The following is a 72,089-nucleotide window of genomic DNA, read 5'->3' as shown; positions in this document are numbered from 1 at the left end:
TTTAACTCGGACTGCCTTGCACAATGTATAAAGTTCAATTAATAATGGTTTTGTCTTATATAAGCTCAGAGGGACTACTGCTCTTCCTAAACAAGTATGTCAATAGCAGTGAGTTTAAAGGCTTAAAGACAGCAGCACTTCAATAATTCATGAAGTGGCCAATAATAGTGGCTTAGTTATTGAAATGATTAACACAGATGAGAGTAGAGGCAGAATATTATCTTCATGAAAAATGCCTTAGTGCAGCCCATTTCTCACCTTACATTCACAAAATATCCTATTTTAGAAAACCAGCATGACTTCCAGCATTCAACACAGCTCTTGGCTATTCTGTAAGCTGCACAACCACATGAAGCCTCTGAAGTCTCTGCATCCTCGAGTGTTATGTCTCAAAGGAATCCAGGCACTACCAGTTCTTCCTGTCTGTTAACCATAAGACTTGACTTAAAAAGAAATCAGTTGGTGTGGAGACAGCTATAGAAAAGGAAAATCCATCCCAAATTAGTCTCTTTCTTTCATATTGCCATTATAAAGATAACAGACAGTGGTACATTCTGTACTATTTATCTCTCTCCCCTTCTATGAACTTCTCACAAGAGAGCTCCCTACCTATAACGAAGAAAAAAAAAAAGACGTGTTCGTAGAAATTCCAAGATTAAAGAGTTTGTTATGAAACTATCTTCAGTTTCCAATGTTAACCCATTGCAATGTACTATTTGAGGTCAATTCACTTTCCTAGAAGATCTGTGAAGCACGTTCCACAGTTAGAAACCTTTTACAGACAAGTTTCCACAGGCTCACCACGTTTAAGGATGAGCCGTAAGTTTAAGAGCTTATGTTATCCACAGCTGCGATAAGGATAAAAGCAAACTTTCTAACAGCCAGGTACCAGTCCTTGGTAGTGGCCAAATGGCAGATTTTCTCCTAGGGCCTCATGTGAAAAGAGATCTGAGCCTGTCTCATACAAGGTTGTTACCTGGAAGCCAAAGAAGAAAACCTACAAGGAGGGAACTGAAAACATTTTCAGAAGGGTGAATGAGGCCCATTTGACAGCAACATGTGCCTTCTTCACCCTCCAAGACAGAAAGAAGTGTTTGCCATGGATGTGGCAATGATTTTAAAACATCAGAGCATTTTCAATGTTTTTCTTCTACATCTGTCCTATCCTACTTCCCTACAATGCTAATGTAGGATGTCCATTTTAAGGAAGGTATATGTGTCTATGAAGCTTATTGTAACTGTGAATGAAAGAGGAAATTATCAATCAGTCATGGCTGGGTATCAGGGATCATCTGTGTGCACATCCAGGATGTCAGTCATCAGTTCCCTGGGTGGACCAAGACCTCCTGCGCTTGAGAAAACACAAATGACACCCTGGACTGATCTGAGCCACTGAACTAAGTGATCTTCACCCTGGCTGCTTTTCAACAGCCTGTCAGTGAGCATATGGTCTGTGCAACAAATATATCCAGCTGATCAGACACCCTGGAATCAAGGAGGGACATTTCTCAGTTAGGGTGAAAATTGATGAAGGGCTCTTTTTCCTGCCCCTACCCCACTCTTCCTAAAGAGCAGAATGAGATTTAGATTAACTAACAGAGACTTATTACTACAGTTAACCAATGGCTTGCCTCTTACTGCTACACCCTGTACAGAAAAAAAATATTTCTCCAATGAAAAGACTGCCCAGAGTATTGCTGAGAGAGGCCTCTGACTGTCCAGGGAGAATTTCAAAGCACCACATGGTGGGGACATTTTCATTAATCAAAATAAAACAAACACAATAAAAAATCACAGCACAATCACATGAACAGTTTGATTTTGAGAAAATCCCAGTACTATTTAAAACCTGTGTTTATCTAAGACTTCAAGTCTCCCCAAGTCCAGTGCAGACTCACATCCTGAAATGTAAATTGGGAGTCAAGCTAGAACCAGGAACAGTTGTTCCTCACTGAGGAACTGGAATGTGAGCTGGTCACTTCAGGTACACTTCAGATACAAGAAACCCATACCAAGCAGCTGTCCAAGCAGAAGCTAAGGATCTACTTGAGGAGTCTTAGGCTATAATTTCTTTAAAAGAGATTGTTTGGTCAAAGCAATACTAGGTGAAAGATGAGACCTAAGCCAGTGTGTTATTCTAGACACAGTGAAGTTTATTTACACATTTTGTCCAGAAGGAGCTGAACTAAGGCTGTTTGACAAGTCATATCTGTCACCAAAATGGCCACATAATCAGTGGAGAAATAAAATCATGACATAACCATTAACTAGAAGAGGTTAAAAGAATCTCTGGACTGGTACACTTTCCTACACGCAGTTTAAGTTGTGTTTGTAGCATTATTAGACCCTAACCTATACAGAGGAAAGGTCTCATAAGAGATCCTCATTTGTATCATCCTGCACTGTGCCAGGAGCTATTGTATCTTGCATGTCTTTAATAGGTATTGTAATCACGTAAGTCTCCATTTTATTTCTAAAATTCTAAAGGGCATGTATACAATTATCTATACTGAACCCATAATGAAACAACTTTCTTTAAAAAACACTTGCATTTCAATTTCTAATAAGCCATTTTTCTTTCATGCTTTACTACTTACACAGCATCCTGGATCATGTGAGATGCCTCTTCTGTTTATTAGACATCAACTGACCTTGGCATAACATCCACCTCAGAAATAATTTCAGTGAATGAAATTATGTTTAGCCATATGAGAAAGACCTAGACAGTTCTGATGAGAGAATATACAGCTTAATAGAGGTCCAGGCTTAGGGAATTGCATTACCACTTTCATCAGCCTAAATGATCCTACAACAACCATCTCACATTGACACAGCTTGCAGATTTATGCACTGTGTAGCAAAGAGCCAGCCTTATCACAGCTCATCCACTATCAAGTGTTTGGAAAAGATAAGAATTCATTTGCATTTTTAATGATGGTTCAATGTCTTGACTTCTTTGCAGATGCTACATTGACAAATATAAATTATAGCTGCAAAAATTCACTTCCTCTAGGCTTACTACATATATTTTGGGGATATATTTCTTCAATAAAGATCAAATACTTGTAGGGCGCCAACTGACACAGGTGAATAATTATGCAGTATTTAAAGCTATATTAATTCTTTGATGAAGTATTTTAATATAACCTACAACCTCCTGGATCAGAGGACTTCAAGCCTTATTTGCATTCCAGGTCCACCCTTTCAGTAAGAGAAATCACTAAAAAGGGTTGCCAATTGATATACGCAACACAGAAATTATTTTTTCAATCCCTAATTTTCATCCCTGTTCTGCCCTCATCAGTAGAATATGCGTGGAAGACTGAAATAATCCACATTCATTTGCTAAATTACCTAGTTACTAATGACAGGTATTGGGCCGACTTTGATTTAGTTCTCCTTTATTTAGTTTTAACAGATACCTGTTGTTTCACCAATGTCCTTGCTCAAAAAAGTATAATGAAATGAATGTATGATATCCTGATAGTAAAACATTCACAAAAGGACAATCTAAGATACTGTTAATGACCTATGCACCATGTATTTGACTTTAAGATCAGAATATAACCTTCTTACTACAAAGGTTTTAAAAAACTGTTGTAAGTCTCCTGAGAAGCTAAGCTGCGATGAAGAAGAACTAGTAAACGTAACACAAACCACCTTCCAAGTCCTTTAATAAACATTTAGTTCTGATACATTTCTAGGAATGTACACTGAATTTATATGATTTCTTAAGTCTGTACCCATAGCTCTGTATACCCTGAATTAAACACTAATCATTCACTTTCAAGATGTTAACTCCTTATACTGTGTGACTACAGAACATTAACCATCCCTGCTCAAATCTCAATTGATTAACAAGGCAGCAGCACATCTTTTGAGGGATTTGTTAAGGCATGGTAAATAAAGACATTTATCTTAATTCCATGCTGACACACATAATAGGCAACTTCACTGAAGGATTTGTATTTAAATCAGCTGAAGCATCTTGTATCATCATCACGTGTTTTACAGCAGCTATTTAAAAAATGCAACAGCAATTTCCCGGAGCAGCTTCCATGGGAAACAGTAACAGAAGAGGGAGGTGGCACAGCGCTTCTTCCACAGGGCTCACTTATTCACAGTTCCATTATACACTATACCATGTTCCACTGCAGTGACAGTTACACGCAATCTTCTCTCACACTAGTGCTTTGGTTATATCCAAAAGACACAGAAAGTGGAAGTAAATCACTGCTGACAGTGAATACACTGTAGGAAACTCAAATATGTTTTTTCTTAACAGTGATGGGTGGACTGTTCAGTGGATAAGGAATTGCTCAGATGGTCATATCCAGAGAGTAATGGTCAATGGCTCAATATCTGAATAGAGATCAGTGATGAGTGGTGTCCCTCAGGGGTCCAGGGACCCGGACTGTTTAACGTCTCCATCAACTACTCAGAGGGATTGAGTGAATGCCCAGCAAGCCTGCAGGTGACACCAAGTTGTGTGGTGCAGTTGACATGCCTGAGGAATGGGATGCCATCCAGAGGGATCTGCACAAACCTGAGAAGTGCGCGCACGGGAATCTCACAAGGCTCAACAACGGCAAGTGCAAGGTTGTGTGCCTGCGTGGAGCTAACCCCTGGTATCAACAGAGGCTGGGAGATGAAGGGATTTCAGAGCAGCCCTGCCGAGAAGGACTTGGGGCTGCTGGTGGACGAAAAGCTGGACATGAGCCAACAACAGGCACTTGCAGCCCAGAAAGCCAACTGTATCCTGGGCTGTAGCCAAAGAAATATGGGCAGCAGGTTCTACTCCTCTCCTCCACATGGGTGAGACCCCACTTGGAGTACTCCATCCAGCTCTGGGATCCACAGCACAGGAAAGACATGAAACGGGTTCACAAGACAGTCACAAAGATGATTACAGGATGGGCTGAGAGAGCTGGGTTTCTCCAGACTGGAGAAGAAAAGGGTCCAAGGAGACCTCAGTGTCCTTTCAGTATGTACAGGGTGCTTCTAAGAAAGATGAGGGCAGACTTTTTAGTGGAGCCTGTTGTGATAAGACAGGGGGTAATGGTTTTAAAGTGAAAGACAGATTTAGGTTAGATGTAAGGATGACATTTTTTATTATGAGCCTGGTGAAACATCAGAGAGATTTGCACAGAGAGCTGGTAGATTCCCCATCCCTGGAAACATCCATGGTGAGGTTGGATGGGCCTCTAAGCAACTTGACCTAATTGAAGATGTCCCTGCTCTTTGCATGGGGTTTGGACTAGACAATCTTTAAAAGATACCTTCTAACACAAACTATTCTATAATTCCATGACAACGAAAAATAACAGCTGGATGTGACTCGTGAAATTTAAGAAATTTTCACAACCTGTCTCTGAAAATACAGGCACACATCAGGATGCAGTATTTTATTTCAGTATGAAACTTTTTCTCAGTATTACCTACTCTATCATTAAACACAGTATTTTAAGCAGCAACAGTGCTATTTCACACACCCATAGTGAAATGGAAAACTTGGCAATACCCAGTTAGGCTAACTAATGCGTGTCCATCAAGAGAGGGTAAAAACAAGTATGTATTTGTTGGACTGTATACTTAGTATTTGCTAACAACAATTTTGTTAGCAAACAACATACTTGTTTTCTTAGACTTCTATCTTAATTATTAGATTTTTCCTCAGAAGTGAAATATTTGACTTCTATTTTATACCCTTTCATCCTACAATATAATTTTATTTGCGCTGTCAGACATTCATATTTTACACTAAGAACTTAATATTTGTACAAGTATTTTGATTTATTTTCTAATGAGAGAATCATTTGCATCTAAGATGATACATCAAATTCTTCAGCTTTGAAAGAGGCTTAAAGTAATTAGGCCTGCAATTCTTCCTTAAAACCAACAGGAATTGGTAACTTTATCAAGACTTCTTTGAAAAACTTAATCAGAAGATAAACTTACTAATTTTTAAAATTTTTGTTCATTTACCTAATGTACCTTGTATAAATAATTTGAAGTTCTTGTTCACATTAGCCATAATCATTTTTCCCCACATTTTTACAATTCTTTGCTTTTATTTTACATAATTTTCTCTTTGTTCTTCCATGTATTTGCAACATTCACATTTCATTTAGGCCCAAGACACGAGGGCAAGCGTAGATACCACTTGTGTATGCGGCACATGTGTGGGCCTGTGTGAGGCACAGAATATGTTCATGCCTTTTAGGATAACTGAGAGAAGCATTCATTGGCTCAGTGCTCTCAGCTCCACACAAAATGAAATCACAATCTAAGTCTCTACCCTTCTACCTCTTGCAGGCAATGACTGGACAGATAACTTATTGCTGTAATGAAAAATGTTTCATCCACAGACACCCTGAAAAGCAAAGAAAGAACAAAAAAAAGGGGCTAACCCAGGCCCACAGTGAGTTATAGACTTGGCACTGCAAAACTGAAGTCAAATTGCAAGTTAATTCCATCTTGTGAAACCAGTGAAGCAAACCCAGATGCTTTCGGCATTTTGTTCAGTCCCACACCCAGTCCCCTCACCCTTTAGACATCTATGCTGCTAGTTCATCTATTCTTGGTTGCTTTTTATCATCAATGCACTTACTTTACTAATTTAATGAATTCAGAGATTTTTTCTATTGATAATTTTTGCATCCCTTTAGCCTGATGTTAAATAAAGATGACAGGTAATTTCCACAGTATACTACACGTTATTGTATGCATCAGAAAATTTTATCTGTAAGGTAAACGACTCACAATACACTACAGACCGTGTAAACTAAATCTGAGTCAATGCAGCAATAATAGCTCCTCATTTTGGTGAAAGTATTTCAGTGCAACATTTGAACTATTTCAAAAATTCAGTCAAAGAAGTCTCCCTGTATGCTGTCAAAGCCCTAGGCTGTTAGCAAAATACAGATGTAGTCACCCACGGCTGTTTATCTGACCTGACAGCCAACAAAACTACACATAGCTCTGGTGTTCCAGCACCCCTTTATGAGGAAAAAGTTGCCTTTTTCTGCTGAAGACTGCACACCCACCACTTAGTTAACTCATAGGTTTAAACAGGATTAGTCCCTACACTCCAGGAGCTCTTTGAATTAATTCAATTTCCTCCCTTTGACCTCTATGATGGAGCATTAGTAAGCCCGCAGGTGGTAAAACAATGCATTAGAATTGTTCATTGACCTTTTTTTATTTTTTAAGCAATTTTAGATAAGCAACCTTGAGACTGCAGTAGCTCATCTTTTTGCATTCAAATACAAGTACTGTACAAAAGCACTAACTAAATACATTGATGGAACGGGATAAAATTTGACATTTTGGAATGTAGGAAATGCTACTAAATCAAATTTTTAGAGTGGTATAAAATTCTCATTTTATTAGAAGGAATATACCACCCAGTGCACACTCTGGTATTTGCACGCCCTGCAGCAGAGCATCTGCGTACAAACTACAATTTTACAAGAAAACAAGGAGCAATTTTCAGTAAACACAAACAGTTAGGAATATGAACATTGCTTATGGAGCAAGGAAATACACACACGCTCAAGACATTAAAAACCTGGTAGAAATGAAGTGTCCCTCATAGTTCTCAGCAGTTGTTTGAGTGAGACAGTTTCAATGTGGCACACTCAATAGCAGATGCATGGAAGACAACACTCTCTCAGATAAACTAGAGTCATGAATATCGACTTAGGTTTCTAAGAATTAAAAAGTTCTTGAAAAAGATTTCATAATTTTTCCTGTCACATCTTCCCATACTCCCTGATAAAGTATTTCAGCATTTCAACTGAGATGTAAAATAGATTTGTACAGTTAACTTACGTTTTACTCCTGTACTTCCTCTAGAAGAACAAAATATTAACAGATATAACAAAGCAATGGAAAGGAGAAAATAATAAAGTCTCAAACACTTTTTTCACGTGCTCTTTACAGCCTTTAGAAATTTGAGATAGCTTAAGAGTCCACAGTGGATTACCAGTTTTGTATGTCAATCCTTCAAATTCTCAAAAGGAACATGTTTGTTACCTGCAAAGCTGGTATTTTTAAATAAAATCCTGCCAGTCTGGGAATTCATGCTGAGCACATACACATCAGTGCTGAAGTTTTGATTAACTGATCCAAAATGGGGCTCCTAAGCAGGTCAAGATAACTCTCCCTGTCTGATGGATTTACTAGAAGGCTATAGACTCGATGACCAATAATGCATTTAATGTCAATATTTCAACATTTTGGAACAGGTTCCTAAATTCACTGTCGTCAGATACAGCTATAACTTCAGTGAAATCCTCAGACTTCCACTCAGCTTTCAGTGGCTAATTTGTTATATGAAAAGAGGAAGTGACTGTTGAAACATGACTGAGTTTTTCAATGTCCATCATTAATGATATTTATGAGCCAGCAAAACCACAAAGTGGCATTACACAGTAAATAACATCACAAAAACTAAATATTGCTCATGGCAGTGGAACCTCTGTGTACAGAGAACAATGACGAATTAAAGTCAGACAGCCATGTGTGAAATTTTACCACAGCTAATTTCTCAGAAAGGGAAGGTTTTCCTCTTTCTTCTCAACACAAACTCATGGCTTCCATTACAGTCCATGCTCACACTTTACACTTGCCTTCTCTTGAGAACCCAGTCAGAAAACGTCTTGAATTAGTTTACGGATTTTAAAAAAGAGGAAAAAACCCCAAACCAGCAGATTTAAAAATTCTTATTGTTAAAACCTTGACAGTTCTGGAAGTCACTACTGGCAAATAAATTGTCTATTCCACTCAAGGCACATGGGCTGAAGACCACAATTTTGACTTGGCAGCTGTAGCCTCAGGAGTTATTACTGAAAGATTTTCGACTTTTGTTTGACTGTAATTGCAGGGTTAAACCAGAAAAGCACCAGTGCAGAAACAGCAGTGGAAGATATGCTTAACTTGAATCAAATGTTACTAGCTCTTATCTTGAATCAAGGCCTTACTGTTTTACTCCTGAATTACAGAAAGGATTAAATTCAAGTCCTGATGTTGCATCTACGGTTCTGAAATGTTTCCTGTCAATTACTGGTTGCAAAAGTAAAATGAGCAGCAGTTACTCTTGAAAGAAAGAAAAGTTAGTGAAAAACTAAAGGCATTCTCCATAAATACTCATTTCTCTTTCTCTTCCTTCTTTGTGGAAGCACCTCAAGTTGTGTGACTCCGGAAGTTACGCAAACCCATTTTACAGTATCAATGTCACACACTGAAGAAAGAGACAGATATGGGAAGCATAATTTTGGGGTTTTATCTGCTGCTATACTGTAGCCATTTTCAGTTTTTTCTCCTCCTAACATATAATTGGAGTAGTCATCAATAAATACTAGAGCTATTTGTTTGAACATGAAACACAGACATGCACTACTATCCCAACATTTGTTCTTTTGAACTAGACATTTGAAATGAATGGTTTTTTCTCTCAACTCAGAAAAAATACTAAAAAAGAACAAGCATAATCTACAAAGTAGGTAATTGCAACCCTTGTCACTTTTCAAGATGGTTTTCAGTCAAAGATATTTTCCCCATGTCATAGAATCATTTGGGTTGGAAGGCACCTTGAAAAGTCTTCTGGTTTCAACTAGCTGACAATGAGATGGACTAGATGTCCAAATTTATGACAACTACTACTGTCAAAATTACATATATTTGCAGAGATTTAATGGAAAAAATTTTAAAAATTGCAAAATTAGAAATATTTTCAAAATAAGAATTTTTGAAAAACTGGGCATCTTTTACCAAATTTTCCTTTCAATTCAGCTTGCTCATCTCTTTATCTAAATTTTTCCCTTCTCTACTTCAGTTTTTGTCTTCTTGATTGTTTTTCTTTCTGCATATGTAAGTTCTGCTCTTGTTAAAAAATGAGTTTTATTGACATACATGACCAGATGAAGTGGTCATCTTGTGCAGGTCTGGTCAAACAAAAGCCAACCTGATTAAAAAAAAAATTCACCACTCTTCATAAAGGTGAAATGCTGCAGATTATACGCACGAGAGCCTCCCTGAATCTCTACTAGAATGGAAGAAAACATCCACACTGGAATTAAAATGGCAAGTCACACCTTCTGAACTACTGTCATGGGGTGACACGCATTAGTTACTTTTAAGCAGATTCTTTTTTTTCCTACGTGCCTGTAAGCACCGATTTTTTTTCCTCTGGAAGAAGGTTCAAAGTCCCAGTTTCAGATGATGAACCTGATTTCCTGGATGTTTACAATAGCTTTTTTGCTTGAAAAAAATATAAAAATCTAGTATTTCAAACCAAGAGCTTTGCCTGTTCAGGGTTCTTTTAAAAAGCTTTGGCCCTACTACATGAAAAGTGTAGAGTACAGACTATAGACTAGATTTCATGTACTGTGGATAGACACCATGTGTGACCTCTTCTCAGTGAAAAGACAATAATGCTAAACATAGGCTCAGTCACTGAAGCACAAAAAAAATGAAATGTGCATTCTGTAAGCAACAGCGTTATCACATGGTTCATGGTTTTCCAAAGGAATGCAGAATTCTTTTCATTCATGAAGTTAAAGAGAGTATGCAAAAAAAAGAAGATTAAAAAGCTGCAAAAAGTAACAAATTTAAATGCTTCAAGCCTATCATTGAAATACTTGCAAAGACATTTTTCTGTCCTTCGAATTGCACTATGCCTTCACCTTTGCTTTATTTTCCATATTGGACTTTAATATCTTTGAATCTTAAGCAAGTCCTTACCTACTACAGGATTACAGTGAGTATTTAACTATGAATTCTCTAATTGTTATTATACTGTGGATAACCATTCGTTCAAATAAAAGTGGCACCAAATAAGCTTGTTGCACCTTTCCAAATTTGGTGACTAAAGTGCAAACATGTCAGTCCAGTCAACAATGATTTGCCAACGGACTTTAGTCTCTTCCAGAGGATGCTGTCACTTCAGAAGACAAAGTTTTTGAAAAAGCAAAGACTGCTTTGTTAATAAAGCAGGACAAGGGGAAAAAACTGGGTAGAAGTGGCCTAGAAACCCATGCTATTAAGTACAAAGCCCAAGGGCTCAAAGCTGATCTGTACAGTGGAGAAAGGTTAATTTCTTCTGTATATTTTGTATCCCATTTTTTCCTGGTCTAGTTTCAGAAATCACCTCAGAAAATCTGAGCTCTAATTTTTTAAAATAAAACTGATGCCTTCAAAGAGTAGGGTGGTGTCTTAGTTTCCATTTGGCCACTTACAAATACCTAGATACATCTTTAAATTTCTAGTTAAAAACAATATCAAATAGCTGCTAAAAAAACCAAACAATAGAAAAACCTTTCAATCTATCACTTGTTTCAACTATGTAGCTACATATGATTTCTCTTGGACTCAAGAAACCCCTTCTCTTGTACCTTGTTTTTGAATGAGCTGGTATTACCTGATCTTCAGCAAGGCATTGTAAACTAAATGTAGAAAGAGGCCATTGGTTTTAATCTGGTTTAGGAGTCCTCTCTTTTGCTCAAGATTTTATGCATGTAAAAATTGTACATTAGCAGAGGAAAGGAAAACAGTTACAGAAATGTCAACAAAAATTTTAGACATATTTTCCTTTCAGTTTTCTATTTAGCTTTGTTCCCCTTTCTCTGCCCATTCTTCTGCACTTAAAGAGTGAGTTCGGCTGAACCTTCTTTTTATGGAAAACTGAGCCCATGCAATTCTGCTTTTGTGTCGTCTGCTGGTGTTATCAAGGTTAACAGCCACCCACGTAGCCCTGGAAATTTCATACTTTAAACATTAGCGATGGGAATCCCAAAATATTTTGCCAAGAGTTAAGAAAAATCAACCTAAAAAAGGGCACTGAATCACATACTGGTTTGAATAACTAATTTTTCTTTCAGAATATATATGAAACCAATCATACCACTCAGTTACCATCAGTATCAGACACATAGTCTGTAAGTGAGAACAGAATGAAGGAAACAAGCAGGGAGCTCAGGTGTACAGTGCAGCTTCAAAACAGATACCTAAAATTAATACTGTTGTACATGCTAAATTTTTACTTCAACAGTTTTTAAATTCTTTGGATATGCAGTATCATTTAACAGTGTCGTGTCAGAATTTAAAAGGATCTTTTAGCACTTGTGTTAATGTTCTGTTTTCCAAACATTTTGGGGGTGGAGGGTATATGCAAGGAACATGACAGTACTAAGGATTCAGAATTAAAGGGCATATATTTTATTTTTTAAAAGTATATTCAAATATGAAGGTTTTTAGCAATAGGTAATAAGATTTTTAAAGTTAAAAGAACATCGTCAAACTAACAATTCGAAAATGTGCAGACAAAAGGGGGGTACTAAAAGTCTCTTTGTTCACAGGCAACTGTAAACTAATAGAATGGAAAAGAACAGCCAAGCTAAGAAGACACGTCACTTGGAGGATTTCTACACATTATTTACTGGATAGATATTTGACAAATTCATCTTACTCAACTTGTGAAGAAGTACAAAAGATTCAAAACATAATGTCAGTGTCACCTCTTTAGTGAAAAACCCATAAAGCTGCAGTCCCGACAGCCACTCAACCTGTTTCTGCCTGCTCTGGTGTGACACTCAGAAAAGTCACTCGAGCAACCATTTAGTAAAGGGCACCTTTTCTTGTTTCCCTGCACTTGCCCATTTCCATATCACGCAGACTCTTAATAGCAGGTGTGGTGTAACACCACAAAGAGGACTGCCACTGAGAAAAGAGGCCAGAATTACTTTGAGATGCTGAGGAAAACCTCCTCTAATCCTGTACTTGGAATTAGGAATTTTCCTCATCCATATATTGTCTCCAGAGAAGCAGTATGAAATTACACATAAACTAGGGAAGGTTGCTCAAATGAAGAAATACCAGCTTTATAAAGTGCTGGTTACCAGCAAACCCGTTTCTCCAGTAGTATCAAAGCATTCTTCCCTTTGATTGTCTAGTGGTAACAGTAAGCCTTTAAATTCCAGAATAATTAAGGCTGCAGCCTGTTATTCCTTAAGTCAAGGGCAGCTTTGTTTTGCCTCTGCCCGAACTGTGATTTAGCAATTGCTGGAAAGCAACAAGCAGCTGCACACTGAGTAATTCAGTGTCTGTTGGGGAAAGCTCTCATCATACACCTCGCCGAGGCCTGGGCTCTCAGAGGTACGCTCCACTCCCTGAAGGGACCAGCCTGGAGGCTTTGCTTCCCCGCTGGGATGCCCAGGGATGCCACTAAAAAGCAGGTGGCCATGGTGGGATGTGAGGTCTGGGGGGAAGAAGAGAAGCCAGAGGAACTCTGGAGCAGCTGTACATCAGGGGTAAGCAGAGAGGAAATCCAGCAGACCATGGCAGGGGCAGGAGCAGGGGGAGAAAATATTCACAGTTTACAACTCAAGGTCACTAGCTTGCATAAAACAAGCCCAGAAGGACTAAATCACTGTACCATGACACAGTAGGAACCACTTTCATCTCTGTGCTGTTTTCTTAGTCACTTGGAATTTTCCTGTATTTAAAAGATACGTTTTCTACCTTCTTTGTTTCTTTTTTTTTTCCTCCTCTGCCCCTTCTGCACTTCAGAGCCTTTTCCATCTTCTTTGGGGAGCTTATTTTAAGGAGGAAGACTAGGCTTGCTCGTCTCACTTGAAATCTTGTCACAACCTCCCACATCTTCTAGCAGCAAGATAAGTTCACTAAAGGTTCTGGTCTGAGGAACGGTTTTCAAACCAGCTACCACAGAATCTTTGCCTTAGTGCCTTTTCCTCTAGGAAGCTACAAATATAAAGATAAGGCAACAGGTTCTTCTGAAACAGAAGCTGGAGTGCTGGAGTGGTATCATCTCATTGTCAGAAAGACTTAAAGACAATATCCTGTATATGTATTTCAGGTCAATTATCCTTGACAATAAACTACTATGTCTAGAAATCATTTGGGTGTTCTAACACTTTCAGATTTTTTAGAAATTTTTTCAAAGGTAATTGAGGCTGCATATCCCTTTTCACAAATTAAATTCAACACAATGTTCTCTATTAACTGTACTTATCCATGAATTTGGCAGCATTGTTTGAATGCACTCACCATTTCAAAATAAAACTTTCCAAGTGTACTTAAGTTGAACAGTTAAAAAAAACCCCACACAACAAAAATATTTTAATTTTGCATACAAACCACATACCATTTAGAATAAGAATCTACACAACAATTTTACAGCTACGAGTTTTTCTCATGCTTTGCTATGGGGAAAAAAAGACCTCCAACTTTTATTCCTGACAAATATGTATTAACTTAAGTATCAAAGTAAATTTTACTTTATATATATATCTTGAAATTATTTTCTTTACTACAAAACCTCCAGTTTCCTACTCACTCCTTTCCAGTGCATCATTAACCTAGTCAGAAAAATAAACAAATAAAAATGAATAAACAAAAATTACTGAACCGGCAAATGTAGTCTTCCCTAAACATATAGACAGTTTTGATTTAAAGGGCTTTGTGTTTTTCCTGAATTGCTTTGTGCTGCGTCATTGCTCTATGCTGCTTTTGGCTGTTTCTCATTACCTTTCTACATCACAGTAAATAGAACCCGACACCTGTCAGAGTTCCCATTGATCACAGAAGTGCAACAATGTCCCAAAACACTATCAGAATAACAGGAAATCTCTCATTAAGTTGATCATTTAATTGCAGAGAAACAAAAGCAAAGAAGGTAAGAAAACACAGCAAGCCTTAATGGCAGCTGGTGCCTTTAGCTGGGGTGAAAGCCAAAGAAGTTTTGAAGCACAAAAACCTCCTCAGCAGTTCCCTGCAAACTCCCTGCCGAATGTCCCCATTATGCACAGAAAGCTTTGCACAGGCTTTACATGAAACACTGCCTTGATTCGAGTAATGAGGTCCACAAAAACATGACACTAAATATCTATTCTGTTATATTCTGGAGGCAGGTCGCAGGTGTCAGCAAGTGCCAGAAGAGAGAGCTTTCCATTTCCTAAAGTCTGCCCACTGAATTTTGCCCAGGACCCCTTAAATCTTCAGCCAGGAGAGCCAAGAGCATAAGCTCAAAGAGACAGATGAGCCCACTCCAGCTTCACATAGAAAGGGGAAGCCCTTCCTAACGATATTGAGCAGAAGAAATGGCACGGGAGGCATAGCTTGCTCACAAAACTGCAAGGCATCACAGCTACCTGGCCTTGCTCTAAATAGCCACAAGACACTTGCTGGAAAATAGTTTCTGCAGTTTTTGCTGCTTCACAAAATTTGATGCTACAATGTTGGACTTGGGGGGCTAGTCCTAAAAAAAAAAAAGAAAATGGACGGCGCCTTCATTTATCTGTTTAGTATTTTGTTTAAGATCAAGTGAATGATTCTGTCACTTGTGTTGATCCTAAGGTTAGCATCTGTGCCAGGTAAAGTAAATTCAGTATTTGAGGTCCTGTTAATGATTTACAGAAATTTTTTTGTTGGAAGTATGTGGAATGTAAATAAGGAGAGGAGACCCTCCCTAAGCTGAGCTTTCCTGGGTTGACATGACCTCCATGATTCAGGGAAGTGATGAACAGAGGGCCCCACAGAGACCACCTAGCTCACCTCCTATCATTCCCCACCCACTACATTCCTCATGGCAGCAGAGGAAGGAATGGTCTATGCATAGTGACTTTCTGTAAGAAGATTAGATACCCCTTTGCTGATAAAAGCACATCCAGGGGCCTGAAGATCTTAAAATGATTTCCTTTAGATTTGCTCTGTGGCAGGGGTAAGCTACTCTGCCTACAGGTACTTGAAAGAAAATGGCAGTCTCTGAAAGCAGACTTTTATGTCTGCCTCATCACTAGCTGACATGTATGGTCTGCCTCCAACATCATGCAGACCAGAGATTAAATGTCACAGATCTGTGGATAAACATCATGAACAAGCAGTCCTATATTGTTGTTTTAAATTTTTTTCTAGTTCTTGTCCATTTCATGCGCTACAGAAGATATCCCAGTAGGTTGTCCTTGGAGATGTATCGGGAATGTTCTTACTTTGTTAAACAGTGATCAAAAGTGTTGGGGAAGATGAAACAGGAAAGCCTTATAAATGTGATTGCCTGACAAAAGATTTTGGGAATATGAAAACTACAGGCAACATTGAAATGAAAGCCACTTTTGAAATACCAAGTCTTAGTTACTGAACAACTGGAAAACAATGGTATGGCCAACTGAAGGTAATCCCCTCTTGATGGAACAATACCCTCTGCTTGCAGGCAGGTCCAAGGGTCAGAGCAGACCCTACTAGCTCAGCAGAAGGGGTCCAAAGAGTAGTTTTTAGAAGTTAAGATGTAACACTCTATGGTAATATAAGAACTCTTATAGGCTGTATGTAAATGCTATAGGATTTTATCTTGTATTAGATTGGTTAGTGACAATTAGAATATTCAGTACAGAAGATGATTTATTGTATTGTAACCAGGACTTCAGACATTCCTTACTACTTCTTCCACTCCTGCTCTTACTTCCACTCTTGCTCTTACACTCTCTCTCTCTCTCTCTCACCCGTTTACTCTCTTGCTCTCTTGGGCCTGCTCAGAGCTGAGTCTACCAGCTCTGAGCAGTGCCCCAATACCCACGCCCTCTTACAATAAACCCCATGTGTCCCAAGACCTGCCTATAGAGATCTCCATTCATCTCCATCCGTCCCGCCCGTAACCTACAAAAAGAGCGTTATTTTCAAATCACTGTTATACAGGAGACAGAGATGGGACTTACCAGTGATTGTCTAGCCTGCAACGCACTCCAGCCCAGCTTTGTGTGGCAAAAGACACAATGAGACACCCTGGCAAGCCTCAAAGAGGTTTTCAGGAGGAAGCTGGAAGAAGGTTTGGTGGATGCCCTACCCTTTGTGCAGGAGTGGCTGCAGAGCTGAGGCTGCCACACCTGACCACAGCTCACCTGAGCTGTGCTGCCACCACACTGCAGGTGCCCGTGCCCAGCCATGCACCCCACTGACCCAGACCCGGACTGACTTCCCAGTTTGACACAGGAACTGCCTCATCCCTGTGATCTCGCCTGGTGACCTCTGTACTCTGGATGACCCAGCGACTGCCTCTACGCTGCCTTGAGCCGGAGTCACTGACTTGTGTTCTGGGCTTCACCTCAGCCCTGCGTCATCACCACGAACTTGTCTGACCTCTTCACTGAACCTGGGGTGAACTCTATTCTTCTCTGAACCTTGTTCCCATCTGCAGACACACCGTGCTTGGATCCTGAGGGATGGGGCCCTGGCTGGTGAGTCCCCCATGCCGCCAGGCTTGTTAGCATGCTCTGCCCTGACTCCCCGGCGCTGATGGCCAGCCATCCCTTGCTGGGGCTGACAGTAATGCTGGAACTGGGAGTACAGACCGGATACTCACAAAATAAAGGTCTGGCACCGTGTTAGAGCCCTGCTGAGTTGGAAAGAGAATCCAAGAGCATCCTGTTAAGTGGTAAGAAATACTATTTTGTACTTGAACACTGTAGCCTTTGTGAGGGATGCTGGCACAGCAGCAAAGTAAAACCTCTCAAACAATCATTTCAAAAGCAGAATTTATACTCCTTCAGCCTGACATTGGGCAAAAGAGAACCTCAGCTCCCCGCAACAGTTCGTGGTGTGGGATGATCCCACACGACAGGAACAGACTGCCAATGTGCTGACTAGCCTGATCACAAAGGAAGTCTTCTGGCCATCAAATTTTAATGCCAGGCCAGTTAAACAGCAATTGAACATAACCAGTAAATTACAGTATCACCCTCTGAGTAATATTAAAAGTGAAGTCCCATACACAATAAATCCGTGCAAGATTTCCTGCATCCTGAGTGAAATTTACTGTTAATGAGAAAATACACTAATTTTGACAAGGAAACAAGTAGTATGCTGTAATATATTTACAGAGATTAAGACAATCTCCAAAATGCTCCAATGCTCCATTCAATCAACGTATTCAGAGCACTGTAAATTCTTAACAATTTTTTTCAGATAGTCATCTAGAGGCAGCGTGATCCTGAGCATCAACCGAGAACACGCAGTGCTGTGCAGTATCTAACATTTACTGTAGATTATAACCTGCATCTTGACACTGACATTTGACAAGTGAGCAACTTTACAAATTTGCATTGTCTGATCCTGAGCTGCCAATTTTAAAGTTGTCCCATACAAGATAATAGAACACATTCTTCTCTTCCTTCTGTTAGTTCACAACTTAAAATAATACCATTCATCAAATCCTGATACTTGACCCAGCCATCAAAACTTGCATTTTCCACAGTGATGGCAGGAATGCCCCAAGTTCTTGGAACCATCGCCTGACAAAAGAAGGGTAAAAATGGAGAAAACACATGCCAACTAATTGTCCTTCATGCTTTTCCACTGGAACACAATACATCATTTAAACCACTCTGGCTACACGCAACCAGTCAGAGCCACAGGTGCAGAGCCCTGCAGACAGTTGTTGCTGAACTGATTTTGTGAACTGTTTCTAGCACTGCCCTCCCAGAGCAGTCTGTGTCTGCTCCTCTAGCCCTGCACACAACCTCAAGTACAGCAAAACACAGCACAGAGATACCCAACCTCCCTGACAGTGTCTCTATAGGCAGGGAAGACATGAGAAAGCTCAGACAGCTCACACCAAAGGCACAGTCAGCTGGGTAAGGTGGCCCCTCAGCCCCCAAAACAAGCAGTTCAAGTTCTTGGGCAGCGGGTCAGCAGAAAGAAATGTCTGCAAAAATTGCCACAGTAGATTTTGAGTTATAATTTAAACTTTCTTCTTCCTCCAATCTTGGCATTTCAACTGCACCTCAATAGGAGCTTTTTTTTTTCTGCAATTCCAGATCTGAATTAGTCTGTCTGTACTTTCCATGCCTAGAGCAAAAAAGACAGGGGATGAACCAGTATGTGCAAGGTACGTGTCCTCTTTGGAGAGTTAAGTATTGGGTTTGAGCAGTCATCCCTGAATCACTTACTCTGCCACAATAAGAATCCTTAAGATTAATCAAACTGTCAAAAGGAAGCTGTGTATGCATCAGGCTTTCTTCCCAAAAGGCACAGCAGTGACCTTTTTCCAAAAAATAAAAAAAAAAGATTAACAAAGTCTCCCCATTAGTGACACATTTCTTGGTATTTTCAAGAGAACCTAAACTATGTATGGGTACTGAGTCGTAGCTTTTGAGCTCAATTTACCAACAAATTAGATTGATGACTGGGTTGAGAAATGAATCTTTTCTGAAAGATAATCAAAATGCATCTAAGCTAAGCACTTACTTTACTGTACCAATATCAAACAAAATTGTTATTGCTTTTGCCTGCCATTTAATACAGTGGAACAAAAATTCCTGCACTATAGCCTCAACACACAACTTGATTCTCTCATTATAAATACATGTTTTGGCTTCATCCTCATCTCTTATTTTTGCTGATAAATTCCTCTGTTCCGAGAAAGATAAAAGCAGGAGGCTATTGTCAAAGACAGAATATCCAATTCAACTCTTTTCTCTTAAGTATATCCAAAATATAATAAAAGCACAGATTAAATATCTTTTTCCATTAGACTGTAACTGGCACCTTGACATGATATAACAAAACTATTACTGCAAGTGAACAGGAGTGGAGAAGTCTGCATGCTTTCATAGATATATATTACATATGTGGGTGTGTGTATGTGTATATATATATATATATATAAAGATGATTAGGAACTTATTTTGGATAATACTGAGTGTAATACAACCCATTTAAATATTTTTATCTGTAATTTTTTTTAATACCTCAAACTGCATAATAATGATGAATCATTCTTAAAAGTAATCCATCCTGTTTGCAGAATGACAAAAATGATTGTAGAAAAATACCCCTGATCATCCTCTTAAGGATTGTGACTTAAGAAGTATAAAATACTATTAACCTTCAAAATCTTCAACACAGATACAACCTGTTGCAGAGTTTTCTCCATAAATATGGCATCATGCTGAGATCCATGCAGATCAATAGTTTGACGAGACTCTCTGAATTGGTTTTGCAATCTTCTGAATTAATAGAGTAGTTGGCAGATTTGAAGGCTGGTATGCTTTGCCTGTAACAAGACTGGACATACTTCCCAACAGACACTTGCTGACAGCATAGAATGGGAACGTTCAGGATCAATTGTGAACTCAAACCCACTTTCCTGGAGGACGTGTTCCTACTCCACAAGGCTACCTTTTCTCCAAGCCTGACCTCTTCTGCTTTATAGTGCCAAGCTGTTTTCCTGAGTCCTGTATCCACAAGCACTCCATAAACATAATTCTGGCATCCCTTTCTTGGGTTTGAGGGTGTCAGACTCCATCTCCCTACACAGCAACGTGAAGTTCACTTCTGAGAATTTTTTCCAGTTTGATTGTAACTCCAGCATCTTTGTCTTTTCCATCAGCCTTTGTCCCTTAGCTGTGTAAATATGGTTTTTGCTGCCACTAGCACAAGGTCAGAGGCTTGTTGTCCAGTCAGCAGCATGGGGTCTCTCCAGATGTGTCTGGCTCTGCCTTGGTGGAAGCTGCTTTAAGCTGTGGCAGCAGTTGACTGATGGCCACATGCCTGTGCTTCCCCACTATGGCTTCAGTCTGGGGGCACCCAGAGCAGGGGGCTCGCACTCCTACATAATCACTGTGTGACAAACAACCCCTCCAGGCTAATGGGACTTGGGGAGGCAGTGAGCAGCTCCCCGACTTGGAAAGCAGGGGGAAGACAGACTGTGGGGTAAGACATTACATAAAAATATCCCCAAAGAGAGCCAAGACTGAGGAGAAAGGGACTGCCACCATGAACCTTGCCCAGCAAAGCCCTCACACTGCTGAAAACTCGTTTTAACTGCCCCCTTTCCTCTACACTTTCAGCTCCAGGATCCAGAGGAACACTGGAAGAATACACACAATAGCAGGGTGAAGGGGCAGCTATTGAAAGCATCTCTTGTAAACAAATTTAAAAGCAATTTTCAATGAGGTTTTCCTTTTTTAAATTAATTTTAACTTTCAGACAATTTAGGTATTTATTTGCATTGAAGGGTTCCTCTTTACATATATATGGTGTGTACCTTTTTGGTGATAAAAAGATTTTGAGTCTAACAATCATCATTTTGTGCTGAAACAGGTTTTCCTTATCTTTAAACTGTCTACCCACTTCCTCTGGCTCCCATCGACCTAGCCTAGTTCCTTTTATAATCTCATGTTACTCTTTTCTTAAGTTATGGTACACCACTGCCTTCCTGTGTTTGCTCAGCCAGTACCCGCTTACCACTCACCCTCTTCTGCTCCTAACTTACCCTCCTCACCTTGCTACTAAATTCCTGAGCCTCTCACCATTAACCAGCCATTTACATTTCTCTGCCCCCTCCTCATTTTTTGGGGTTTTGCTCTGTTCTGCTCCTACCTTCCCCTTTTCTCAAAAAATAGTAGCAAAACACAAGGAAACCTTACGAAGACAAGAGGGAGAGGTCTGGAGGCTTACAATCTCTGCACAGAGTGGACCCTTCTGAATGCCAGGAAAAGGGTTAGCAGCTGCATCGACCCTCCCCATGTTCATCAAGGGCATGCAAAGAGAAGGCATGTTTGCCAGCTTCCTTCAAGAGGCCATAGCTATTTGTGTGGAGGTTCAAGAGCTTACGGAAAACACAGACTGACTTGTTTGCTTAGGTGAGATGTACAAAGGACTTAGGAACAAAGAATTCACCAATTCTGTGTCGTAAGTTTTTAAAAGACGAAATTTACAGAATCACGGAATATTCTGAGTTGGAAAGGACCCACAAGGATTACTGAGTCCAATTCTTAGCCCTGCACAAAACCTCCCCAGAATCACACCATGTACCTGAGAGCATTTTCCAAACGCTTTTTGAACTCTGTCAGGCTTGGTGCTGTGACCGCTTCCCCAGGGACTCTGTTCCAGTGCCCAACCACCCTCTGGGTGAAGAACCTTATTCTAATATCTAACCTAAACCTCCCATGACTCAGCTTCAGGCCATTCCCTTGCATCCTGTCACTGGTGACCACACAGAAGAGATCAGTACCTGCCCCTCCTCTTCACCTCACAAGAAGTTGTAACTGCAGTGAGGTTTCCCCTCAGTCTCCTCCAGGCTGAACAGACCAAGTGATCTCAGCCACTCCTCATGCAGCTTCCCCTCAAGGCCCTTCACCATCCTCATGGCTCTCCTTTGGATGGTCTCTAAAAGCTTAATGTAATTTTTATACTGTGGCACCCAAAACTGCCCCCAGCACTCGAGGTGAGGCTGCTCCAGTGCAGAGCAGAGTGGGACAATCCCCTCCCTTGCCCAGCTGGTGATGCTGTGCCTGATGCACCCCAGGACACACCTGGCCCTCCTGGCTGCCAGGGCACTGCTGACTCAGATTCCCCTTGCCATCAACCAGGACCTCCAGGTCCCTTTCCATAGCACTGCTTTCCAGCATCTCATTCCCCAGTCTGTCTGAACATGCAGGGCTGTCCAATCCCAGGTGCAAAATCTGGCATTTGCTCTTATTAAACTTCATATGGTTGTGCCTTGGATTAGTTTTTGTCTTGGACTGTTCTTTATTTCCTTATGTTGCTTTTTCAGTTGGATGAAACTGAGAAGTACAAGCAGAAGAGACACTTAGAGTAGTGTCACCCAACACTATGGGGACAGAGAGGTTCTTTGGGGATCCTAGACAGAATGATGAAGGCACCAGAGGTCAGGAGCAGGGGATACCTGTCAGAAATAGATGCAGGTCCTCCTTGAAGTCAGCAGAATTTGTGATAAAATGCTATGTATTCAAATTCTCTGTAAATGATGACTCTAAAGCTTGTTCTAGCACAATTCTTAGGCACTTTCCAGAAGCAATGCCTTGGTAATTCCTGTGTAAATCTCCAACACACAAACTTATATTCTTCAATATATCCTGTTACAACCTTGCTGGACATACTCACACAGGTATTTTTCCCAGCAGAAAAATCATTCTGGTTTCATGAATGGCAACCCTGGAACTGTCAGTTCAGCCAAGGTCTCAGAAGCCAGACTTGTTTACCACACTTTGCTTTCCCAAACCATGCTTAATGTAATGGATGTAATAAACATCAGATACCTTAAATTGTTCAACCATTCAGTTATAGTCATTTGACATACAAATAGTGCTAAACCCAGACTGTCCTAGCTACAGGCTCACAACAACAGCAGGATGTAACTAAGGCCAAAGGATCTTCCTTGGTATCTGCTTCTGTCTTCATATTTTAACAGTGTGTTGGGCACATTGTGCTGTTGAATGTGATGCATAAACATTATCTGCCATTGTTGCTAAAAGTGTGTGTGGTTAGCAATCTTTCCTGGCTGCTGCACTCAGAACAATTATACAGAGGGAAGTAGAAGGGCTTCCAGGATGAGGCTGAGAGGGAGAAATGCCCAGAAGGGAGAGGCTCTGCTCAGAGCAGAAAGCAGACCTCAGCCACACTGCAGAGCAATCTCTGGGGAAAAAAGCCCAAACCCTTAAGAGCCTAAGAGGAAATGTATGGTACCTGTTCAATCTGGAAAAATCTCTGAAAGCTGCTAGTGTACAAACAGCAAGAAACAACTTACAGTACAAGAATACAGAAGTCAGATTTGATTTTACAACTTTGACCTCAATCCGCCTACACACCAGCACTGAGACTTCCCGATTTCCACAACTAACATGTTCTAATTAGATAACCTTATTTCTTACAAAATGTATATTTGGGGAATAGAATACTCTCCCACTGTTTCAGTTCAGTTTAGTTCAGAGTGAGCTGGGAGTAGTTCCAGCAGGAGGCTCAAAATTCAATCCTAGACTGAGTAGTGTTTTAATATGGCATTTAAAGAAGGGTTGTTGATGGTGTTCTTTTCTTAGAAAAAGATAAATAGATTGGAAAGAAAACAGATAATGTGAGTTTTGTAAATTATAGGTAGAAAAATACAATATACAATTTATCTTTATCATCATCCAAGTACAGACAGTCAAAATAAAATTAAAATTTGGAAGACTACTGACCTCATACTAAAACTGATTCTGGAAAGATGAATAAAAGAAGTATGAATTTAGTGATGCATTAGCTACTGTATCTGCCTATGAATATCATACTGGTATATAACAGTTTGCTATTACTTTCTGAAATTCTTTCACTCTTCTGAGAAGGTCAGAATAAGGGCAAAAACCAAACACATACCCAGTGTTTGTCTATTTGTCAAGAAAGACCTCCACAAGACATCTGACAGTGTTTATCATGCGCTGAAAAAAAATCTGAGCGATATGGGGAATTCTACCACATTTTTTAAACAGCGAATCTTCAGCTGTGTAAATTCTCAACCAGCAGCAACAGTGATAATCTGCTCTAAATAAACTCACATGTTTCTCCTTCAGGGTGTATTTTCATATTAGACTTAATTCAATCTAGCAGCAGGTGGAGGCCAGAGGGGGTAGACCCACTTTCTCCCTGCTTTTCTGACTCTTCCCTTGAGTTAAATTTAGTAATTGTGCAACTCTCTAGTGGCTCTCCTCAGCTTGCTGATCTGAGGGAAAACTGGGAGGTTTTCATGAGTTAGCTTTCCCTCCAAGCAGGGAACGTTTAGTGTGACAAGTAGAACTCAGACAAGGAAGCAGAAGGAGCACACAAAAAGTGATGTGAGAATGAGACAACTACTGCTCCTTTCAGTGGCAGTCAGTCATCATAAGATGAACCCATGTCCTAAGGCTGTATCTATGGTACTCTTTTCAGTCTTAATCAGTAGTATCATCTTGAAGCAAATCCATGAAGTAAAGGCCCTTTGGAATGTCAGTTCAGTTTGCAGAATAGGTATAGTGCATGCTAACAATCATTTTAGGACAAAACTTAGCTGAAAACATTGTTCCAGAGGTACACCAAATACTCACTAAACATTTATATGCCATCCAAAAGGCTCTTGAAAGGCTCAGAGGCTCAGAGCTACTCTGTAGTGCTTCTTATACTACACCAAAATGTGTGAGCTGACCAGGTGCTACATTGTCTTCATGAAGATGAAAACCTTAGTCTTTGAAGACCCTAAACCACTGCCAGACTTTGGGGGTAGCAAAACAGACATGTCTCTATTACAGAGATCCCAAGCTCATTTTTGCATGGAAACACAGCACTGAGCTTTCCACTCATTTGGATACCCACACTCACGGAACCAGGATCATCACATGGGACAGTCCTCCAGGATAGAAGTCTACAAGTCCTCAAGGACAGAAGTGTTGTAACCGCTGGACTCTGCCTAGCAGGCTGCTGCTCCCTGAGAGCTCAGCGAGGGTTTCCTCGGGCCATGCAATCAGTCGCATCCCGGAGTCCATTTGGGACAGCCCTGCGATCCGGCAGCCGGCAGCGTTACAACGCAGTGGTGGTAAAGAAGGCAGAGAAGGGTCTCTCATGAGGGTTTGAGATGGCTTTAATCACATCTTGTCCCCCCCATATTCAGAGGTAGAGAGACAGCTTGGTCTGGGTGCGGGGTGGTTTTGTCAGGGGCCCAGGGGCGGTCCCTGGGCGGGGTTGGGGTACGGGAACCGATAGGGAGAAACCGAGGGAGTGGCCAAGGCCAAGGAGGGAAGAGGGGGAGCATGTGAAATAGGAAAAGCAATGGTTTAACAGATCCCCACACAGAAGACCCTTGTGAAGAGACATCCATGGAGACATCTTTGGTCTGCTCTGTGCCCCACACTGTGCTGTGGTTAAGTTCCTCACTCCTGCCAAGGAATTGAGTAGACAGGGTGGTGGTAACAGAGTCTACCTACAGTTCCCAAAACAGTGATGTAACTGATAGGTATGGAATCCATCCAGGGGCTTGAGTCATGAGCATCAGGAGATAGGGCTGGGGACAGAACTGAATACAAGCTGTAGTACATGCCCAAGAGGTCCATCCAGGAGACAAGTTACCCATAACATATATCCAATGTCCACCCAGGTGACACAGCAATACACAAGGCTGAAGACAAGGCTACCTACAATGGACATTCAGTGCTCATCCAGGGAACAGGACTGGAAAAGGTACACCTACAAACTGGCTCTGTGCCCTTAGGACAGTGACATTTGATCTCAGTGTCATACATTTTCTGGCTGAAAGCTAGTCCACAGAACAGACATGGAAAGTTTTTTAGAAACCTGAGCATATTAGTGCACCATTCTGCAAATTTATCCAGCAGGGGAGGCAAGAATACCCATACTCTTCATTTTTTTACCACTGGTCCCTGAATGCCTTAGCAATACTATGTTGACAGCAGACAAAGAATGCTATCACAGGTAACTTCAATTGCTCTAGGTGGGGTAATGAAATGGAAATGACACTAAAGATACCAGTGTATAGCAAGTAATGTTGACACATTCATTTCAAGCATGACCTGCCTATACATTTATAGAGTAACACAAGCAAACTGAGAAGCAAGTTCTGTGTCACTGTCACTCTCACAGCCAGTCTGCAAGTGCAGTCATCTTGTACAAAGCTCAGAGAGAACAAATATATTGCCACTTGGCTGCAACAGTTGGTAAAACTGACAACACTATCTATCAGAGAAGCAGTGTACACTTTCTGCAGGTGAAGCACTGGAATACATTGAGAAAGGCTTTTTGAGTCTAATTATTTCAGAGAATGCTTAAATAGTCCGTGTTAAGTAATTCCAGGCCTTTTCATTTGATATAGCTTTTTTCCTTTACAGATATTCCCTAAAAATGTCTGTGAAAGCCTTATGTATTCACATATGTGTGTGTGTGTGTATATAGATATTTATTTATTTTATAGCTTTCATTGAAATGAGACCTTTCCTTAATACCACTTACATTTTATTACACAGTTATCCTGTGTACAAGGGAACAATGACAGGTCCCTTGCTACAGCACATCAACTGTCCCCGATGTGTCATTACCATGACACAAGAGCAAGCATAAATTAAAAGTTTCAAGTGCAAAACAGATTAAAACAATGAAAAGTTCATAAGTGAATTATGAACTAAAAGGCCCAGCTGGCTTCCACTTGAAAAGAACTTGGCTAAACAGACAGTGATAGAGCTACAACCAGACACCCAGAACTCCATGTCTGGACAACTGGTGGTCAAGTGCAATGAGATTGTAAGGCACATACAACAATCCATAGTAGAACAATCCATAGTATCCAAAATATCACACTTCTGAATGTAATTGAGCACTACCTTTAATAGTTATGAATTATTTGGAACACATAAGATTTTAGGGTTTTTTAGCTACAACATGTTTAAAATCTCAGAGAAAATCTGGAAACCAGCGAAGGACTCACAAGACACTTTTAAAAAATTGCCTGATATTATTTGCATTCATTGAAAACATAATTTCGATTCTGGGAAAAATAAAAAACCCAGCTATTTATGTAAAATATATTTCCTGTAGTAATTAGTCAGTAGCTTATGAATTTAAATGAAATATGAAAATAATCATATCCTGCAACATTGAAAAAAATTTATTTGAGCAGTAAGGCACTTCTTTTCTTATAGTAATAGTCTGAAACCGCTATGGTTGCCATAACTTCTAATAAAGTAGTGAGCTTGTTTAACCTTATTTAAAAAAAGATATACTGGGAAAATCATCACACTATTTAAAATATCCAATGCAGTCAAAACTGGCATTTGAAGGCATTTTGAATTGCATTCAGAAGGTAAGCAATGCCATTTTAGATGCTATATTTCCCATAAAAGAATGTTTGTCCTCTTGTATTTGAATCTTTTTTTCTTAATGTTAATAGCTTTGCCCCCTGATGCTACCAAAAGGCCATCGAGATGACAGTGGAAAAGATAAGAAAAGTCACACTAACTGTGTGTAGCATCCTATCAAATAAGTAAAGCAACTTTATACCACATTCATTGCTTCTCCCCTCCATTGCCATTCCTTTCACTGCAAGCTTTCTGCTCAAAGAGAACTGGCCAAGCTTTTCCAAGCAGTAGTTCGTGGTGAATCTTTCCCATCAGGCTTCATGCTACCACACTGCAAACTCATAGACCTAAAAGATCCTAGTTTTAGAAAGTCTCCAACTTCACAATAAAGGAGGTATCACAGTGTGACAATCTTGGCAGAGTACTGATGTCACAGAAGAGAATGGCTGCCTTGGCAGAACTGAATGCTTCATTCAATCCCTGCCCTTCCTTCTTGCAAATAAAGCTTTTTTTTTTTTTTCTCCTTCTTTTTTCGTTTATTTTTTCCCATTCCCCTGCAGATGGGAACAAAAGAACTGAAAGAAGGAAATCAACTTGTCTCCTCAGGGTACAACACCTAGCTCCCTTCCTTTTAAAAAGAAGCATGACAATTCAACAGAGAAGTAAAACTTCAATATTTACCTCTGTACAGACTGTGTTATAAAAAGCAATTAAGATTTCACCTTGGACCATAAAAATGGTCCATTAGAAAATGACCTTGAACTTCTTCCTTGACGCTCTTTATAATCTTATTCCTACAGATATTCAGGGGTCTCAAGTTATACAAAAGAGAACTTGCAATTTAATACATATTGTTTAAATTTAACTGTGATTGTATAGGCTATTTCAAAGCCTCTACATTCTCTTGCAATTCCATCTTGTGAGAAAGACCAATGTCAATCCAATGCTGTAAGGTGGGGATTTTGTTTAGTTTTTTTCTGTTGTTTTTCTCTTTTATTTGAGATTAACCTCTAACCATGACATAGTAAGTCAAAGTAAATACAGAAGCAAATCTACAGAATGTACTTTTAACTATGCATTTACTATCTTCTGTTCTACTTCCATAGTTCTTTTCTGTAAGAATGATGCAATGTTTAAACAGGCAAAATCAAAGGTCATTTTCTAACTTCTTTACCCAAGCAATATCACTGAAATTAATGAGAGGTCAATGAATTGAAGACTGGCTGCAAGATTTGGATCTTCCACTAAATGGCTTGCTGCCTGCTTACAAGTCACATTGCATGGTATTACTCTTTGAGATTTGTCTGCAGTAAAATTAAATATCAGTCAAAATCGATTTAATGGATTAATTTTTTAATAGATTACTTGCAAACTTCAGCAACATTGGTGCAAGACTTTCACTGAGCAGTTCCAAGGAACCCAAGGCAGGAAGGCAAGCACATTTCATTGAAAGTCATAAAATTGTAGCTGCAATAAGTGCATGCGTTTGCATGTGATAATCTATTTATAACAAGAAAGACTATCAAGAAATGCAGCATGTAGTATTTCTGACAGACCTTCATGGAAGTACTTCAGTCACTCAGACTACCAGTATCTATGAAAGCATTACCATTTTTTCCAAACTACACTACCTCTTGTCTTGCAGCCCCTGATTCTGACCCAGGAACCATCATTGCATGGAATACGTTAGCAGAACATAGAGGGGCCTATCATCATCATGAAGTGATGAAGAAGCTTAAGGACACAAAGCAATTGATTATTCTTGAAGAAGCAAACGATGAGATACCTCCAAAGCCAAAAGAGAAAGCGGCATGGAGATTCTAAAGAAAGTAGATTGGAAAATTGTGTATCTCCTCCTAGATTAGCTGAGAACCAGAGATGATCAACAGAAAAAAAAAAATCTCCATCCTTTTAGACACACCTTAGTTTTCAGAGTGGGTTAATTGGTAAGGATTTCCAGTCATTAAGACTTCAGGGCCCTTGGGTCTTGAAACTCATGAATATGACATCACTCCAGTAAAATAAATTATTCACCTTATCAGATATTCCAGGGCAGCAAAATCGTCATTGAATCATACAGGAGAGATCACTGCCCATCGAAAAGGCCTACACCTTTATAATACCAATAAAAGAGAAAAGGAAAGAGAGAAGAAACTGCTACAAATATGACAAAAAGCTAAACCAAAACTGAAATGTTAAGAAAAACACAGAAGCAATTGAAAACACTGGATTTCACAAAGTACAAAAATGATATTAGGAATATTCTTGTAGTTTTTTTCATGTATTTTACTATATCTCGTAAGTTAAATTCAAGCCACTGGAACTCTAAACAGCAATAGTAACATCAAAACAACTTATCCCTGTGTATAAACCTTTAAATCCTATCTTAATAATTGGATTAGATTAAAAATATTTAGCATTATTATAGCTTAGCATCACTTAATATAGCTTTAAATCATAACAGGATAGAGTAAAAAAAAAAAAATTAGGATCCAAAAAAATTGTACCCCAGGCTGGCTGCACTCTTAACTAATGACGTGCTACTCTCAAAACACTCAGTAAATGTGATACTGTTTTTCACTAAAGTCAGCATTAATGCACAAAGCTGTACATTAACCATAAAATCTTTCTAAATGACTAGCCACAATTGTATCTCTTCACTATGTGTATCCTGCATTATTTTGAACAAAACACAAGTAATTCACAACCTACATTTTCAGTAAATCCTTTAAATAACCAAAAATGCTTTAAATAATCAAAAGCTGACAAGGGTTATATTATGCATGGTAACAGGGCCCTCTTTAACTTTTATTCATCAAGGGATATAAATCATGCTCATTTAAATATCGTTGATGTTAGGAGGTTCCTGTCACAGATTATTTTAATAACGTGAAAAAGGGCATTTACTGTAATTATACCAATATCCTTTTTGTTGTTGGGGTCCTTTTTCTAAACTGAATACAAGCTGTCATCTAAATTCACTGCAGAGGAGTAAAGCAACATTGTACCAGTGCCTCACTGCAGAAACAGAGATTAATCTTGAAACAGTTGTGTATTCCCAAGCCACTAAAACAAATCCATTTTTAGGTTTTATTAGTAGAGTTGGCTGTAGCAAGGTTTACATGGATTTAAAAAACAGTTCAGCATCAGAACAAAAGTGACTTGTAGTACAATCAGATTCTCATACTGGTAAGAAGGGTAATGCACAACATCCTCCTTTTTCCTAAAACTTCAGATTAGAGCCAAAAATAAAGACCCAAGGAAGGTGAAAGTCTTAAAGTCTTTGTCTTCAAATGTAAACACACTGCCTTTTTAATTACAGCACTATTTGAAAACACTATGAGGATGTAAGTCGAGAGGAAAGGAATGGAGGAGAGATGGATGAGAAAATACCCAATAATAAAAGCACTATTCTTCTGACATCTAAATTGAGGTATTTTTTAAATCATAAAAAAAAAGCTGGGAAACATAAATGCTGCTACAGATGCTGTTCCAGATTGATTTCTGGAATTTACTGCACAAGCCCTTTTCAAGAGCAGATTTATAAACATCATTACGTATGGATAAACTACATCTGGCTCATTTCTTCAACAGGATTAACATGGACTGGATGGAGAAAACCAGAAAGCCTTCTGCAAAAGCTTTCCATAAATATACAAAGTTGCTTATTCCCTTACGCTTACATATCCCTAGAAGCAACATACAATACATTGTGATGCAATATATTTAGCGACTAAAAAAGAAAGTGGAGATGATGATTACTTCAAATTATTAATAGGGTCTTCATCAGGAATTTGCAATGATTATTTCCTCCTAACATGTACATTTATCAATTTACATACAATACATTACATTGACAAATTATTTGGCCATGAACTTCAAAAGATCTGCCAGAGCTTTCAGTGAATCAACTAGAAGGGGAAAATCAGATAGCTGAACTACAAAGCACTGATTACAACTGGATGGGTCCCATGAGTGTAATAAAGAAAATTCTTGTAATGTTCTCTATCTGCTGGTCTGGTGTTCTGACTAGAAGTGGCTCCACGTAGACTAACACTGCCAGATAGATGTTGCTGAAATGCTGTTATTATGTTAGCTTGAAGTGGTTGAAATGGGTTTAGATTTAAATACTACTTACAACTGGTTTTTAGAATAAACAAATTTCTTCATGAGTGACATAAAAGTGAAAAGGAATGGTGTAATAGCATCCCAACTACAGATGCCTCAGCTTACAGAAGGGAACTTATCCCAACACAGGCAATACTTGCCTTTAAGGGCAAGATCCCTTAAGTACTGGGACCTACATGCAAAGTGTGGCACAAACCTACTGTAAGGTAACTGTGCATATATTATTCAGTAAACCCATAAAAACCTAAGCCAAAAATTAAAATATTAATGATGTCTCTAATTCACACTGTGAGAATGGGGAAAAAAGGCAGTGAAAGAAGGGGAAAAAGAAGAAAGCTACAACTTTGATGTGACTGCTGCTGCAGCTGCATTCTCTACACAGCGCCCGATACTGTGAAAGGAGGACTGCAGCCCTCAGATGGTTTAGGTGAGGGGGAAACTCCCATCTGCCCATCTGCAGCTCCCTTGCTTTCAGCTAGCAAAGCTATCTTGCCAGCACTACTGTCTCAGACTCCTTTCTTGAAGGGTGTGACCTAAAGCAGGATTTCTTCAATCAGACTCCTCAGCAGAAAAGTTATTACCACTGGGAGATTACTAGTCCTCCATCCCAGCACTCTCCAAAGTGGGGTGCACATACACCAGGCATTGCACAAGACAAGTTGCCAGAGTGCAGGAAGAAATTATTTTTGTACCATTAATACATAAAAGAAACATAAATTTAAAAAAAGGTGTTTACGTAATTTGTATCTCATACTTTTTTAATTTCTGGTGGTTTTATGGTTTATAAGGTTCATAATATATTAATACAGGAGTACATGAATATAATCTATAAATAAATAACCATATATTGTGGGTGCATGCTCAAAAATGTTTTACTAATAGGGGTTCATGAACAAAAAGCTTTGGAGAGCACTGCTCAAACCCAGAAGAGAGGCTGGAAACCGCGGCCAGAATCCATAGTCCCTACTACCAAGTTAATCCTCTCGAAACTGTGGATTCAGCTGGGGGGGGGAGGATTGCCATTGCTGTGAAGCTCGCTGAAGTCCCCCTGAACCTATAACTTTTTACCAACTACTGGTGCCCTATAATTCTTTTAAATTTTTTTTTCTGATAAGCTTTGAAGAAAGAATTTTTATCTAAGCTAAAAACATTCCTTTCATGTTAGTCACTGGCTCCTGCTAGGCATTCACGAAAAGAGTCAAAAAAGTCAGTAGCTATATCGGGAACATTTAAGGTAACTTTCACAGGATATTGGAAATTAGGCAAACTTCACACTGTACTCAGTTCGATGTGAATTCTATTGCAGCTGCACTCACTGCCATCTTTGTGATAACATTTAGATGAAGGCTTTCAAGATAAAATGCAGGAAGTAGATTTAAATGAAAAGAAAATACAACTATTTAATCTTGATCTATTTAAGATAACAGAACAGAGATAAATGCAACATTTGTACTAAATTTTCCTTCTCTATACTTGGGGAGTTGGGGTATATTGCTCTATAGAGAGTGAAGCAACAGAGGTGTGTGCAAAAGTTTTGGGGTTTTTAGGGGGGTTTTTTTTTGTTTGTTTGCTTATTTTTGTTTTTTGGGGTTTTTTACATCTTTTGTTTGTACAAACCAGCAGCGTAGAGAACAAGGTAAAAATTGAAGGAGTAAAGGAAAGCCAGAAGGAGGCACAGTATTTATTCACTATTAGCAACAGCTGAGAGTACATCTATGAGCTGAAAGCATGAGGGATTTAAAAGCCCCTTTAAGTTTAACATATTAAAATCTATAAAATATTCCTTAACTGCTGAAGTGGCAACATGCCTAGAAAGCATCTAAGATTAGCCATTCAAAGCATGCTGCTATCCAATTCTGAGATGCCAGTGGAAACAGAGCTGTGTCCATTCATGCCATTCCTGGAATTCAACTAAATATAATAGCAACACTTCCTGAGCACTTCTGACAGTCAAAATACTTGAGTATCAAAGAATGCGTAGGTCAGTTTCCACTACGAAACGATCACAGCTGTAGCAGCACTATTAAGAAGTTCATGTCAATCCAATAGAAGAAGTATAAGGACAACACAAAGGAAAATCAGGACCAATTATCACATATGAGCAAGGAGAGAACACCTAATAACTAAGAGCAATAGAACAGTCAACTTCTAAAGTTAGGAAAAAAACCAGAAAAAACCCACCCACAATTTTTTTTCTAAGTGAATTGGTAAATATTAAATTCGCTGTATCAAACACTAAAGCTAAATACAACAAAATTAATCTTTTTTTTACCAAGACCGATCATGGCAAGACACAGGATCCACTTTTGCTGGGACTGCAGAAATTACTACTGTCAAGAGGAGTATGCCTTTGAAAGCTATGACTACTGAGAAGTCTGTAACTTCCACCAATACATTTTTATTGAAAATCAGTTTCTTAAGATTGCATTGGAAAACAACTATGCTTTTATTAAAACCAAGAACCCAAACAAAGCCATCTTAATAGAAAAATAACTTAATCATTTGCTAGGAACAGACAAAGTAGCCAGGATGAGGTTTTGGCTGGGAGCCTTAGTAACTGTTCCCGTATCTGCACTGAAAGGTGATCAGGACTTGCCAAAGCAAGGAATGACTGAGAGCAGGAGGTAAGAGCTTTATTTTGGCAAACTGCAGCATCTAGTGATTTAGGTGGAATTTAAATTTAGGCAGTGGAGAAGAAGAAAGGTATCAAACAAGTGGATGCTCAAGACAGAATTCACGGTCGCCTATACAGGGTCAGATAGTGAGAAGCAGAAGATAAGGGTGGTGAAGGGAGAGAAAATACCATGCCTGACTGCCTAGTTCTTTGAACTATTTCTTTGAAACTCAACACCAAACAATTTTTTTCCCTGAGAAAGCAAGAAGACAGGCTTTGTCTTCACTGGTAAAACACACACATGGAAAAAAAGGTATTTCTGGAGTTCTGGGACACGTCCAGCTGGCTGCATTTTGATTTACTCCTTGTACAAATTCATTTTTACACAACTTCTGTTTCATGACCATTTCATTTCTAAACTGCTTGAGGTATAAGTCACGTTTATGTGGAGGGACGCTGCTGTTTACAGGACCAACAGATTTCATAACTTGCAAAATGTGCATTATGAAAAGAACTACCTATTGGCTTGTAATAGCTGAAGGCAATCCAGTGGAATTGCACCTACTTCTGCTTCCTAATGCTGCTGCTGTAAAGATTCATTTGAATCCTTGTCAGGTATTATTTGCTTCTTATTCCTCTGTACAGCCTTCCAGACATTCAGGGATCCTAATAACCAGATCAGGAACTGACAGGCAGATGTGATGAGTGTTTATAGCAGCAAATGAAGCCAGTAAGATCTCTTCAGTAATTACTCCTAGATTTCTCAGACTGAGTAGCCAGGAAAAATTGTTATTTTCAACTTTAGTCTTTGATCCTCCAGCTGAAAGGAAAGAACATACCTCCCTGACTCCTCTGCATTATCCACCTCTTCTGCTCTACTCTAGACTCTGCCCCTGTTTTTTCCTCATCCTGCTTCAACCCACTCTTCATTTCTCAGTCTCCAGTTTTGACCAATCTACACTTTATAGAGACTGAATCTGCATTCTACCAGATGCCTCATCCACATTTTGAACAAAGGTTCCTCCCCTCTAACTTCCCCCCCACACATGCATTAACTGGGATGTTAAATGACCTCTTGCCACCGGACTCAAAGGACGCCTCCTTATCCTGACAACATGGAAAGGAGGATGGAATAACACTGGAGACTTCCCTCCAGTATTCTGTGCAATCATACACCAAATTAGGTAGAAGGCAAAAAGCACTGTAGGAAAATGGGGACTTATCTCCACAACTCTGTGCAAAGGTACGTTTAATTCCTCTGATAATAGCAATGTCTTGGTGCAAATTTATAAAAACAGCAAGAAAGTTGATTGGTTGAATTTCCCTTCAAAACCTCAGTATGTGCATTTTGAAAAGAAAATGCTCAAGCTGGAAGGTGCAGCTTATCAAAATAAGGAACAACTAAAATCTTGGTTTTCTACAAAGCAGCAGGCAACTTTAGTGACAGATAGCACTTTGGTCTCTGTCCACAATTTCTCAGAGCTGACTCCTTGAAGCACCTTGGATACCTTACTTCTGTTTCAGTGTTTGATGTCGACTGCCCATGGCCATTTTTTATTGGCACCACATTACAGGATTTGCTCTCAGCTGTAATCTACATCTAAGACATCACAAAGACACTATCTAGTACCTTTGACCCACAAGCAGTAAGCACTAAAAATGAACTTTCAAGGAGAAGTTTTATCAAACTTGCCTGCAAACACTCTAAATTGAGAGTTTTAATGATGAGGCATTTTCCCTCAGTATATCCTCAATTTTGTCTTCCTCCAAACCTATCCAAAAACATTTTGACATAAAATAAGGAAGGATGGGGACAAAAAGGATGCTGTCAAATTATTAAAGTAGAGCCCAGCAAGGAGACCTAGAAGGGCTGTAGAGAAATACACTTGTCACTCGTGCCTCACTCTTGATAGATATTCTATATATCCTTAAGTTTCAAATTACAGTTTTTATTATTGTCTCCTTGGGCAAACTACTACAGTGCTTATCCAACCTTTATGATAAACTGAATTGCCCTGGTTTTTCAACAAACAGCTTGTGAACAGTAGGCTGAACATAGAACCTCACTTTGTAAGACATAACTGAGTTTTACACTAAAAATACATTTCCAAATGTCAGTATTTCCATGCTTATTTCAAATTAGCCATACTCATGTGTCAGGCTTTCAAAGACACATTTAAATTGTCAATGCAAAATTTGTAAACAGTTTTCAAACAACTTAGTAGTATGCCGAAAGTGCACTAAGGCAGAGAATTCACTATTAAGTACAACCTTCATTGGCTCACATATCAGTAAAAGTTGATATGCAAAGTATCAGCTTTTTCTGTTGTCATTCTGTTGTCATTCTGCTTTTTTGTGGTTTTGCATATTTTTTTTCCTGTATTATTCCTATATTTCCTGTATTAATAAAAGAGAAGACATAATGAAAAACTTGAGAGAGAATATAAGTGACAATCGGCAGCCCCATATAAGGCTTTCAGACTGTAAGACCCTTTCTTAGGGCAGAAAAATATCCATATCCTTACTGACATAGCTTCTCTTCATTGAGATTACACTAAAATCTGATACTTGATTTCTTTAACATGCCAGGGTAATGAGTTTGGCAATGCTGAATATTACTGTGTTACTCCTCCCATGGAGATCATATTTCTGGAGGATATTCAGCAAGCAGAAAAAGAGGGGGAGTAGAAGGGGTGTTTTAAAAGTCCAGCAACAATTTATTTCCTAGAGTGAACATTTTCTTCAAATCGTCTTCTTTTACTGACCAAGTCTAATAATATACAGAGTTCATCACATTTCAGGTCTCTAAATCTCACAATCAAAAGATCAAGAGATACCAAGTACAAGGTGATATTGGAGTACTGAAAATATTATCCTCAGTATTTCCCTGAGTTCTAAAACATTTTCTCTGACTTGAACACTCTTACATATGGTGGTACACACAACACAGGAACATCAACTACTGACGTCAAACTGGCGTAGGAAATTACACCTGGTACACTGTAACAGTTACGACAACAAGCAGAATCTGCCCATTCTACTTCTGGACAACTTATTGTATTCCACAAAATTCTGATTTCCAAAATTTCAGAATCACAGAACAATAGAATATGCAGACTGGGAAGGGACCCACAAGGATCATGAGTCTCCCAATTCCTGGCCCAATGCAAGACACCTCAAGAGTAACACCATGTGCTTGAGAGCATTGTCCAAATGCTTCTTGAACCCTGTGAGGCTTGATGCTGTGACTGCTTCTGTGGGGAGCCTGTTCAGTGCCCACACACCCTCTGGGTGAAGAACCTTTTCCTGATACCCAACTTAAACCTCCCTTGGCTCAGCTTCATGTTGTTTTGAGTCATGTCACTGGTCACAAGAGTGAAGAGATCAGCACCTGCCCCTCCACCTTCCCATCATGTCTAAATGCCGTGTTTGGACATGGAAATCAGTAGCCTGAATTTCAGAAGGGTTTCCAGCTATTTTCAGAAGGATTCCAGGTATTACCTAGCTAGGTACACATTAGCACAGTGACTGTCAATCATTAGCTAGCAATCCCAGCAACCCAACAAAGACACCAACATTTTTTGTGGTAGCTAAGTTGATTATTGAAAAGAAGAATCCCTAACTGACTTAGTTAAGCTATAGGCTGAAAACTGACACGGGGGAAAAAAAAGCAAAGATCAAAAAAAACAAAACAAATCCAACCAGGTTTTTTTTAAAGTGGCCAAGGATTAAAACCACATTGTTCATTCTTAATTACGATCTGACAAAGGCTGCTTCAGTTTCTTTTCTTCTAAGATAATACAAATGAACTCCTTAAGGATTGTGAATGTAAGGAAAATACCATCTTTTCAACTTTTTCTAAGAAAATCTCTCTTTGTTTTGTTGTTTCTTCTTCTTTTTGTTTTTTTATTTGGGGCAGTGGTGGTGTTTATTAAGGTATTTTTTTTTTAATGTATGCCTCCTAGAGATAGCAAAGAACTCAAATAATGCAAACACATCAATGAAAACCTTCTGGTGTAACAAAGCCTTGCAGATTTTCCCATTGTTTTGTTCTAATTGAATGCTTTCTGCCAGCTATTTAATTTTCATTCTGGCTTAACAGAACTATAACCAAAACTAGGCTTCCTAATAAAGAATGGTAGGATTTTTTTAACCTCTACTACCTTGAAACTCACAACATATTTTTACTAGGATATTCTGCTTTATCACGAGCCCACACATGATAAGCTTTACATGAGATGGAAAAATACATCTGACAGTACCATGCTTAACATTGACAAAACTCTCTTCAGGAGGAGAGCAATCTGCATCTTTTTGAAAGGTTCTACCTGACCTGGTCACTTATAGCAACATAAAATAATTGTGAGATAAAAGGTGGGAAAAAGACATAAAAAATCCCCCTACAAAATGTTGTTTTATCACAGCTAATTATTCTGACTCGTAGAATTTGTGATGAATGTTTTCAGAATCTTCCATTTTCAAAAACTTGCATGCTTTTATTGCCATTTTTAATTTTATTTCAGATAAACTTTTTTATAAATTCAGTTGACAAACGTTCATCCAAGCATGAATTGCTAAGCTTTACACAATTCACAGTGATGAGCAACAGTGTGTGACAAAACTTAAAGCTTATTCAACTTCTGAACTACTAAGCAAACATACATTGCAGAATGAGATGAATCTTTAGGTTTTTTGCTGACAAAAGTTTAGTAAAATCTTCTCTTCCCACTGGTGAAATGCCCGTCTCTTTAAAGAACATCACTTTTAAAAACCCCTTTAAAAATAGACACGCTATTGGCTTGTTTTAATAAAATAAGTACAAAAACTACAATTGGCATTTTCATAGGTAATGATAAAATACTGATCCTTTTTTCGCTGCTCTGAAATAACTGTTGACTTTTGTTTTTTCTTTTTAAAAGTTAGCTTTCTAATTTACATTTAATTAAAAGGATTTTTAAATTTTTGTTTTCAAGTTAGAAGCTTCGCAGTAGCATTTGGAGATATCACAGCAATCAAACCAATGTGAAAAGATTTAATACATTTAACTGGTAAATCTTGAGTTGATAAAGAACCACAATGCAGGCTAAACAGTTTTCTAATATGTATTGAAATGTATGTTATATATGTATGATGGTGTATAAATTTTACTTGTAAGTTGCAGTGTTTTTTACACAGGACTGTTGATCAAACTTTTTGCATTAAAAAAAAGCCTGTTCTGTCCTCATATTATGACAAACATATCTTCGTCTTTTGGCTCATATTTTGCTCCAGAATCCATGCTAACCATGTCTTTTTCCAACTTCGTTTTAATACCTACATTCATATTTTAATATTTACATTCACAGGCAAAAGCAAACACATTCACTAGTTCAGGTAAGAGAGGTTTGGGTTTTTTCTGAAATACTTGAATCGAATCATAGAATATCCCAAGTCAAAAGGGACCCACAAAGATCATCAAAGTCCAGCTCCTGGACCTGCACAGGACAGCTCCAAGAATTCAACCACGTGCCTGACTGTTATCTAAATGCTTCTTGCATCCTGGCAGCCTTGGTGCTATGACCTCTTCCTGGGGGAGCCTGCAATTTGATGGCAAAAAAAAAAACCAGAACAGTAGAATGCTAATACAACTCTTTTCCCAGGATTTATGATGAAATAGTAATAAAAAGCACAGGAAAGCTTGGGTGGGAAGAGGAAGTTCTTATTAATTCTGTGGACGGAAACTCTAGAACCTATCAGTGCAACCTGTGGCAATGTTTAACCAAATTCATGGTAAAAAAGGTTTTTCTTACGCCTAATTAGAATGTTCTATGCTCCAACTTGCATCTGTAGCCTTTGATTCTACCCCAATGCACCTCTGAGAACAGCCTTCTGTTCTGTCTTCTCTAAGTCCTTCCTTTACCTAGTTATAATCAGAAGACTGAGCCCTCCTGACCCTTCTCTTGTGGCTAAAACCCCTTGTCCTCTCATCTTCTTTCCACACCCTAGGTGCTCTCTAGCCTCCTGCCTTCCTGGAAGCTCTGCACAGAACCTGCTCCAGCATGCTGATGTCTTTCTTGTTGTGGGATGCCTAAAACTGGATAGGGCACTCAAGGTCTATCCTCAAGAGCTTCAAACACAAGGGATGAATCACTTGCCCTGATCTCTTGGCTACACTTCTGCTGCTGCAACCCAAGGTGCAGCTGGCCTTTGCTGCAAGGACGCACTGCTGACTCACAGAATCACTTAAGTTGAAAAGGCCTCCAAGGTCCTGAAGGTCTTTTTCTGCAAGGCTGTTTTCTATCCCTGCCTGTGTTGTAACAAGGGGATACTCCATCCCAGATGCATTTGCAAATCATTTATAAATTTCAACTTCATAAGGTTCCATTCAGCCCATTTCTCCACACTGTGCAGGTCTAGGTTGTGGGAGCCTCACCTCTATGAGGGTACTGGATTTATCAGTCCTTTATATTAAATATCTACAAAGACCACTATATATCCTTTCCCAACAAGTAGCCTAAATCAGATCTAACACTGACAGCTGCACAGGAAAACTGTAATTGCAATTTTATTAACTTGACCAACACAGCAGCAGCTGTCTACCAATGTCACAATGCATTCCAGCTATTTCTTCAATGTTCTTGAAATGAAAGCTCTTATGGGTTTATCAATTAGACTTGTGGTACTTTTCTTTTCAATGAATTTGCAAAAATTGTATCCTCCTAAGGAAAATGTAAGTTTCCTGGTGTTAAAGTGTGAATAACATAGGCATTTCTAAGGAAGAGAACTCTACTGAAGAAAGCATATACAAAGCAGGTGTGCTTTCCATGTTATTCAGCTTATTAGACTGCATTTTTGCGACTTGTAAGATACAGAAACTTCAGCATATTGCTTCAGGCACTCAGGCACAAATGACAGTCTATTCAAGAGACTTTCAGTAACAAATGGCACATCAGTTCTAGCAATTCCAGTACTGAGTAGAAATTCAGTTGAGAAAAAGTCTGTTGCCTTGCAAACGCTGTGTTCAAAGAAAAAGAGTAGGCTAGGTTAGAGCTACACTCCTCAGTTCAAACACTAAGACTCCTTAAAAAAAAAAAAAATCCAAAACAACAACAACAAAAAAAACCCGAAGAAACTGCTCACATAAAACAGTGATAAAGAATATGAAAGAAAATCTTAAAGTTCTAAGGATTTGCTAACAGTACACTTCTTTAATATGTGCTTAAAACTATCAGAGACTGAAGAGCTCTAAAGATATGCTGGCATCTAATTGCCCCGCCCACCCCCCCCATACTAAAGGGAGTGACAGACTGAAGATCTGGCCCAGAAGGAATAAGCACCTCAGCCAGAGGAATGAAGCAGAATAGAACATGACTTGTCTCCTTATGGAATGTACCATGAAATTTTAATACTCAGCAGGCTGAGTAATGAACTGTTCAGAGGCTGCCAACAGGGAAACACTGGGGAAGGGAGGAGTTCACAAGTTTTGTCCTAACTCATGGCCTAAGCATTTTATTCCGTTTTATCAGAAGCTACTGATTCTGCCTTTGGTTCACAGCCAAGTACTTGTTCCTTAAAAGAAAACAGTCAAGCCCTTTTTAGCAAAATTCCTGGTGAATACAGTCCCCAATCCCCTAAAAAAATGACTACAGATCAAGGATATGTCAAAGAATACAATGCTAAAGAAACATTCTCAAATGTAGATGAGCACTGGGAAGTCAGCACAGCAACCTGACAGAATTTTGACTTCGTTTAGTATCTGTGTTAGTTCTAAGCCCCTAAAATGATGATTTAGAATTTTTTGGACAGAAGATTACTTATTTAATACATATGGGATAAACAACAACCCAACACAAACAATATTAGATTATTATTGATTTCCTCTTTATATCACTTGCCAAGCCTAAGGACAGCTATCTAACTGTAAGCTTTCGATGTTATCTTCTGAAAAACAGTATTTCAGGTACTTCTTAAAATGTTTTTAGTTAAAATGCTAGAAATTGCCTGGTCGTGCGTAAAACATTTCCAGGGTAAATTACAGATGTCAAAAATTTGCATAATATCTCTTCCATTGTTCTATGTATTGCTATATTCCACAGACAGATAAGCAGTCCAATTATTAAACTTCTTGAATAACTGGAGTTTCAGAACTCAATGAAGAGTCAGTTGATGTTAATATCCCTGGTAACTCTAAAGTATAACTTTATCAATAAGAAAAAAGTTCACCAAGGAAGCATTTACTGCACAAGAAATTTCCCAACCTTCATATCGCTGACTGGAATAATCCTAAAATAACAGCATTATTTAAACATACCTCAGTATTACTCAAACATATTTCAGATAACTTTCTTGAAATGCAGCCATACCATATGTAAACTTTAAAGTGCTAGGCAAACACACTTGACATGCAAATATAGTATTCTCCTGCACTGCCAAATATTACCTATTTCATGCTGAAAAAAACTTAAGTAACATACTTTTTCTAATGTTGACAAGCCTAGATGGTGACAAACATATAACAGAGGATTTTATCTTAAGGAGTTAATTCTCAACTGATTTATTAAGAATGCTTGTATTTTAAGTCAACTTCATGTACAGCTTCTGCTGAATTAGTGAAAGATTTTTCTGACTTCTGCCATTTTAATGGATCTTTCATTCAGTATTTTTGTTACATCTTTGACATTCTACTGAATAATTATTTCCTACTTATAATGGAAAAATATCATTTATTTGATTGAAACGTTGTTTGAATTGCTTAGCTTGGCATGTTATACTTACTATTATCTATTCATATTTCCACTGATAAAAATAGAACACATGCCTATACAACTTTTTTTTTTCCTCAATTCTTGAAACTCTAGTACCATCATCTTCCATTTATTAGCTTCACTGAGAAAACAGAAACACACGTATCAAGAAGCTAAAAACTGCAAAGTCTGTACTTCCACTAAATTCACCAAGAGATCAGTTTCCTTTGTTACAATTTCTTAAATAAACTTGCCATCCTCCAAACAATGTACCAGGACAATTTCTTAAAGTAAACCAATGTTTAAACAAAGAGAGTCACTTATATCTTCTCATTACATTTTGATGACAGGTCAGCAGCTTTACGTAATTCATTCTAAAGCTTTTAATACCTTGAGTGATAAAATTATGATTAAACAGGTTCACTTATCAATACATCTCTGCAATTATGAAGCTAAAAATCTTCAGCTGAAAATTACAGCTGTATTGGTGGGGGAAACAAGTTGCTGATAATCCATTCAGACTCCAGCAAATCAACGAATTCCAAATGTGACTACTATTCTGTTACTGGACAAACAAGATACAAAATCGCATGAAATTTTCTTTTTAAAAAGCAGGTCACAATGCAAATTTTCAAACTCTACTAAAATCTCATTCTCCCTAGTGTATAACTTTTTTACAAAAAGATTATCAAACTTGGTGATAATTCATAACAGCAACAAAATTTACTAATTATAAAGACATCAACAATTTGTACATTACCTAATGCTGCTCATGCTTCCAGTTTCTGATCCAAGTTTACATCTCTCCAGCTGGCTTGCAACAATCTGACGTTCAGCCTCAAGTTCTCGAGTCAGTCTCTCAAACTGCAGTTCCTGAAAAAAGAAAGTTAAACCATTTGCTTTGACTTCTCTTGAGATTAAGAAGGAATTTCCAAATACATTTAGTAAGTCAGGCCTACAGAGTTCATGCAGATCTCTCAGTAGCATACAGATCTTAGCAAGCTGACCTAAGTATGATCACAAATAAGTACAATTTGTGTTACTGAAAAAAAGATGCAAAGTTCTGTGGATGATCCTGTGGTGACAGAAGTTTCTGCACTTAAAAATTGATAACCATCACAGTATACACCAGTGAAATTAACTAAATTGTAGGTGTGTTGATATGGCCTGAGCACAGCTTAATTTCTGCATTTAATGATGTGCAGTAGGAAAACTCAAGTAGTTTTGGACAAAAGCTGTGCTAACATTCCTACCACTAATTTAATGTATTTTCTTTTATTCTGTCAAGGAAACCAAATCACTCCTACCAGATAAGATTTATCCACAGAGCTTATAAAAGTACTTATAGCGTGGTTTTGGTTTTATACACAAAAGATTCTTTTTTAAATTAAAAAAAGTAAAATGAATATAAGTAAAATCTCCACCATTTCTTAAAGGGCCACATTCCCCACATACTGTAGCACTAGTTTTATCAAATTAAAATATTAAATACTTTTGGGGAGCTAATGGTTATTGCAAATTTGTGAAGTGTTGCTGCCCTTCCATTTTGGTCATAGTTACATTATGTCATTTTCACAGGTAAACAAAAACATCTCTCCTGCCCCTTTCTGATGAAGGCTGAAGGAGAAATATTTTGAGAGTCCATTTCTTAAATAATTCCCCTACCCACACAAATTCACCCATTATCCCTTTCTCCCTCTTTTTTTTTCCAAAAGGACCTCCCTGTAATGCAGAGTATGGGAGGGAGTCCTTTGAATAACTCCTCAGAAAGGTCCTGCCTGGCAGAACAGCACTGGAAATTACTGGAGTCATGACTTATGTCCACCAAGGGCCATTGAGAACTTAGTATTTGAGAGAAAGGAAGAAATGGTAGAAGCAGAGTAGGACTCATAAGTGTTCATTCTATGTCCTACCCAAAACCTCTGACCAAGAAATCAAGGGTAAATGAAGGCATTAAACTTTTCACATCTCTGAAATGAGGCAAACCATAACTGAAATGTAAGACAGGAACTGGCTGGTGGTCATTCTGCTTAATCCAACTGGATCACTCCTCTTTGTTTCTCTTGCTACTGACATGGAATAACTTCTGTCCTGCACTATGAGTAAAGGGGGACATCCACATAGATTATACACAGCATGAAATAGCCAGTGAATACTTAACTGGCCACTATGTGACAAAGCCTGCTTAACTGTGAATTTATTATTCCAAACAAATCTATACAGAGTACAAGAATGCCACTGAAAGTCAGATTGATTTGAAGATCAAAACATCACTGCTCATTAAGTGAAATGGTCAACAGTGCTATAGTAACCAATAGTTAATAGTATTCTCTTCACATTTTTGTAGCGTGCAGAACTATCTTTTTCACTGTTACCTGAAGATATGATTAATAAAAATCACCTGACAATAATCACCTCTTTCATATATGCCTCCTTCACAGAGAGCTTTTCTCTCACCTAGAAGAATCAATTGCCTGAAAAGCCAAAGAGACCGTTGATCGGGTTTCCAAGAGTTATTATTCAAATCCTGGTCTTGTTTGCATAAAATAAAACCCTTAATGCAGAAATACTACTAAATTGTTGAAGAATGAAAAATCAAAGTGATACAGTATTTGCCATGCCAGCATGCTTATATCAAAGCATGCAAGCCTGGAGAAGTTTTGATAGTATAAAATACCCAAGAAAATCAAACTGAGCATTATGTTTACTTTCAAAATAAAAGCAGAAGTTTTAACAGCTATCCTGTTCCACTGCATTTTTTAAGCTCCTTGATTCTATCACAACAATGCACATTTTGGTGCTTAGCATAGATTTTCATCCAGTCAGTTCACCTCTCACCATCCCAGGTGAGGCAGGTCAGACGTGTTCTTTGCCGTGGCTTAGCACGGACACTTGGCTTACCTGCCTAGTAAGAAGGTGCATCTGTCCCCATAATGCTGCCAAGAGAATGTTAAGCACCAAGAACTCGGCAACAAATGCTCCTCACTCTCTGTTGTCCACCTGCCTTTTCCTAGACATCAAGTGCAGCTCATTGTGTTCTTTAAATCTAGTAGGGATGCAAACAGTGTTTCTCCAGCTTCTCCCTTTTGTCCATGCTATGCCAAGCCAACTAAATACAGAAATGCCCCAAACCTATTTTACTGAAATACTTCAAAAGTAAGTATTATTTTGCCTTTTTTTTTCCTTCAACGGTCTGGATTGTGTATCTTCTCATATCTTTTCTATGCTTTGTATTCCTTCAATTAATCACTCTGGTTGACAACTTTTCCAGAAACTTCTGCATTTCTTCAAATAATACCCTTTTGTCATGATAACTTTGTCCACAGAACATTTTTTTGCTCATGATTCTAGTCTCCAAAATATACTTTTCTACTCTTCACTTTGACATTTATTTTTCTTTCCTACTTACTGCTTTCTGTTCTCTTCTGCCTTCCATCTTTCTTTCATTTCCTAGCACATTTCATGACTCATCCTCCACTAAATTTCTTTCAGTCCTATTACACTAAGAGCTACTCCAGCAAATGCCTTAAACTGATTGGTTTAAGGAATTTCTCTCATTCTCTCTCTCCCTGGTTCCTTATTGAGGAAACTCTGCTCTTCTCAAAATGTAGAAATTATTGTTTTCTGGTTTCACTGCCCACATTATTTAAGTCCTGCCCTGCAGAGATTACTAGAAAAGGGCAGTTGTATGTATGTTACTCCTCAAGCAGGAAGCAGAGATGTACTCAATTACTTAAGAAAGAAATAATCTTGGGTTTCTAATGCATGAAAATGGCTAGAAAACATGAACAGGAACATCATTACCAGCTTTTTAATTACTACTATTTCTTGCTTAATCATGTTCTGTCAGGTGCCATCAGAAGTTAGAAATTAAAGGAAGGAGATAAAAGGTGGGGAGGTGGGATATGTGCAGAGTTAAACACTTACTACTTCAAGAATTATCCTCTACATTAAATTTAATAAGCAACTGTGTTTGGTATTCCCTCATGCCATGAAAAGGTGCAGGTCCACAGGGTTGCCTTTGGACTGAGAAAAGGAAAGAAGAATTCAAATAAGATTTGTGAATCTGTTTTCCCTCCATACCAAGAAACCTGGGCAGAAAACAAATAAATAAGCTTCCTTCTCTTTGTTTGGGAAGCAGTGAGAGTGACTAATATTTGAATAAATCCATATGTTTTACATTTCAAGCAGCTGTCACAGTGTAAGAAGACAGAAACCAGAAATAGCATTTGCTTACATTTTATAAAAATAATCACTGAACCTGACTCCGTCATTTGTCTTATTTGTTATGTTTACAATCATTTTCACCAGTTCATGCCACATTGTGTTATCTTCACAACTTTCTATTATTTATCTGAATCAAGCTAATCAGAACAACAAAATTAAAAACAAATTCCTACTCACTGATTATGCAAATCTGTTGTCAAGACAATTGCAGAATGAAGAACAGCAGAAACTACAATGCAACATCAAAATTAATTTACTTAATAGCATGTCAAGAGCAGCCTCAACGACTGTGTTACAAAGGGCAATAATGCCAAAGCAAGCGCCCATGCAAAGGCACTACAAAGTGCAGTGACCAGCCTGGCAGTCCTTAGCACTTGGCACCAGGAGGGGGTGTGGGAGTGGGAAGCCACCAGAGATCAGAGATAATGATGAGAGTAATCCAGAGAAATCACTCAAGAGAGCAACTTGGAAAGGGAAGAACTTCATGATAACCTTATCAAATTGTTTTGAAGTTATACAAAGTATTTATCACCTAGAGCCTGAAGTAATTTATGTTTTAAAAATGGTATTTGGCCACTACCATGCTGGGGTTAGTTTTGTAAAAAATATTCATTATTCCATAGATGGCAATTCAATGCACTTTCTTTTTCAGCAGGAGTTTTGTATTTTATCTGTCCTCTGCAGCCACCAAAGCTTCAAGCAGTATATAAGACTTGAGCCAGGTCATAACATTTCACAGTGGTCCAGACACTGAACAAGCATGATGGAAATCTTCACAGCCTTTGGAAAAGTTAGGAACTCCTGAGCTCAGGGCACACCAAACCAGAGGATATTCTGGTTTTTTTTTTTGCTTTACATGTGCTGGGTCATCTATATTGACCCATTTGAATGTTGGGAAAGGTAAAATAGGGCAAAAGAAATTGGCCTGTATTTGGAGTTGATCTCATTTTACTTTGTCTGTTACAACCTTAAACTAATCCTTCAATTGTTTCACACAGAGATATGTATCAATGCCAAGCAAAAGACACAGTAAAATCAGTAGTGACAGTAAAAAACAGCTGATTAAAAACAAACAAACAAACAATTAAAAAACAAAAAACAAAAACAACAAAAAAACCACCAAAAAAACTATGTAAATTTAGACCCAAGAGGGTTGCAAAATTACTGGGTTCCTAAGAATTGTTAGGTCACGACATGAAAAGAGGAGAAGTGTTTAGCTTTTGATTGCAAATATGCTATAAAAAACCTAATTGGGGCAAATGGTGATCATTTGAATCTTCAAATACAGACAAATAACAGCACTGATAATCCAGGTTGGGAATCCTGGGTGAGATGAATACGGGAAGTCTGATTACAGCTACACAAACAAATAAATCGTCTCTGGGATTGAAGTCTTCCAAAGAAGGATCTTAGAAACCGCAGAAGTTCAAAAAAAGTACACAGGCTGTAGAAGTGTACAACGTTGGCTCTATCTTTTTGTAATCTGTTAAACAAGAAAAACCATACCTCAATTAATGCCACAAGTAGTATATGTATATTCCTAGGCACATCCTATGGCATCATGCACAATGCCACATACTCCACATCTATACGCTCCAAATGAACGCCACTACTCAGAGTAGTGTTGGTAACAAATTGTTCTTAACCTATTGTACCAAACACACATGAATAGCAAAAACTGGAGCACATGCTTCCTAAGGAAAACAGCAAAACCTAGGAAAGTTTAGCTTGGCAGAAACCTAGGGACAGATAGCATCAGACACAAACCAGACCTGACAGCCCATCCTGTAAGTAGAAGGAAAACAGAGTGTCTTCATGCTTTCAAACAGTACAAAAACCACCACTACCAATACCCCCAAACATCTGACACTAAATGCTCTTCAAAAGCTTCGAAACTGGACTTTAGAATCAATATTACCAATCAATAGCTTCCACATTCTCTACACTCTATTGTTGGACTGTGTTTTCACTTGTTCTGTTCTTATCCTTTTTCACTGGACTTACACTGAATAACATGGGGGTGATGGAAAAAGCTCACAGAAAGGTAATCAGACAAGCAGAGAGGCGGCAGATTCAAAAACTCAGTGGTGGGTACATACGTTCTTGAAGAATCTTAATGGAGAAGTGACTGCACCTATAAGTACAAGTTTCCAGGTAACCAACCTGAAGGAAGCAATTCATACACTGGAGGGCAGGACTACCACTCAGATGAACTTTGACAAGCTGGAAGGCCAACAACAGTGCCATGAAGTTCATGAAAGAGAAACAAATGGTCCTGCATAAAGGATGGAATCCCATGTAACAGTACAGCATCTCCTCAGAAAGGATCTGGGGGCGTGGTGGACACAAAGTTGTGATCAGCAGTGCATTGCTGTGGTGACAATGGCCAAACACTCATTTCACTGCACTAACAAGAGAGCTACTAGTAGAACAAGGAAACTATTGAAGTGATTAGTCCCTCTTATTCAGTACTCCTTAAGCTTATATCAAGTAGAGTGGTTGATTTTGGGCCACCAGGACAAGACATGACAAGATTTTTGAAGCAAGACCACCAGAGGGCCACAAAAATGGTTGGTCAGAAGATTAAAGCACATATTATACAAGCAGAAGGTGAAGGAATTTGGTTTGTTTAGCATGGAGAAGAGATGGTCTAGGGAGGATGTATTTCACAGAATCACTAAGGTTGGAAAAGACCTCCAAGATTAGAAGTCCAACCTTTGACCAAGCACCACCATGTCAACTAGACCACAGCACTAAGTGACACATTCAGTCATTTCTTGAACACTTCCAGGGATGACTCTCTTCCAATGCTTAACAACCCTGTCAGTGAAAAAATTCTTCCTGGTGCCCACCTGAACCTCCCCTGGCACACTTTGAGACTGTTGTGCCCTTGTCCTCTCACTGGCTGCCTGGAAGAAGGGATTGATCCGCACCTTGCTATACCCCCATCAGGCAGTTGTAGAGAGCAACAAGGTCACCCCGAGCCTCCTTTTCTCCAGGCTAAACAGCCCCAGCTCCCTCAGCTGCTCCTTATATAACTGACCCCCCAGACCCTTCACTCTGTCGACCTCCTTCAGACACGCTACAGCCCCTTGATGTCATTCTTGCAGGCAGTGGCCCAGAACCAAACACAGGATTTGAGGTGTGACCTCACCAGTGCCGAGTACAGAGGGACAATCACTGCCCTGGTCCTGCTGGCCACACTATTGCTGATACAGGCCAGGATGCCATTGGCCTTCTTGGCCGCCTAGGCACAGCTGGCTCATGTTCAGTTGCTGTTGACCAGTACTCCCAGGTCGTTTTCTGCTGAGCAGCTTTCCAGCCACTCTGCCCCCAGCCTGTAGCATGGCTGTTGCAGACTTTTACTTCTTTAAGGGGATTATAGTAAACACATCACCAGGCTCTTGCCAGACACATGCAGCAACCAGACACAGGCAACAGTGACAAGTTGCAACAAAGTAAATTCCAACTGAACAAAAGGTAAAAGAACAAACACAAACAACAAAAACAGTAACGAAATAAAAAAAAAAGAAAACAACTCCAAAATCAAACAACACATCGAGGGTAGTGAAACACTGGAACAGGTTGTACACACAGAATCTCCATTCTTGAAGATTTTAAAATTCATCTTCACATCTGATCTAACACTGAAGCTAGACCTGCTTGGAGTAGACCTCCAGAGGTTTCTTTTAACCTATTTTTACCATGATCCTAGAACTGATGAGTTCTGAATATTTTTTCAAGTCTTTATACCATTGCTATTGATTAGATCAGAGGCTATCAAACTCTCTGATCATGATGATTACATAAAGACATGTTTCACTTTATGTAAATGCTTGTATTTTATCAGCCTGAATTTCTCTAGTTTATTCCTTTACCTGATCTGACTGATTTAGCAATCCCACGCTTCTGTACAAGAGATTAGCATGGCATCTAGGCTATTATGCATATGGATTATTTACGGGATAAAGAACTAGTTTGGCTGATTACAGTGTTTAAAAATAAACTATTCCTTCATTTTCATGTAAAATTACTTCAAAGAAGTCCCTTTTATGCCTTTAACAACTTTTATAGGAATAAGACCCTATTTTATTTTCTTTGTTTAGGATCCTGATACCAATATGGTGACAATTGCATTCCACTGCATGTTTTAGCTCTCCAGGCATACTGCCCTGTTCCTCTGTGAGTTACAGGCAATCCTTGCTCTCTGAAGGCACCCTGCCCAGATGCCTGGACTTCTGTTCCAGGAGAAACTGCATTATTTCTTTTCCAGCATAATCACCAAAGTTTTTAAAATTTTCTCCATTTTTCTATTACAAATGGCCTGGTCCTTTTTTATATTGATTTTTCTTCTCTGTTTGTGTTCAGCTTCAGTCTTTAAGCTAACTCTTTTCTTCTTCTCACTGGTTTTTGCATTCCTTGCCAACACTCCCAATGGTTTATCACCCACCATGACTACTGTGCTATTCCACTTCCTCCCATGCAAATGACTTCTGTCCATAAAACAATAAACTGTAAGTAAAAACCCTGGAGCGTTAGGGCAGGATTAGAACTACTATGAGCTTTCTAATGTCATAGTTTTGCTTTGCCACCCTCTGCAGCAGCATAAGGAAGATGTAAGATTAAACTGACTTTCTACCTTACTAACTTTGACCTGCTTCAGGGCTTACTGTTATTATTTGTAAAGCTCAATGTGACAGCAAAACAAATCCTCAGAGAAGGTAGGTCTTCTCCAAGGACAGCAAGAGAAGTAGAGCTGAAGTTTAGTAACAGACCCTGACTCTTCAGTCTTACAAGCTTAGGCCAGTGTAATTCTAATTTACTTCTCAGCTATCCAAGCACAAAGATTTACTATGTCTAGAATGGAAAAGGGTAATTCCATTCACAGTAGCAGCTCTTGAGGCCTGACTTCACATTTTCAGCATATCTAATATATCAGACAGAACCATGGACTGATGTTTTTTACCTTGATTTCCCAGTGCTTATCTGCAGAGTAATTTTGCTGTGGAAAGAGCAACATAATCTTGCTGCAGATGGAAGATGCCTAATTATACATATATTTGTATGGTTTAAAGGCATGCAAAAAGTAAGGAAGTTTTAACAACATGGTCTCAAAACGTGAAACTTCTAAAAATGTCCTAGACATTGAAGCACTAAGAAAGCCTTTTCTGGTTCTGACAACATCCTCAGCTTCTAGTCTCCCTTTCTTATCTGATTAGATCCGGCTCTGTTGGGCAACGTGCCAAGATGCCAGCAATAGCTGCAGAGGTGTCAGTGCAGTGACACACACCACTTCTTGGGCAGTCTATCTACATGCTGAGAGATCTGAACTCTTCTCCAGCATTTTATTCATAGAGTTCTCTGGTTCCCCATCTATATGCCTCTGAACTAGTTCTCCCTCCCAGAGTTGTGAGAACACACATCATCCTAGGCACTAGGAACAGATGGAGAACCAGCATGATAAATCATTAGATTTACACTTGTCCAAAATGGTCTAAAAGAGCAGACATCTATTCCCTTTCTTTTCTCCTACTTGCATTGGAAAAACTATTCTGGTGAACAATTTTCTCTTTTGATTTTCCTTGCCTTGTAAGAGAGACTTGTTTCTCAATCCACACGTAGACCATCAGTGCAGCATATCCAAGAAAAGACTCCATCATTTTGCAATTATTCTGGAATTTCTGAATTAATTACGATACTAGATCTGAATATTGCCATGAGTGGTTATTAAAAGGCTGGTCCTTAGCAAGTTACTAAGGGATTCAAAAGTTATCTAACAAAGCAAGATGGGCTTTTCTTTTAAGACAACCTAGCACATGCAAATGAATACCTATAGGATTTTTTTTTCTTGTCATGAAACTAACAAGACAGAAGCTTGATTTTCTGCACACTTGAGACACACAGTTTGCTACACTAACTGAATGTGGACAGACTTTAAAATAAATAGGAATTACATCAACATTGCAAATTCAGCTTAAATACAGGGATGTTCATAAACAAAAATTCTAGTATTCTAGCAGACAGTACACTGATTAGTCAAATAATTCACTTATTTCTGCTACTATTAAGTATTAAAGAAAAAAAAAAACCCAGCATGGGCTAAAAAAAATTTGAACTCAAGGACTGCAAACCGTTGAGATTTGCACATTTTCTCTCACAGATGATTCTGTGGCAGCAGCAGTTAACTTTAATAGCTTTTGAATATTTCCTCTTTTATTACATCTTTTATTACAAAGAAGAGAACTAGTAAAATAATTAGGCAATTCATTCCTTTTCTGGCTACCCTACAGAAATACCACAGTTTCAGGAAATTCCCAACAGATTCATATTGTTCCTTACGAAAGAGAAAAGCAATTAGTAATGAAAATGTTAGTTTTAAGGAGTATCATTATGATCTTATTCTTCTAATTTCTGGTATGAATAGCTCATCTTTTGAATGAAGTAAAGGTTTTCATAATGAAATTATAGTCTAAAAATCACCTGTTTGAAAACAAATAGGTAAGGAACATGTATTTCAGGATAACATTGTAGTATGGGCAAGTATAGGTAGGGAAAGAGTATAGAACCAGTAAAACAAACAATCTCACTGGTAAAAATACCATTAATGGGTTGACATATGGGTTAATGCACTATGGAGTTGCCAGAGGTGTATTTTGAAAGATGGGTACAAAATGCAATAGTTCTGGGAGTCTTCAATTACACCAATACTTGATACCAAAAAAAAAAGGTAAGAGATCGACATGGCACATAAGCTGAATTTTGGATAGTATCATACACAGATGCTTGGGTTGCCCACAGGAAAAGATTAAATTCTTGACTTGGTCAAGACAGATAGTTTCACATCTTGCAGTTGAGAAGCCACTTTTAGTGATCATTCTGTCCTTAAATCCAAGATCGCCACAGAAAGCAAAATATCTGCCAGTTAGGAGCCACATTAAAAGAGAAAATATGTAAAAAAAATATCAATAAGTTTGTTTAAAGCCAAAAGTAAACTATTCATATACAGTAGGGAAACTAACTGTTGGAAGTGTATGATGAATGCCCAGAGTCAAGGCAGTGTATCAAGAAAAGTTTGACACAAAAAAGGAGGGAAAAGGAAGCTGCTACTAATAAAAAGCACATTTTCTGAAAGTTGAAATAATCTTCAAGTGAAGAAAATATAGAAGCATAAATGCTGACAGGTTAAACATAAGAAGACAAGACAGCACAATATGATTTTAAGGGACAAATAGCCCAAGGCATTGAAGCAACCAACAAATATTTCTCCAAATGCATCAGGAGCAAGAATCTGCCTGGAGAGTCTGTAAAACCACTGGGTGGATCAGGATATAAAAGGGTTTGTTGGAAAGAAACCAAATGAATCCCTCATGAAATTCTTTACTATTTCATGGGAAATTCTCACGCTAAGAAATCACTGGGGGAGTCTTATCAGAGGATCTGCCTGAAACTGAAGTGATTAGGTCGTGAAACAAACTGACAAAACAACCTGTAGCAAATTGAAGATCAGATGGTGTTTTTCTCGATAGTTCTGACAAACTAAGAAATACACAGCTTAAAACAGATGTAGTACCTGAAAACTGTAAGACATTGAATGCAATTCCAGTTTCAGGGAGATTGAGAAGACTACAGAGGAGCAAGCCAGATAGTCGTATCAGGCAAATTATCACAGCCTCTAACATAAACATGAACAAGTTGTCTAGAAGGTTTCCTCATGGATAAATTCTTTCTTAAATAGGAAGTCAAATTGAGAAATGAATGGTAAATTCTCCCAGCTGAAGGTGTCCGCCAGTGAAATTCTGGTTCCATGTTCCACACTGTTTGATACATATAAAAGGACTTGAAACAAAGAACGAGCAACAGGGTAACAAAGTCAGGCAGCAATGAAGTTATGCAGGACAGTAGGGCTGAAGGGCAACGCACTTGACCCTTCCATACTATCAGTGGTTTGCCATTTGCTTTGTTGTTGCTTCTTGACACAGAGTTTTGGGGCCTGACATTACCTAGAAGAGAGGCCGAGTGCCTCAGCCATTCCTGTGCCATTTTTTATGAACTTGCTGGTCCTAATCAGCAGCAGAGCTTATCTTTCTTGTACTTCTACTTGCTAACATGCAGAAACTCTTATGTTATTATCTCTTGCTACTTTGAGTTCCAGCTGAGCCTTTGCCTTCCTAATTGAATCTCTGCACACTGAAGCAGTACCTCTATATTCCGCTTTGGAAGTTTGTCCCCTTTTGCACTGCTCTACTGCTCCTTTTCTCATTTGGGCTCTCTTAGTAGCTTGGTGCCTTTCCAAGTGATTTCTTTTTATGTCTGCTCCTTTTCCTGCTTAGGGGGATAGGCTGCTCTTTTGTACTTCAAGAAGCAGCTGCACTGGGAAATCTCCCAACATTCCTGAGCTTCTTTGCCCTCCAAGACAGGTTCCCATTGGATCCTTCCTAGAAGTTCCCTGACTGAGTTGAAATCTGCTTTTCTCAAGTTCAGGTCTTTATTTGATCACTTGTGTTCCTCAAGCCCTTGACCTCTATGCTCTCACAGTCTCTGCAGCTGCTGTTGATGTTTTATCTTCCAACAGGTCTTTATTAGTAAACATTCAGTCCAGGAGTGCACTATTCCTAGTTGGCCCATCCATGACCACATGAAGAAGCTGTCCTCAACGCACCCAGGAAATGTCCCAGATTGTTATGCACCACTGCGCTGTTTTCCCAGTACCAGAATGGTTGAATTCCCTTTTGAGGACCAAAGCCTGAGGCCTCTTGGAAATGAAGGCTTGATGTACCTCTTCTTCCTCATCCAGGTCCATAGCAGACACCATAGGATTTCTCTCAGTAGCTCTGATTTTGACCTAGAAGCACTCGACTGACTTGAAAACAAATGAAAGATGATGATTCTTTACATAATAGGCATGCTTTTGATGGTTACTAAGTACACCATAACTTCACTGGGTCATGGAGACCTGAAAACAGGTGGCTTTTGAGTATTAGAAGACAGTATCACATACTATGGCCCTGTTCTTACTCTTTTCCCAGCATATAACTTGAGGTCATCAGTGAAGACAGTTCATCCAACCAACAATGGCTGTTCTTACCAGTGAAACACACATTTATTGCCACCAAACAGATACCAGAAAACATAGCGTGTCAGGTTTTTCTACAGAAAAATAAATTTTCATCCATAAAACATCCAGATTGGGAATCCAGGCTATTCTTTCAACACAACACTACATAGATTTTGCTATTGAGTTCTCAAACATTCAAACAGAAAGATTCCAGATTTGTACTACTCATTGTAGTAGTGCAGTAGTAGTTCAATGAATAGAACAGAATAATTAAATATGTGGACTGGATGTGTGGTTATGCCTCTGGGAGATCAAACACACAAGCAACACTTGCTGCACTCCAGAATTACCATGCCTTACTAAGACAATTGTGCTGTTTCCACAATTACAGCACAGATTTCAGTTCAAAGACTACTCAGTTGCCATCAAGAGATGTTGAGGAAACTGTCAGTAGACTAAAGCAGAGAGAAGCATCTCTACAGGGATGTTCCTTACAGAAGGAATATCAAAATTACTGCTATGATACAATTACAAAACAAGAGCCATAGGAATCATTGTTACTTTCATTGATTCAGCAGAAAGAAAAAAGAGGGAAGAGACAGTGAGTAGAAATAATGAATGAATCAATCTGCTGCATTACTTCAACCAGAATATTTCATTGACAGTATTGTGAAAGTAATCTGAAATTCAAGTCTTTATTACAGCAAAACACAGCCATCAAAACCACATCTATCCCTGTGGAACTGGGTTCCCGCTAGGAACCTTCTAGCAGTGTTGGTAACAGGTCCAAGACCTGTCTCATACAATGCATATTACTAAAGCCCCTGATCCCAAATGCAGAACAAGCAGGGAGGAGTAGCAGCTCCCTTTTCAGGAGAAGAAAAAGATTCATGATGTCACAGTATTGAAAAGGAAAGGCAAAGTAAGTGAAAACAAGCCATGCCTGCAGAATTTTAAACTCAGTGTTTCAAGTAAATTTAATGGCAGAGGGGGAATTCAAATTAATTTCCAGACATGGTTTCTGAGTTGTGGTTTAGAGCCATACTGTTCTTCCCCCTGCCCCCCATCTTAAAGCTGACATCTCTTCCCCCAGTGGGAACTTGGACTGGGTAAAATGAGGGATCTCTCCTTCCCACACCTGGCAGCAGCTGAACAACACACATATTTCCTCTTCTGTGACTCCAGGCACTGTTTCCATGGCAGCAACAGGAAAGTCATTCCAAACTGGTCAGGGAGGGAGGGAATGAGAATCACCCCTCTCACCTCCCTGGACAAGGCATTCTGAGAAACCAGGGACAAGAGTGAAGATGACTGCACAGCCTGGGAGGGACTGAGGGTCCTGGCAGCACCATGCAGCCTGAAAACCTCTCTTCATGTCTGGTGAGAGCTGCTGTGGTTCAAGCCCATGGGATGGCGTGGATGGAGTGCCCAGTTTTGCTGGTAAGTGGGAGCAGATCTGCGATGGCCAGAGAGCATTTGTCTCTCCTGTCCTCCAAGAGCCCACTGACTGTACAGCAGATGGATTTCTGGCCTTTCTATGGATGAGGGGAAGTAGAGATAAGTAACTGCCATGAACTGAAGCAGCACAAAGAGACTTTGTTTTTACTTCACAGATCAAAATACCAAACCCATGGTACCAAAGTTTTAGCTGGATTTTTCAGCATGTCAGTACTGTGCATGTGTTGGGATTATTTGTCAAAGCCATATGATTTGCACAGCCAAATGTCTCAAAGATGGAAATGAGATGTGATGTGACACTTCTGAATGATCCTTGCTAGCCTGAAATAATGAGAATCTGGAATTGCAATCTCTGCTTGCACAACATAACTAAGATGCAAGATTACTCTGTCTGTTTCCAACCCCCAACATGCTCACAAACCAGGATGTAATGCATCAGCACTAGACATATGCCCTAACCATGCATGGCAGGCAGCTTTACAGGATCACAGAAGGGTGGAGATGGGCAGGGGCCTCTGGAGGTCACCCTGTTCAACTCACAGAGGGCGACCCTGAGCAAGTTGTCCAGGACCATGCCAGGTAGCTTTTGAATATCTCTAAGGGAGAAGACCCTACAACCTCTCTGGGCAACCTGTTCCAGTGTTCAGGCACTCTCCCAGTAACAGTGTGCCCTCCCGGTGTTCATACAGCACCTTCCATATTCCAGTTTGAGTCCATTGCCTCTGGTCCTGTCCTTGGGCACCACTGAAGAGAATCTGACTCCCTCTTCTTTGCATCCTCTGTTCAGGTGTTTGTACATATTGATGACTTCTCCCCCCAAGCCTTCCTTATCCCAGGCTGAACAGTCTCAGCTCTCAGCCTTTCCTCAAAGGACAGATGTTCCAGTCCCTTCATCATCTTGGTGGCTCTTCAGCGGACGTCCTCCAATATGTCCATATCTGTCTGGAACTAAGAAGCCCAGAACTGGAGCCAGTGCTTGAGGTGTGGCCCTACCAGTGCTGAGCAGGGGAGAAAGATCACCTACCTTGACCTGCTGGCAACACTCTTCCTCCTCCTCCTAAGGCAGCCAAGGACACTGGCTGTCTTCTTTGCCACAAGGGCACATTTCTGGCTCCTCTTCAACTTGGTGTCCACTAGGATGCCTCAGGGCCTTTTTGGCAAAGCTGCTTGTCAGCTGGGTTGACCCCAGCATATACTGGTGCATGAACTTACTGGGCATAGCCCTATCTGAAACTAACCTTATCAAGGTTACTGAGGCAAACACGTCATCCCAGAAGCAGAAAAATTTGACCAGACAGTTGTCAGGAACACTGTACTAGGCAACTTTTTTGGTGCCATCAAAATGACTCTCCCTCTAAGAACACTTCTGCAGTAAAAGGGAGATTTTCTAGAATTTTTCTCCATCTGACCAGTGTGAGAGGTGTAACATCTTCCTAGTGTGCCTGAGGGCTAGGAATGGATAGGATGTCCAATTATACCAATAGGAGAGAATATTGTTTTATTTTCTGAATTGATCGTAGATGGCCCAGCTTGTTTTACCTGACAAAGTTCATTCCTCTCAGTTCACAGATGCTCCAATTTAAATAGCCTGTGCCATACAAAACACTAACTTTCCCTACTCTGAGAGCTTCACTGGATATACTCCTGAGAAGCCTCTTTGCTGAGTAAGTCTGGCTCCTTGGATTCAGACCCTTTCGAGGAGAGTCTCATCAGACTGGAATACACAAGTACCAGAAACATTTGCAATGCTAAACTGCAAGAATACAAGAAAAGCTACTTAACTTTCTGGACTTGTTCTGTTGTCTATTCCTTGTGTATTTTACATTATCCAATCATGTGACAAGTAAAATGTGGTATCAAACTGATTTAGCAAGAGCTGAAAATTTATAGAGCAAGATTCTCACTGGCTTAAAAAAGGAAGAGTACTTATTTAGTGTACCGAAGTCAGGATTTTTAAGCCAAATTTCACCACTACTGAAGCTTTCTTATTATTGTGTTACTTTCCCATTCCTAAAGCTTGATTTCTATTTAGTACAGACTGGTTTTTCTTATTACATGGCTGGCAAAGTGTGTATCCTTTCCAAAAGCAAAGTCACTGAAATTAGAATGAAAGAAATAATTTAATGGGATGCACTCTACTTCATTTCCTCAAACAAGAGACTGCATTGACCAGGAAAGACATTTCTCTGGCTCATATCCAATGCAGAGAAAAGCCAGAAAGAGAGAAACAGAGAGAGAGAAATACAGCATACCCTCCCTTGAATACATTCATGAAAAGTGGGCAGAAACCTTGCAACAATATTTGGGATGTCTTTGACAGCATCATCGGAATATAAAGTGTCTCTAACCACTTTTCATGTCTTTTTTTTTGAAGAGCAAACTCCTCCAACAGTGTAATACCACTTAAAGAGGAGGAATTTGAAAATTAAACCCTTATAAATCAGTTTCCTTCTCTTTAAGCGCTTCACAAACACTGCAAACAGTTTCTACCTTTTTTTCTTCCAGCTCACTTTTCATACAGGAGAAGGGCAGGGAGCCCTTTCAGACTCAGTACTCACATAAGGTACAGCCTCTATGGACAATCCTAACTGCTTTATGAAGTTTGGCAACTTGCTGATTGCTAGGACTGGACAGAGGGGAACATAACCTCCTGGAGGTAACCCAAAGTGGATAGGTTTGGGGTTTTTTAGGATTTTACTTTCCTTTCCTGAATTTACAGAACTTATCTCTCAATCCAGTGACACAGGTTTTGTACCTGCTAGCAAATTTTCTTCACACCACTGCTTTGGGCACGTTTGGTGCCATGCTGGACTATCACTTTCCTACGAAGACAGGATGACAGGTGCCTCCACAGCAACTGAGTACACATGGCTCTGGATACAGTACTTCATGTAAATAACTTGCAACTAAGTGATCCCTAAAAAAATACAGTTACAATCCCACTAAAATGGAGACTACAAAATTATTTACAGCGAAACAAGCTTAAGCTTGAGAAGCAGTCATGTGAGAAATAACACTGAAAATAATGGTTAGCATAAAAACTACGTGACCTTAATTACAATTTCAAATATTTCTAAATGAGAAAGCTTTGGATAACTCAGACAACTGTAACCACTAAAAAATGCTAACTTTTTAATGACAATGACTGTATGCAAATGATCTAATTACAAACACCAACACACAATGCCGTGTTGAAAAACAGGGAGAAACATTTTGAGCAGCTTAGGAAGAAGAAAAAATTACACTTTGAAAGTATTACTATGCACATGGAATAATGAGGCCTCATAATAAATGCTGCATCTTATTTACTAAAATTTTGCTGTTTGATTCAGATGTTAATTTCATGCTGCATTAAATGAATAAGAGATAAAGCCCCTTTTCTTTAAATGCTCACATCAGCTTCAAAATTATAGTTTGATACATTTTTGAATTAATCTTACAAAGCACTGAATTTAAATTTGCAAGCTGTGTTGATCTAGAATTTTAAGGAGTTCTAGTAGTGGGAATGAAAAGAGACAGGAGCAGATAATAGACACAGGATGCTCTACTCATGCCAACAGGATCTCCTGATTACAGAATAGCTGGATACACCACCACTTTTAATTATACATAAATGGATCTGAAGAACAATGACTCATAAGTTAATCATCTGTCTAAATATTTTTAGTAATTATTGATATATTTTAGTATTCCACAGATCAAGTTTAGTCAACATTTTATTTCAGTAATTTCAGGATTAACTATACTTCTGTCACACACAGCAGAAAACAAAAATCAAAAGTTATTCAGTCAGATAAACCTAGAGGCTTCTTTTTTTTTTAAGGGTGATACTTCAAAAGTGTGCAATTTATCTTCTTCTGTCTGTGAAGGTCTGAAGTATCCAGTCTCACTGCAAGAATACCCTGCTGTATGTCAAAACAATAGAGCAATTCATCCCCCTGTAGCCAAACCTAGCACTTCAATATGTTTGGAAAGAAAGAGTAGGGGGGAAAAAAAAAGGTTGAAAAAAAGGTAAAAAATCCTGCAGCTAAGGCTGCAAAATATGGCTGCTGCAACAGGTGAACTGTTCTGCAAGATTAGCAGCCTGCCATAAAATCCTTCTTTGTAAGAGAGCAAACCACAACATGACAGTAGATAAACTCCATTACAGTGAATTTAAGTACATGTAACCATGTAGACAGAATAAGCCAAACATCTGCCCATGTTTTTTTCTATACTTTGTTGATGTTGCTATCATCTGGACACATTATCCACATGTCCCCTGAAACCATGTACTGCAATTTCCATCAAATGGTATTACACCTGCTGAAGAGGGCAGAACTGATCGACTACAGCTTCTCCTGCTGTTGAGCTCAGCCAACAAGCTGTTTCTGAATCCTGCTCATGTTTTGGTAAACTGAGCCAAATTGATTTTGTTTTTAAACTGATTTTTTTAAAAATTAGTTTTCAAACTAACTAAAAAAACCCCTGTTTTTCAAAGTTATATTGTGCCTTACTGATGCATGCTTCAAGATTTCAACTAAAATCAGTATGAGGCAAATGACAAAAATCATAATGAACATTAATTCCTTTATATATTAAAAAAAAATTATGTCATGATACAAAGATACCCTGAAACAATAAGGACAGTGCTGCCAAACAATCCCAGAAACATTTTCAATCCCTTCACAATGCTTGTATTTCAATTTTTTCCAAATTCCTTTTCAAATATACTGATTTTTAGATGGAAGAGTGTGTTAGGTTCTTTTAATAAACATACTCTGCCATTCAGAAAAATCAATCATAACAAGCCAAGTTCCCAAGCCTCAAACCTGCATCTGATTTCTCCCTTCCAATAACAAAATGGCTAATTATTCTTTTAAAGCATTCCACAAATATTAAAAAAATAGACATTTAAAGGAAGAAAAGAGAGGAATCTACACAAGTAGATTGTGTAAGAGCTTGGAGAATGTACCTATGTCCAAATAGGAATCTCACTGATTTTATGGACAGCTGTTTTATAAGAGTCAGTACTAATTAAAACATAGGTTCTGTCTCTTTCCTGTCTTAAAAATGTTAAAAGATAACATTAGGAGGCTGTGGCACAGTAAGAAGTTTAATCATAAGGACTTTTAGAGTTTGTCTAAACAGATATCCAGAGTCTATCTGGAGGTCACAGCCAACCAGGCAGTTTCTTTATCTACTCATCCTGCAGCTGTGTCCCAGCCACTCCTACTGTACAACTTACTAACCCAAGGAAGTTATTTCCAGAAACAAGTGTCTGGACGCTGCCTTTACATTTATCCAAGCTTATTTCCATTTTAAGGCATTATAACACAGATGCCAAAGAACTAAAAGTAAGAATAGGAAAACAGTTGAGATTACTGCTGCCAGACTTTCCAAGTTGAAGCCATGCAGTAGCCCCTGAACACACTACAAAAGGAAGCAGCATAAAGATATACTGACAGTCAAATAATGTCATAGATTTTAAGTATGCAAAACTGTGACTGATAGCAGGGCACTAACTAATAGTAGGATTCAATAATATCTGAAATTTTAAAATAAACTAGCAAATAAATCCCATTTTGTTTGGAAAAAGCAAATCAGGAATATGCAAAACCCACTTTAATCTTCATGCATATATAGACAAAATGAAGCCTTATTCAGATGGCTGCATTCCTGTTTTAGAACAAATGAGTCCACTTATAGATAATACTGCATTTACCACAGCCATACATGCAATTTCTAACCATTTCAGTAACTCAAAAAGAACTCAGAATTTCATTATCTTTTCAGACACACAATTCCTAATGAAAAACATTAAAAATGGTTCAATACATAAAATCGGACAAGAAAGTTACGCCCCTAACTCAGAGAACTCTTCGAGAATGCAGTAAGACCCATACATAACACATCAGTACAGAATAGCAGGAGGGAACACAGAGCAAAAGTTTGGGAGAAGAAAGAAGGCTGTGCAGCACTGCTGGAATCACTGTTGTACTTGTTTTCTCCCAATGTACCAATTCCTCCTGGGGAAAAAAGCAAAGAAAAAGTAACGACAAAGAAAGACCGCGTTTCTGAAAGTTGTGTAAGCCACGGGAGACACCTCTCAGAGCCAGGAGACCCAATGGAAGTAAGGACATCCTGCAGCCTGCCAGAACAGACACCCTCCCAGCTGCCCGAGACTTCCTCAACCATCTGAGATCAACCATGAAAACACTTTCAAGCACATGAACACTTAAACAACCCCAATCTGATTTTAACATCACCTGGCTCCCAGAAACACTGGCTGCTTAGCACACTAACCAAACTTGTCAAGTTGCTTCTGGATTTTACTCTCTAGAAAAGCACAGAAGTGCAAACTCAAGTCAGGGATGTCAAGATTTTTCAGCTCAGATGCTGCCAACTTACTAGCCTGGAATGTGATCATCCAGGTAGTAACAGAAACAGCCTCGAGTTGCACTGTAAGGGGCTGTCCTCCACTTGTGAGCACTTGCAAGCGACAGGCGGCTGCTTTGTAACTTGTCTACAAATCATAGCAAAGGCTTACACTCCAAAGTATGTCGAATTTTGCTACTATTTAAAACAGTAAGCATCTTATCCTGTAAAACACCTCCACTTCTGTCTTCATGTTAGCAGTGCAGGAACATGGATGACAAAGGAGCCACAGCCAAATTTATTCCCTCTATTTTTCCTCAAACATCACCAAGCACGTTCACAAGGCTGAGATGCCTTGTGTCTTTCCAGATGGCAAGGCTATAAATATAGTTTCTCATACTTGAAGTAGACTCCCGCTGTTTCCAGAATATTAGTTCAGGTAACATTTTCTGCAAAGAGATAAATTCACATGTGTAATGCATGTGCTCTGAAGCAATGCTATTGTGTCTGTGTGCAAGTCATCACCAACACATGAATAAACTGACAACATTTGAAAAAAAAAATCCTGTCATGATAGGCTAAAAAAGAGAGCATAAAGATACAAGTGTGAAGAAGCTGTTATCACAGGAGCTTATCCATTAAAGGAAATCCTGTAACTTTTAAGGAATGTTTTCAGGTAATCCACCACATAGTGTACTGCCATAGTCCACAGGAAAAAGATGTCCAAATGAAAAACATCATCAGCACCTTTTAAGACTTCATTTGTTGTTTCCCCCTTCTTACCTGCCTCCCTGAAGCTGTGACTTAGTGTTGTTAGCTCTTCAGCATAGAACTCCAGCTACCAAGCAAATGAAGTTCTGGTCTACTCCATCAACTGAATCAAGGAGCATGTGTCTGATTTACAGCAAGTTCTCACTGTACAAAATTTACAGTATGAGCCATGCAGCTCCTACAATATTAGAAATAACTTATTTATGATGTGCTGCACAGGTTCATTATGAAAACGTAATACTAATTTAAAAATATACTTTAAACTACTATTAAACGCAGTGAAAATAACAGATTGTCAAAGTAAAAGGTACTGTGAAAATAACAGTTTGATAGGAATAATGTTGTGTGAAACACCACTCTTCAAAGACAGGCAACTTGTGCAAAGAGCACTGAGAGAGTACATAGATGCATATTCCAGATAATGTTCCCATTTAAATACAGAGCTAATTTGGACATGGCTAATTTTGATATCATTGTTTACGTAATTCAGTACTGGATGTGTATGTACATGGGCTTTAAAACAATCGCAGAAGCTTGTTTAAGAGGGGCAACGGCACTTGAAAAACCCCACTTATAGGTGTACTAAAAAAATAAATAACTTTTTTTTTTGGTGGTAAATATTTATTAGAAATAAAGTACACAGGGTACCCAGAGCAATTACAACATTACAGTTGACAAGCGAACAAGGTACTTATTTCATCTCTGAAACAAAATTAAAGCAGTGGTCATAAAAACAAACAGACAAAAAAAATCCACCAAACAACAACAAACCCAAAAAACCAAACCAAACCCATGGATTGCCAGCACATCAGGAGAGTAGTAATGGGAGAATGGAGGTATAACCTGACTGCCTCAAAAGTGGATCCAAGACATATCTAAAGCCTAACTCCTACGACAAAAATGACTGAGAAATCTATACACACTCTTATACTAGTGCTGAAGGAAACTTTACACCTCTGTAAATGCAAATACATTTCATATTTTGGTCTGAATACACAGTCTTTGTTATTTGTGATGAAAATTACAAATCATTGCTGGACAAGAGCTTACAGGTTTACAGTGACCTGAGGCAGAACAAAACTCATGAAGAAGGACATATGATTAACACTGGGGTTACTCAATACTCATATGTAGCATTAATCTCACATGGGAACAATTATATTAAAATAAAATTGCTCTAAATTCTTTTCTGTATATTTGTTCAATTAACAGATTAGGGAACGCAAGCTATTCATCAGATCCTAGCACCAGCAAATCATTCACTGGAAATGACTTTTTAGGCATCTGTGCTTGGTTAAAACTAAACCTAAAACACATCAGTGTTTGAAACTTTATGTATGTCAAGCACACACCCTTCCAGTGCAATGTCTAACCTTATGGCTCTTTAAAAGGGAACAAATATGGTGAGGATGCTTTAAAATTATTTAGGAAAGCCCAAGGGCTTTTGCAGTTTATATATGACTTTCTTTCCTCTTTTAATTACATCCTTCCGAGCTCGTGCTTTCAAATACAATTTACGCAGATTAAGCCGGTGACATTTCACCTCCTCCACAGGATATGCCAAGATGTGGTGTAGTTTACTATGGCTGCAGTTACTTAAAGCAGTCGTGTAACAGTTTCAGCAAGAGCACAACAAAACACAGGGATTCTACCAGCTCAGGCAAGTCTTCCACAACTTCAACGGTATCATAAGGCAACCCAACACAGACTTACCTCCTAATAAGTAAGCCAAGTTCCACTAATTTCAGCAGATCTTGATACCTCATTTTAAACCATCTGAGAACTTCTGGTTTTGACTGAGTATCATCAATTTCATTAGAAAAAAAATACTAGAGACAAATCACTAAAAATATTTCCTCTAACTCATCAGCCACGAACCTCCCTCCCTGATGGCTTGGAATTTCACATGAGAACTGAGGAGCATCTCTCTCCCCAGCTAATGGCAGGGACTGAGCTGACAGGAGCTTTTTTGCAGGACTTTACGCATGTGACTGAGTATCAATTAGGTGGGAATTATTTAAAAAGAGTCATAGCCCAGCAGCATAGGGCTGTGAACACATAATGGCTTTGAATGCCACAGAAAGACAGACAATGAAAAACAACAGAGCCACTGCGCAGACTGAAGTGGAGAAAAGGAGCACAGACCAAGGACAAAGATGAAAACCCGCTCCTCACAGAAAGTTGTCACGGAGCCATTTGCACGCTTGACTCTCAATTTGAAATTTGACTGTTCAATTTTTATCACATAAAAAGCTAATTGAGACAGTCAACTGTAGAACCAAAAGAAATCTAACCTGAAATCAGGGCAGGGCAGACATGTAGCACTGTAACCTTAAAAAAAAATAAATTTAAAAAAAATTGCAAAACAGTTTATTGGGGTTTGGAGGGGTTTGTTTGTTTGTTTAAAAAATCTCTGCTATCCTTCTATTTTAATTCTTTGTCTTTTTTTATTGAAAATTAACCACATCTTGCATTAGAAGAATATTTTAGGTTTTCTAAGTTAGTTTCCAGCAACAGGCTGACTTTTTCATTGCTTAAAGGCCATCTTGTGACAACTAACAGTTTCAACACCCTTAAAAGATAAAAGCATGATTAGAAGGTTCATGCGAGACTGGGCTCAGCAATAAAATACTGATCCTTCTGAAGATGGCCATTAAACTAACAGCAAAAAAACTACCAGTGTGTAATACTACCTCTTCACTTTTATATTGTTTTCTACATTTCAGTCAACAACACCCCTCTGATATTATTCACGATGCAGTCATTTTAATTCTCTACGCAAGAGACTTGCATCAGGTTTTGGCATGTCCCTTTTGCACATTCATGGACTCTGTCAGCTAAGGAAAGTTGAAAGAGTTGGAAATACAGAAAAGCAAACACGAACTTATCAGACTTCAGATTAACTGCAGATTCCACCTGTGCAGTGGGTTCACGAAATAGAAATGAGCAACTGCACAACCAAGGCTGTAGAAGAGATTCTGCTACTTATATGTAGCCTGGTGGGCCATGCAGTAGGCTGGACAAGCAGCCTGCCTTTTTCCCACCACGGCAACCAACATCTTCTTCGAGCCATTGTGCATGCAAACATCACAAGGAACGGGTACATATTCCAGATGAAATAGCCCTGAGCATCTGCCAGAACAAGAACCTGTATGTACTAGAAAGCAAAGGCATCTTCTGCCCTCAGTTTCCAAATTGACTGCTTGGTACCACTCCACATGTACATATCTTTACACAACACTTGCACAAAGCTAAGAGAATGGCAATAATCGGTATTAATTTATTTATTACACAATCAAAATATCTCAAACACATGGTGCGCATCTGTTCAGTCATAATACTATTTAGAAGAACTCAAGTTTTCTTTAAAAAAAAAAAAAAAAATCATTATTCATTACTACCAGGAAAACTGATGCCAGCACTAGAAAAAAAAGCAAAAACATCTGAGTGTCTGGTGATCACCAAACAATTTAATGTAATTGCTCAACAGTTCAAAAAGATAATATTTCTCTGGCTATAGTTTTAGAAGAAAATGTCAATAAATGCTTATTGCAGTCTCAATAGACTTTTACAGACTCCCTTAGCACAACAGAGAGAGGTGTCCCAACTCTGAGCTTCTCTGGCAGCTGCTAAAGCTGTGAAAGTTATTTGGCTTCAACATGTTTCATTCCACTGAGAATAAAACTTTTAGAACTGGTCTTAACCCAGGTTCTGATTTGCTCCACTGTGCTGTGATCTAACGAAGGATACCTGGCTGTGCGCACTGTCATTAGAAAATGTTAGACACAGGGTGCACTAAGTAGAGCCTTGCTTCAACTACTGACATGCAATTGTGTTTCCACTTACTTTTTTCTTCCTAAAACTGCACATTTTTGTAGCATTCAACACTGACAGAGATGTTTTTCATGTTTTTCACAGCTGGGAGGACAAAGTTCCTCCAGTTCCTCCTTTAATTTTCAGGTTAGCTTTTTCAAAAGCCAATTACTGGCATGAGCATTCTGAGAATGCCATTATAAAGGCCTTGATCTCTGGCAGAAAGTATTCATAATAGCATGAACCCCATGCTAAGGGTCTTCTGAAAGGATCTCTCTGGATCTTAAAATTAAAGAGTTCAATTTGTCATTAAAATATCTACAACATCGGGAAAAGGGGGAAGAGGGGGGAAAGGGGGGAAAGGGGGGAAGGTCCCCCACAAACAATAACCTCTTTCATGTACAGATTTAAATGTAGGGATAGTAGCTTCCATCAAAGGCATTACATACTCTGCCATCTGAATGACCCGCCCAGTGTCAGTATTTTAAATCTAGTGCATCCTGACAGATCAAGGCTTTCCATTTGCTGTTACCTCTGCCTCTCATTGTAAGTTAAAGCAAGTACCTAGTTATTTAAAATACAGATATATGTACAGTTTGCATACTTGCATACACACAAATGCAAGCACATCAGTAGCATGGACCCAGACATGGAAGACCTTAAAACGTGCGGAGAGAGTGTATCATGGTACAAAGAAGTGTGTGAAGAACTTCTACATTAGTAGGTTATTAGGATGAATTTTTACCAGTGACAGAAAGCTGGTTTATCACATCTCTCAGCCACTTCAGATTCAGCAAATAAAACACTAAACATGCGTTTTTTTCAGAAAAAGAAGAAAAATTAAATTATACCTTCTGCTTACAGTTATCTTAAAGAAGAAATGCCTAAGCTACCGAAGATTAATAGTTAGTATAGAAACAACTCTTATCTGTATAATAAAATCGCCAAAGTAATTCCAACTTTGCCTTGGACTTCCAAAATGCAAGATGTACACATGGTTGAATTAGCTCAGTTACTCAGAGATCAGTGGAGTAATACCAAAGATAGATTTGGCCCATTATCTACCTGCACAGCACAAATGAATAATGCAAATGTGTATGCAAAGGACCATGAAGTATCTCAGCTTAGCAGTGCATTTAAAATGTATCACTAACTTTCAGCTTCTTGAAATATTTATCAACCGCAGGAGGTTCCACTGAGAGCACACTCTATTAGGAACTTCACTGAATTTTTATTTCTACACCTGACTCAGAGGACTTTAGAAAAGGAGGCTGGAATTAACTGCTGTAACAACTTCAGGTACTGCTCTGACACCACAGGCTTCACGAGCACTTCATGAGTGTTTCTAAGTCACTTTAATGTTCTTCCTACAGTTGAGACCAGCTGGGGCCTTTATGCAGCACATCTTAGGAGGGAGAGGAAGAAGATAGCCAGTTTCTGCACATGACTTCAGAAGCCACTAAAATTACATTGTCTGCAATTAGAAATCTACTGAAAGAATCCACAGTAATGAGCATGCTTTAAGACACCACAATCAACTGAAAAATACCACGTAACAAGCAGTCTTACTAAAATCAGTCTAGTTGATACAAACTAGTTAAAATGACTAGTTGGATCAAGTAGGAACAAGCTTGGATCAACTGCACACAGCACTTAAACTACTAAGCACTAGTCAAATATTAAATTGGTTTTACTAAACTCTTTTTGGAAAAAAATTTGATCTTGAAGTAATTACAGTAGTTCTATTGGTCTACTAAAGATGGGTACATCTGAAGAAAGATTTTTTTTAAAGATGAATAGATTACCAGAAGAAGAAAAAAGGGAAAAAAACCCCTGAAACCCACACCACAAAGCCCCCCAGCACTTAGCTTAACATTGAGTAGTTACAACATTTTGATCTAGACAATCTCTTGTTTCCTATTTTAACTGATAAAAACGAACTATATCAGAAAAAAAGTTCCCTCAAAGTCATGAGTTTTATTCATTATGGACTTTGGGAGGATACGTGTTTCTCCTTTGATCTCACAAATGCAGTCACCTAGTAAACAGTAGTACTCCACAAAAACGCATTCCTGCAGTGTTTTGAGTCAGGAATAATACAGAAAAACAATATGCTCTAAAAGCTTTGTTGCTGTTGTTGGTAGAGAGTACTAGACATAGGGAAGGGTGGTTTGTTTTTATATTTTATGTATTTCACTTAATTCAGCTAAAAGATCAAACCACTGAACTGTTACTTCAACAAGTACACAGACCTGTGTCAAAGAAGGATGTCGGGACTTTTTCCACACAACTTACTCTCACGTGAAATTCATTTATTTAATCCCTTGAATAGTCAGCTACATTTCCCTGGGACTTGGGCAGCACCAGATGAAACCAGCAGGTCATAACCATGCATTATTTTTACTATCTGTAATGAATTTCAAATTAGCTGACACATTAAAAAAAAAAAAAATCTTCCTGAAAAGCTCAGCAAAGTCTGAAAGGCTCAATATAATTACAAAAAATGCAAATCCCGTTCTCACCTACTTAAAACTGTGATCGGAAAAGAGATATCACTACAGCTGATGTGGTACTTTACTGAGAACATTTTCTAGGGTGAAAGCACAAAGCAACAGGTCTGCAAACTCAAAAGCACGCATCTACAGAAATACATTTTTGCACAAGGAAGAGCGGCTGGTTGAATTATTTTAACTCAGTGAAATTACTGATTTTCTTAAAGCTTTGCTTTAGACGGGTTGCATCAACAAATAACCGCGGTCAAATCAAGTGTTGCTGAATAAGAACACGAGGCATTTGGGGGAAATAAGGTACTGAAGAGTAACATTTACTTTCTTGCCTTTAATGTGAACTCTTAAAATCTGGCCAATTATACTACCTTTTTACTCTTGGGTAAGAGACTTACAGCATTTTGAAGTCGAAAAACATCCGTAAGACATTCGAAGGTGACGTTTTAAAACAAGTCATAAACCTTTCTACGAAAGCTCCCATTCCATCTCACACAAGCGATCCATCTTTAAGGCTTTACCTTTTGTCGCCCACTTGTAAATTAATCTCCTGAATCACTTCAGCTGCGCCCTGGGAAGCCTCCTCACCGCCGAGCCGACTTTCCCTCCTCTCCGGAGCGGCAGCTCAAGCAGCTCTACTCTTTTTCTTTCTAATTCCCTCTCTCTTTCCTTTTAACACTTCCAGAAAGAAACTTGGAAACACCCGCGGCCGGCCATTCCCCGTGCGCGGGCGGAACGCGGCGGCAGCGGCGGCCGACAACAACAGCAGCCCGCGCCGCCGCGCGCTGAGGCGGGGCGGGGGCGGGGCGGGGG

General features: G+C 38.9%; 1 long non-coding RNA gene across 1 annotated transcript; it reads right to left on the bottom strand.

The window, feature by feature from the left end:
* Positions 1-43,851: 43,851 nt before the first annotated feature.
* Positions 43,852-72,064, bottom strand: LOC121673088. Its single transcript, XR_006019133.1, has 2 exons — positions 71,798-72,064; positions 43,852-43,964 (listed from the first exon to the last, which is right to left on the bottom strand). It is a non-coding gene; the product is annotated as an uncharacterized LOC121673088 (long non-coding RNA).
* Between the last annotated feature and the right edge of the window lie 25 nt (positions 72,065-72,089).

Source organism: Corvus kubaryi, unplaced genomic scaffold (genome assembly GCF_017639235.1).
Source record: "Corvus kubaryi isolate FWS band 111438036 unplaced genomic scaffold, C.kubaryi_AGA036_p1.0 65174, whole genome shotgun sequence".
Classification (NCBI taxonomy): Eukaryota; Metazoa; Chordata; class Aves; order Passeriformes; family Corvidae; genus Corvus; species Corvus kubaryi.
The sequence above is the reverse complement of the archived record's forward strand: the minus strand, read 5'-3'. Positions and strand labels throughout refer to the sequence as shown.